Genomic DNA, 72,089 nt, shown 5'->3' with positions numbered 1-72,089 from the left:
ATTGATCTGAAGTAGACAGATGGGATTGGCACAGATGGGGTACCCTGCGTCATTGGCAAAAGTGACTGAGTTGCTGGAAATGTTTTAAAACTCAATCTGAGTAGTACTCTTGCAACATCCACCATGAGACTCCTTGTGCCAAATGAGAAAGTTTCACCACTGTTTTAAGTACTGCTCACTGCTGAACCAACAAAGTCTGTGCGAAGGCATTGCATTTCAGAGAGATTTGTAATTTATACAGTAAAAATGACAAGCTGGGAAACAGGGTGCTCCATTGCAACATTTGTTGGCTGTCAAAGAAAAGAGCTGTTGGGAAGTTTAGAAACTAGGAAAACCAGTGCTCGGATTTCTGATGGTGAGTGAATTCGCTGAAGGCTGCAAGCTGCTTGAAGATGAGGAGGGGATAAGCAATCTGTCTTTCCTGGCAGATATTTGTTTTTGTCTTTGTGAGCTCAGTATGCATCTCCAAGGGAAAGACTGCGTTTGTTGTGTACTTTCTTCTCTCTTGAAAAAAAAAAAATAATAATAATAATAATAAGTTTTGCATAGCAATATAAACCAGTCTCTTTTTTTTTTTTTTTTTTGACAAGTAACAAGGGGACATAACTCCTTGCTCCTGTGCCATGAGGATGTGCATGGCACAAGTCCTGGGTGGCAGGAGGGTGCCATCCCCTCCCATCCACCCCAAAGGGCAGCTCATGAAGCACAGAAGCAGTAGGAATCCTGCTCCACTGCCTTGCACTGCACAGTGTGCAGCCACGCTTATCCCCTCCACCACCGAGCCTGCTCGGGGGAAAGCACCTTCTGGGTGTTTTGCCCATGCCCACTTTTGTGCTATCTCAGCTTTTGCTAACACAGCATACTCTTACCCACATGCTCCTCTTTGCCTCCTGGTTGATGTTTTTTTTTGTTTGTTTGTTTGTTTGTTTGTTTGTTTTTGGATTTCTTAAATAACTGCTTGGTTTGTTGTTCTCTCCCTTCATGGTGTATGCAGCTATATGGTTTTGTACCTGACTTAGACATCTATAAAAACAAACCCTTGCAAGCAATACTATTGGTATCTGAAAAAATCTGTCCTCCTTAAAGATAAGCTTAGAAGGTACTCATTCACTGTTTAGGTGTAATATTTGAGACTATGGACCTCATTTAAGGAGTTACTAGAGAGCACAGACCTTTAAGATTCAAAGAGGAGAAGCTGAAGAGTAACGTAGCCTGTGCAAGATAGCTTTGCACAGTCAGTTAATTTCCACATTTTAACTGGGTAGAAATAGCATAATTTATTTTCTTTACCAGATTTACTTGCAGCACTCCTGGTGATGATATTTTTTCCCTGCACGGTGTTACAAGTCCCCTGATGATATGTGTTTTGCTGCTGGAGGATTTTAGTTGCCTCAAGTGAGTGAAGTTGTGCATCATCAAGAAACTTCAGTTGATAAAGAAATAATAACAACTTGCTGAGGTTGATTAGAGGCTAAAATTGGATTACTGTAAACAAGCACCTGTTTTAGTTTGTCATTAAGAGACTTTATTTGTATAGGCAGGCATGGCTGGGTGCACCATGGCGTGGTGGTACAGATGCTGTTATCAGCATGGTGTCACGTTTCATGACCACAGTTTTGCCCCAGTTTTGCATACCAGTGCAGGCATATGTCTCACCAGTTTCAGTGGTTTTCCACTGCGTTGGTGTTCAGTGTTTCTTCTGAGAGTTCTCCTACTTCCAGGGATGTAGCAAGGCTGAGGGGTCTGTGCTGTTGGAACTCCTGCTTCAAGAGGCAGCAAGGACCACAAGTGGTATGGCTTTGACAAAGAGGCAGGTTCATCGGCATGGGGGGTTGAAGTGAAGGTGAAAACACTTCAGAGGATGAGATGGTGAGTAGGGTGAGGAGAGGGAATGGCAGCACTGCCATAAAGAGGCAGCAGCAAGGAGTCCAGCTGTGGGAGCAGAAGATGGTGAGGCCCTTTTGGACACAGGATGCAGACTGAGTCCAGTACTTCACAGGATGACAAAGCTGGCACCTCAAATAAAAATGTCCAAGTACGAAAATGGCCAAGGAAAATAACAGAGCAGGGCTGGATGGGGTTTGGGTGCAATGACTGACCTTCCTTTGAGAGTCACAGTAGTTATTGTGGCTGTTTCTGGGAAACCCAATGCAGAAAGACATATGTTTGTTAAATGCTATTGGATTTGTGGCTGCTTTTTGGGTAGTGATTTTGCCTGAACTTCACCTTCCAAACAGATATTTGCACTGGCCAAAAGATAGCTGCAAATGTGCTGAAGCCGATACCTCCTGTCCCAGGATGAGCCCTGCGTTGGCACTGGGGCCCTTGCTCCTTGTTGCCAGCTGCCCAGTCTTTCCTGCACACAATCATGCAGCCCCGACTGCCAGTGCTCTCCTCCGAGAACTCATCAGAACAGAGGAAAAATAAGCCTGTGTCTCACATGGGTGATTTTCTCCCTATTTTATAACTCTTCTGCCAAAAAATGCAGTCCAACATAACCCAACTAATTTTAACTTACACTGCCTTGCCTGAGATACAGCACAGAAACTCCCAGCCACAGGTATCACTAATCCTGTCACATTCCACAGACATTCCTGTACCAATTTGAGTTCCAACATGTGTCTGTCGCAGTGGGCATCAGCCAGCCTTTTAAATGAGAATGCAAAGGTGGTGCAACCTCACAGCAACCCTTTTACATTGTGGAGCCAATGTGAAAAGAAGTGGGCTCCTTTTACAACATGGACATTATTTTGAATGCTTCATACTGAGAAATAATTCCAGTGTTTTATACTATGTGCTGGTCTTGTAGCCCTTTGCAAGGCTGGTTCAAAAGGACTGCTCTGTGTTCCTTTCATGAAATAGATTTTACTTTGGACCTGAATATAGCCTGAATAGTGATAGTTTGTGTGTGCGTAGACTCCGTCTTCCTTAAACAAGGCAGCCACATACTGCAGTCTCTTTTCTACCCTACCCACAGCAAAACAAATGATGGAAAATTCAGTCCACTCCCTAATTACTGTGGAAGGGGTACTGTAAACTGCCAGGTTCATACCTGACAGAAAACATCTGACAAATGCAGGAGTGGTACTGCGACAAACAGAAGGTTTTTCAGGAAAGACATTAAAAAGTAGACAGAAGCCAGTTTCACTTTAATTCTTCAGAGGCAAAGACATTTCATAGTCATTTGGAGGGTAATAACATTGTAATATTGATGCAAAGCTGTAATAAAAAAGATGCTTAGAATAAGGAACTGTAACAGGTCCCCAGAGCTCTGCTGGGGCAATTGCAGCCCAGAGGTTTCCTCTTGAGCCCACCACGGCTGGAGAGCCTCCTGCGTTCCCCCCTCCCTCCTCAGTAGGGGTATGGACACAGGAGGCCCCCTGGGTCTGACTGCAGAGCTTGTGCTTTCCACAACACTCTGAGACAGATTTTGTCTCAGATCTGTTCAGCCTTCTCCAAAATTTTGGCTATTCCCATCTCCCATATCTCAAGCTGTAACGCAGATTGCCACACGTCTGCAGGCTCTCCTAAAAAATAAATCTCACTACATAAGGTAAAGATATAAAAAATCTTTGCCAGTGGCTTCATGAAAGAAGAAGGAATGTGTCCACCTGCCATACAAGGCATTAACTCACTTTAAAAATAGAAAGTCAGGCCTTGTCAGATTTTTGGATTTTTTTATTTTTTATTTTTTTTAATGGTATATTTCTCTTTTTACAAAGAGGAAAACTGAGAAGCAGGATTACAAATGGACGGGCTGCCAGTCTGACATAAAGCAAAAGCCCTTCTGCCTGTCAGTCCATCTGTCCATCCACCCATCTTCCTCGGAGTTTCTTCACCCTCCTCCCCTCCAGCAATGGCCACCACTCTCCCACTCGATACTATACACAGCTGCCTGTCACTGCGCTGAGGAGAGAGAGCAGCTTGGCAGAGCTCTGCCCATTTATCAGGACAGGTTGCTGGCACCTTCCCATGTCATGAAGACCCCAGCATCTCATTGAGTGAGACGACCTTGAGTGCTGGGTAGGAGATGCAGCTGTCACCATGTCACCATGGCCTAGGGAACATGTGGTCTGATTAGGCCCAAGCAGTGAGAGCAGCTGGCCAGGAAGGCTGTGCTTTGGGACACGACCATGGTTCTAGTCTTGCAGCACCTTCCCTTTCCTCCTATCAGAGAAACCAAGAGTGATATCTGTAAGGAGAAGTCTGCCCTGGCCACACAGAGGGTGGCAGTGGCAATCCAGCCAGAAATACGGGTCCTTGGTTTATCAGACTGATGGAGAGACCAGTGACGGGGCAGTCACCTCAGAAGTATGGAAGGCAGCAAAATTGCCCCATTTCCACTGTTAGTGATGGGGTACATCATGCACAACGCAAAGCTTGTAACCAGTGGATTGTACACAGCTAATCCAATGAAGTGAGGACTGCACTGAAACCCCATGCCTGGCTCCCTCATCACATCCCTCTGTTCTGTGTATATACACAAAAAAATCAGGGAGGTTCTTCACATTCCTGCAGGCATCGCTGCCTTGCCACGGACAGCCCACTGCCCTCTGCAGAGCAGGCAGCAGCGAAATCCCACAGGGAAGGCAGGAGGCTGTGAGATGGGAACAGAGAGTTAGTGAGCATTGGGAAAGTGCCTGGTAAGTTCTCATTTTGAGTTGGAAAGATAGTTAATCAAGCACTATGGTACATAGGGGATAATAGCGTGGGTGGGGTTTTCTTTCCACTGAAGGACCTGAAAACAATGACTTGGAATCCAAGGAGAAAGCATCAGGTTCAAGCATCATATGAAGAAGGGATTGAGTCGTAGAGAGTCTCTTCACATTAGTATGTATTAAAACTACTACTGAATATCTCTTCATAATTTTGTCTCATTTGAGAGGGGACTCAAATTCCCTTATTTCAATACCTCAAACATGACACTTATATGAGATGATTTCTTTCCAGCTGCATGGATTCATTTATAATTTAGGTTTTCATCAGACTGAAATATCATCCAAGTTCATACGAATTTAATAACAGCATGGAGGCAAAATAAAAATCAAAACACTGAGAAAGGACAATACTATGTTTCTAGGGGTTATGATCCCTTCTCTGACAGCTTGACATCATTATTTACAGAGCTGTGCACATCCTATTATCTGAATGTATTTGGATACCATGGTTTCTTGACAGTTCTAATCAGACATAGGTGGCCCCAAGCAGTAACTGCAAACATATACAAAAACAGACAACCAAGCAAAGAAAAACAGACTGGTTTTCCCATAATTTATAACTCATTATTAATAAGGCAATCATTTGATTATCAAATATATATATACATATATGTATATATACTTCATTCTGCCTTTTCGCTCTCTTATTCTGGGTTGTCTTAGTACTATCTTATCATTTTTGTACAAGAGTCAAAATAAGGAAGTCAGAAAGCAAGTAGTGCCTCCATTGCTTCCTAGCAAGAATGCTGCCATTTCCATCCAGTTATGCAGAACATGGAAGACAAACAGCAGACTGCCAGGAGGTCTCACAGGTAGGTCACCACAAAACCAGTTTCTGAAGGTAGTTACTCAGTTTGTGTCTTCTAGAAATAACCAGAAACACAGATCAAAAACAGTGTCTGCTGGTATGTTTTCTCCTGAAGTTAAAGTTTGAGTAAGCTAAGTGATTCAGAGTGAAATAATAAATTTGAAAGACAAAAGGAAAGTCCAGGCAGAGCTTAACAGAACCAGCATTGCCTGCCAAAATGCAAAACAGTGACTATTTTTTTAGACCATGAATCTAAATACAGACACACATTGCCTGCCAAAATGTCGAACAGTGAATTTGTTATTTTATTTTAGGATTTGAATCCAAATAGAAATGTAGAAAGGCATTTAAAGGCAGTGCTAGTTCTGCATTTATGATCATGGCCAATGATCATTAAAAACATGAGAAGAGCTGAAAAGATCTATGAAATCTGCCATAAGTCAGGACGGGCAGAGTGTTGTGGGAGCCCTGGGCTACTGTAGATGACCTCATAGCACTGAATTGCTTTTCCCAAGGTCTTGATGCCTGAGAGGGATGGGGTCAGCCTCTGTGAGTAAACCCATGAGCATCCCCTGGGAGAATTCTGAATAGTCAGCAGTGTGAGCTAGCAGCATTTGACCATGGCACAGCACCCACCCTTGTCTCTAAGCAAGATATTGATGTGACCAATGGCTTTCCCATAGCACAACTCCTGAGGCACTTGCCTGCCCTCTTTGTGCCTTTCTCTGCATGGGTTCATAGAATAAGGAAAAGGATATCCTACAGCCTCCCTTTCTCTTTTCTCTGCAACATCAGGTATACTCAGACAATTTCTTTGATGAAGTTGTAAATTCTTAGATCATATTATTTAGTTTATATCTTTCATAAAGCATTAATTATTCCATGAAAATATTATTGCCTGTTTCTTAAGAATTCAGCACAGTACAACTGAAAAGATTCAACAGAGGAAACAGTAAAAAAAAAAAAAAATGCTCAAGCTTAAGCATTCAAGACTTTCAGGATGTTGTATTAAGTAAGTAAAATTATGTCTCTGGTAGTGGTAATGATACTAAAGAACATGAAAGCTCTTTAATAACATGACTTCAGTAGTGTCTTTTGTGTAGGCTTGAAGAACACTTCAACCTCAGAGTCCTAGCAAGCTTTTGAGATTAGAGGAAGTTGGTCTTCATATTGCTGTTTGCTATGGCACAAGCAGCTTTGTAGTGAGAATTAACTCACTCTCACTTTATAACATTAAATCAAAACAAGAGGTCTCCCTGAATGTTGTGGAGCACAGAGACAGATATACCCTTCCAAAGCCTTCAAAGATAAGAAGAGACAAAACTGGCAAGAGCATGAAAAATACTCTGCTTTCTTCCTCCGTCAGAGATGAGTGATGAACTCCTCAAGGGTCAGGATTGTTTTTTTCTTTCTTCCTCCTTCTCCTTCCCTCTTCCTTGCCAGTGCAGAAGTAAGAAGACTCGGTGTGTTGGGTATATACTATGAGAATGCGGATGGCCTCTTCCAAATCTCTCTGTGAGGATTTTAGTGTAGGATGCCAAAATCAGATATCACAACTGGCCACTCTCACTGAGCAGAAAAGCTTCACCATTGGTTACATTGCTATTACACCACAACTAGCTCTTCCTGGATTAAAATCTTAGCACTTCAGCCAGCTGAAATTACTGAGGGAATAAGAATGGAACAGATCTGTGCAGAAACAGATACGTGAGCTTTTCTCCATTACACCAGAAAAGGAAGAAAGCTCAAGGCATCTTTGGGAAAGGTTTCAAGTGCTGCCTCCCGGACCCACAGCTGTCAAGGCAGGATGGATGACATGTGATGTCTCCTTAGCAAAGGGATGACCTTCATTTGACAAGAGTCAGTGACAGTCTAACAGACAGAAACTCCAAATTTATAAAAGTCACTCTGATATCTGTACAAAGTGTGCAATAATATTTCTCACTTTTAAATGAAGTAGGAACTCATGCCATGATATACCATACTATTTGTATTCTTCTAATTGAAAATGAGATTATTATTATTATTTTTAATATTCTGTGTTTCCATGTGCTTGGGAGATACGTATCTATATCATGTATGCTGCATTTTAGTTGCACTTTAATGATGGTTTTTGCAATATAAAATACATGACATTTGCAATATAAATTCCTGGAACTCAATCATCAGTTTGCTTTGGGTTCTACAACATATTCTGACCAGGAGGCATTGCTCACATGTATCTTTCTACAACAGGAAGCCATATTTTGATCAAATCTCATTTAGAAAGGTGTGGCATGATTGACTCTATCTTGTTTCAATAGCTTAAACAGACTCACAACTTTTCTCATGCTTGTCCTGTGAAGTTTTGCCTCTGTATGGCAAGTATGATACTTTGAGAATAATATCACACAGACAAGCCAAATACAAGTTAGGATTTCCTCTTCCTTTTTGTGCATTTTTTTTTCCTTGAGAGTGTGTTCAAGACTGCTTTTTAAGCAGATGAGTTTATAACAGCATAATGACACTGTCTGAGCCTGGCACAAATGGGAAAATGGCACAAATGGAGTCCTTTATGCTGATACCTGGAAGTTGTTTGACTTTGTTGTTTTAGTGGATTCTTTCTCACTTGGAAATTCAAGACCATAAGGTTCATTTTCTTTAGGAATTGCTTCTACAATGCTTGTCAACTCTTTGCCACCACATAGCAATGCTTAATCTTCACTACACAGGTTTTTTCTTTTGAGCTAAGGTTTAGAAAATCTTGATTCTGTTGAGGAATATCCAACTACTTTCTGTTTTTATAAAAATATGGCTCTTTAATGATTTTTTTTTTCTCTTTGTATGGTGTAATAATAAAAGTTTTGACTCAGAGCACTTTTTGATGAAATAATTAACCACTTAATATACTTTTTTTTTTGTGTGGCTTTTGTTTATAATCCCATTACCATGCTCTGGAGAAGGCAGTTACATGGTTATCACAGTAGTCATTAATTTTGCTCCTTAACATAGGGATTTACAGGGAAACTCAGAGCGTTAAATATTCGAACTGAACACACACACAAAAAATGACAATTGAAGGGCTGTTTTCTGTATGGCACTAGACTGCAGCTGTCCCTCATCACATCTGTATCCACTGTCAGACTGACTGAGGTACAGAGCTTAACTGTTCAGGGAGGACATTTCATTGCAGACAGAAGGATGCTGTGGGACTCTAGCTGAGACAAGGAAAGAGTTACAAGCAATGTGCTACACCATCTGGGATTTAACAAGTTTAAATTGAAAATATTTTTAGTATTAATGCAAACGAGACACGATATAACAACTAGGGTAGCTGAAGCTGCAGAAAGTCAATCAAAGTGGCCAGAGAATGCCTCTACCACTCAATGTGTGGGGAGGGAGATGGACACCTCACAGAGCATCTGTTAATAAATTGGTTCCCTGGGGGTCTGGATACTGCATTCACCATTGTTTCCCAGATGCCCTGTCTGCATTTAACACCAATTTTTTTTTATAGTGAAAATGAAATAGGGGGTGTTAAATGGCTTCCAATTTAGCTATTATAATAGAAGTGTCAGACTTCAAAGAAGCCATTAAAAGCACAGTTAAAAGCAGTATCTGGTCACAGGGTTGATGGGGAAAGAAAAAAGGAAAAGAAATATAAAAGGTGTGTACTTGGGGAAGCACTGCTAATGAAAACTCTGTCAAATGCAATGGGTACAAGGGCAGTCCCTCCCTTGCTGATATTCATAATGTTGGCAGAACTTACTGTTGATGAGTGAAAGCAAATGTTATTTAATTTTCTATTCAGGCATATTTGTCATTGACACATTAATTAAATTCATAAAGAATATAGGGAAAATATCTATCGGATAACAAGAATATATTAAACAAACTTTAAAATAAAGGCATTGTTGTGGTGTTTACCTGAGCTTATTTGTAATGAACCTTTTAATTATCCTTTGGTGTTTGTATTGACTAGCTGACAGCCTGCGATTTGTATTTACACAACTGACTAAATCTGGTATTGTATTACATTTCTTCAGTGTCCACATTATGCTTAGGCAGAAATCACAAATATTAGGAGCTATTAACAAGCTAGTAGCTAAATGAATTAAAAATATCCTAAAATAGTAAAAGTAAAGTGATATAAATCATGCAATACACTTACAATTTCTTAGTGGTTTTGGATAAAATGTCATATCTTTATGCATACAGCTCATACCTCAGGAATCTCAAAGCCTTTTAAAAGTACTAGTTTTCAACTTAGCTGCCAGGTAATAAATACAAAATCAGAGAAGAAGAATATGAGAAAAAAGGATGCCAACAGGGGAAAGGTGATTATGGAATAAACTTGTTGTCACATAGATGTGTACAATCCTCCCTAGTCATGGAAAGTGGGGAAAAGGAGTAGTGAAGGTAGCCTATAGAATACATGTGTGGAAACATGACAAAATGTTTTATGCATGCATAATTATGTGCAGAATTAGACAAAGATTAGGAAAGAAATGGTTTACAAGGCTTTCATTTGCCACTGCCAATAAAAATACACTGTTGACATCACTAGCCCAGACTCCATTATAGGTTGGGGTGGCACTACTCAGACAAAAAGTTAGGAAAGTTTCACACACCATTTTCAAAAACTGATGAAAAAACTCTTTCAGTATGGAGTAACATCTCTCCTGTAAAAAGGAACAGGCACTGGTATCGGTAATGTTTCATCTTGTGTTCCTGTCTTAATTTTAATTGATTTGTGTTGGATATGATAGTTTTCAATTTTAGAAGAGAAGGAACTCACAGGGTGCTCTTTAGATGACATTGGGTCAAGAAAGATGAAGGCAATGTCATCAAGGGATCAGATGGAAGGGCTGCACGTCAGGAACCTCTGCATCTATTATTGTGTGTCCTTGCGACACCCTGCGGAGGTTATTTCATCTCTGTGTTCCGGCTCCAACCTTTCCTGGATCACCTTTGTCACAAGACTTTTTAAAAACCTTTTGGAAAGTGCAAAACTTTAATCAATTGGAAGTTGAGCATATAAGAATTGCTCTCTTTTAGGGAACACATCTGTGAGACATGTTGAAGTCAGATCTTCTCACGATGAGAAATTTTGATCGTTCAGCCTTGTCAGGCAAGGTCAGAAAAAGGGTTATTTCAGGTTGTTGAGATCTACAAAAGAGGACCCCAAAATCTGTGGGACACCAGAGTCAGTAAATTACCTTGTCATACCAAAAGCATTCATGTTTCACTCCATAGTACAAAACCAGAAGGGAAATGTCTCCAAAGGCTTTGCCAGCAGCTTGATAGTGAGAGTACTGTGTTGCACCCTTCACCTGACTTCTCCAGGGAGAAGGACTGGGCTGTGTGCTCTGCTCTACAAACTGCTCAGGCATTTTACACTCATTGGTGTTTTCAGATTTGCAAGCTTGAAGTAGAAGAATAAATTAAAGATGAACTCAATTTTCAGTGCCTGACTAAAGGTGAGTCTACCAACGGTTCCAGTCTTGTCCATTCTTCTGTTGGTTTGAGAGTTGTGAAGATGAGTCCAGTGGATGATAAAGTAGCATAAAGTCCATCTAACCTTGGAACTAATAAGAACTTTTTTTTTTTTTTTTTTTTTTTGGTGATATTCCAAAATCTTTAAGATTAAGATAACTTCAAAATGTAGGAACTTTGCAAAACTATGAACTATGGCAACAATACAGTCTTCCATCACTGAATACAAAAAATAAAGGAAATATAATCTAGGCTTACTGATTTAAATATACCACAGTAAATATCATATTCAAGACAGCTAACATAACTTCTACTCTCCTTATTGAGTATCTTTACACACAACAGGAAAATCTTGCTGCAAAAGGAGTTGTCAGCTTCTTGGTAAAAGACCCTAAGCCAGATCATTCAACTGTCTTAATGGAGATGAACTGAGACCTGCCTGGAGATGCCTCTCAGAGCAACAGAATCAGATCAAGGGAAGAGGCAGAAACAGTCTCCAGGAGTAAAAGTCACAGACTATCACTGCTAAAAAAGCTGTAGTTATTTGCTCCTTCTGATCACCTGTCACACAGATCCCTTGGCTGCTAGACTAGATTTGTATTCGCTGATAAATGTTAAATACCAGCCAGTCATTGCCTTTTGTGATTTATCTAGGTAGCTCATTGGTTCAGTGTCTTCTACAATGACAACACAAAGGGTACACTCATAATCTAAAAATATAGGCAAATTGCCAGCATCACCCCTTTTGTTTCAGATAATGGCATAGAAATGTAAGCGTCGAAGTTCAAATTTTACCTTCTGTTTGTTAGCTATATAGTGAAAAATGCCATCATTTCTTCATTGTATCTTTTTATACTTAGTGACTTTTTTGGAGATATCCACAGTCCTACATCTGGATGAATCACTGTTTACCAATGACACAGTAAATCTTTGACAGTATTGTAAATGAAATAACTACATTTATTATTACCAGTGGATATTAATTTTTATAGTATTGAGAGGTGACAAAGGAGTAGGCTAATCTGTGCTTTTATGGAGTTATCCAGCTCACAAGTCATAACAGCATGACAACTGGAAGGGAAAACCCTCTGGAGAAGAAGCAATGCAAGACGTACAGATCAAAAGTTACAACCTAGCCTCGTTACAGCCATGTAATCTCTTTGGAGGATAGAATTTATTTTCTAATGGAAATTGTTTCATAATGGATTTTTTTTTTTTTTTTTTTTTATAGAGTGAGATCTCATAATGTAGGTGGAGAGGTGCTTGCACAAATCTTGAGTGAGGCAATTGGTTTGGTTAATCAGAAAGGCTGGGAGGCATGCTGGCTAGTTTGGAGAGTATCATTACTCCTCCTTGACAACTGAAAATAAGTAAATTGATATAATGCCATTATTTTATTACATAACTAGTAATAAGAACACCAAATACCCCATGGTAATATAAACAAAGACTTTGCTACATCCCACATTTCAGCTGTCATGCAGTTTTAACTCTTATATTTGAAAATCTGGTTATTGCTTAAAGGAAAAACAGTATTTGACACCAGCAATAAAAGCCGCTTTTCCAGGTATTGTCTACTTGAGATGCCTGTCATTAAAATTGTCAATAATTGTCCTTTACGATAATATCAAGATTAGTAAATTTGCCATCTCAACTTTATTTTTTTTTATTTTTTCCCCAAAGTCTTTCTTTTTTCCTGTATGGTAGTGTGTGGCTTATAGCCATCCTTGACATTGATTGTCAGGTTGATTTATATTAGCAGGATCAGAGGAAGAGTTTTCCTAGGCAGTTCCCTGTGGGATATGTCACTGACTTTTGTAACAACAACTGCTATCATTTTTAGGAGCCATTTTCACCAGGCCTACAGCAAAGATGGCAAATAACAATGACTGCATGCTGTAATGTCAATGTTTCTTGACTGCAGGTCTTTGCCATCACAAAACTATGCCTGCGAAAATCTTCAATGACTTCAATGAAAACACCTTCAAGTGACTTTGTCCAGTGCTGAGGAGAAAAGGAGAAGGGGAGAGAGAAGAGAAACCTTTGTGAAACTTTTGGCTAGATTAATCAGTTTGTGTGGTTCACTCATATGTAATAACAAAGAAGTTAATTTTATTTCTAATGTTAAATATTGGAAATTGCATGCACAGCTCATCACATCACTGTTCACCTAAATGCTAAGCATACTTAATTAAGTACTGATCTCTTTTAAAAAATCAGACTTTACATGAACTTATTTTGAGAATGGAAAGTGAAGTGCCTCACCCATTCCTGGCTCCTTGATATTCCTGAGAGGTAGATTAGGTGTTAAACAGAGAAGTATTATAATTCCTTTGATCCTGAGGGATCCAACAGATCATAGTTCACTGGTAGCAAGCAATATGTATTCTGCATCTTGCAGAAGTGCTGTCTGATATGTACAGTCAGGGTCATGAAAATTATGTTAATATTGGGTATGTACATCAACAATGTGCAGATGGCTACATCGCACACAAGCAGCTAGGCTGTGATCTGCAATCATAGTAGCATCTGCTGCTCGCAGCTGCGGTGTCACCTGGCCGGGGACACCAAAATGTGGGTGAAATTCCACTGCCTAAATGGGATGGATGACTGGTGCTGTTGGAGGCAATGCAGGGTATCCAGGACTGTATGTCATGAAACAGGGAGACGTGGCATAGTGCCTGTGAGACACAGGTCCTCATGAGGGAGAGCTGGAGACCAGGCAGAGACCCCTTCATGTCTGTGCTTTGGCAACTGAATTTCACCCTGTGCATCAGGACACAGATTTCTAGCACTGCTAGTCAGTGCAAGGTATTTGGACAAATAGCTGAAGATGTATACCAGAAATTATGTCCCATTACAAGCCAGCTGACTCACTGCATCTCCATCTGCATAGAATTTTGTAAGGAGGAAGAAGGAGAAATGGTCTCATCAAAACACTAAGAAATGAAACACACTATGGGTCTTTTAAAATGGTAATAACATGCTCATCCTCGCATAATGAGAGTTTTCTGTGGCACACATCCATTGGCACCCTGTAATAACTAGATACAACAATATACCATGGTGATTAAGTGGAAATATCAGGACTGAGTCCCACTGCTCTTGTCTGGTACGTCTTTGTTCATTTACAGGCTTCTGTGTTCTCTAATATTCCTTATATCAGAAGATGTTTCAATACTGTTAGACCCTTTAGCAAGAGAAGCATCACAGCCAAGGGAGCAACAAATAAATGTTATCAACCAACACAAGGTTTTCCACTGGTCTAAGACCAGGATGTTCCTGGAGGAGTGCAGGGGGACAAAAAGGATTTTTTCTGAGTTCTCACATCCAGCTTTACATATTGGCATGCACTGGCATCCTCATTTTCCTCCTTTTTCATTCCCCTTAGCTGTTTTGGACAGCTGGCAGAATGAGCTCACGTTTACTCTGCACATGTTCCAGAGATGTACCCTTTCTCATCAATTCCTCTCATCTTCAGGCATTAGTGCATGTACAGAGAAGCTTCATCCAAAGGTCACCTAAAGTAACATACCTGAGTGAAAGGTTTTGGAGGTGTGCTTAAATATCTATGCCTTCAACTATGTATCCGTGTAACAGTAAGTCCAAAAAATCTAGGGGATGCATAACGCCTGTTCATGTGCAAGAAGTGTACCCACTTCTGAATGTGTCTCTATTATAAAACAGTTAAAAATTCCAGTCACTTCTCTTAGTAGTGGAAAATCTCATTAACATATTTAATCATCTTGAAAGAACTGTATTGGATGGAGTCCTCAATGGCAATGTCATTTGTGAAGTTTTGAAGAATTTCATCTAAAGAATTTTGATGCAATACTTGGCATCTACATAGTGGGATTGGTGCATTAAAGTGGAAAATGTCTAAACCAGACTGCAGACATTTTGTGACTTGATGGCTAAATGACAGTAGTTAATATGGTAATAGCCTGCCTTCTGGTAATTCTTTACAATAAGTAGCAAAACATTCTTAATTTCTCTTCTGTAGTGTAACAGTTGCATTAGTCACTATTAATTACATGGTTGCTCCCATGAGTGTCAGACTTACATTAATTGTATAATGATTTATTTAGCTTCCCACTATGCAGAAGCTGAGGTGGTGTGCAACAGTTTAAAACCACCAGTAGAAAAAGGCACTAAAATTTATCTGTAAAGTGCTTTTGTTTTAGGTATCAGAGAGATTGTAATCTGTTCAGGGTGCTTGGTTTGTTCCTCCTGGCTTCCCTGGGGAAGTCCTCTGTGGAGAGGACAAACACATGCTGTAGCATGATGGGTGAAAAGGAAACCCTGTCCTCCAGAGAGACTTCCTCTGGCTTCCTTTCAGCAAGCAATATTGTCTTCCATTTCAAAGGTGAAAAACAAAATACAGCTTTTGTTTCAAAGGCAGAAAATTAACAAACAAAAAGAAAATGCAAAGCATCTCTGGGGAAGGAGAGACATCCACATGGAACACTTCTGCATATGAACTGGAGTGTGAAGTTGTATCTGCCTTGTATAACATTTGCAACCTGCAGTGAATGTTGTCATTTGAAAGATGCAGTACACTGCAAAACAGTCTCCTTTTGTTACCACACATATTATTTTGGTATCCCAAGGGCACTGTACATTCTAGCCATTGACATCCACCTGTCCTCCAACCCAGAGGGACTCCCATTTAGGCATTTTAAAGTTGTGTTTCAGTCCAGAGTGAGAGTACTTAAGCAGCTTTTTCTTGATTATTCTCTATATTATCTGTGCAGCAGTTATGTGTCCCAAACGATCAGATAAGAAAGATGAAAATTGGAATCTAGTTTCTGAATTATAGAATGGTTTGGGTTGGAAAGGACCTTAAAGATTGTCTGATTTGACCTTGTCCATGGCAGGGACACCTCCTACCAGACTAGGTTGCCCAAAGACTCATCCATCCTGGCTTGAACAATTCCAGGCATGGGGCATCCACAGCTTCTCTGGGCAGCCTGTTCCAACACCTTAACACCTTTATAGTGAATAACTTATTCCAAATATCTACTCTATACTGACACTGTTTTGGTTTAAATACATTACCCCTTTTCCTGTCACTACACACCCTGATAAAGAGTCCTTTCCCATCTTTCCTGTAGGCCCTCTCTAGGACTGTAAGGCTTCAATGAGGTCTCCCTAGAGCCTTCTCTTCTCCAGACTGAACAACCCCAGCTCCCTCAGCCTGTCACCACAGTAGAGGTGCTCCAGACTCTCGATCATCTTGGTGACCCTCCTCTGGACCCATTCTAATAAGTCCATGTCATTCTTATGCTGGTGGCCCCAGAGCTGAACACAGTGCTCCAGGTGGGTCTCATGAGAGAAGAGCAGAGGGGGAGAATCACCTCCCTCACTCTGCTGGCCATGCTGCTTTTGATGAAGCCCAGGATATGGCTGGCTTTCTGAGCTGCAAGTACGCATTGCTGGCTCATGTCAAACTTCTAATCAAATCGACACCTCCAAGTCCTTCTCCTGAGGGCTGCTCTCAGTCCATTCTCCACCTAACCTGTATTTGTGCTTGGGATTGCCCCTAACCAGATGTAGGACCTTGCACATGGCCTTGTTGAAACTCATGAGGTTTGCATAGACCCACCTCTCAAGCCTGTCCAGGTCCCTCTGGATGGCATCCCTTCCCTCCAGTGTATCAACCGCACCACACAGCTTGGTGTTATTGGCAAACTTGTTAAAGTTGCACTCAGTTTCACTGTACATTTCACCAATGAAGATGTTAAACAGTGCTTGTTCCAATACTGACACCTGAGGAACACCACTCATTACTGATCTCCACTTGGATGTTAAGCTGTTGACCACAAGTCTTTGAGTGTGACCATCCAACCAATTCCTTACACACTGAGTGGTCCATCCATCACAACTATGTTTCTCCAACTTAGAGACAAGGATACCATACAGGAATATATGGTTTTACTAAAACACATGTTTACTGATTTATGACATTTGTGCAGTACCCTCTGCAGGGCATTTTTCCTTCTGCAGCCTGGGTGTTGGAAGCAACTTCCACATGGTTTAGGAAGCTGCCTTAATATCATTTGCCTCCTTCACTCTCTTCACAAGGGGGTTGCAGGAACAAGATCATTTTAATGAGACGTTTGGAGCCCTACACCTTTTCCCCACCTGTCATTAGGCCAGCAGAACAATGATTCAACTTTTTAATCACCTAGTACACAGGCATCTCGTCTAGGTAACTGCAGCAACACAAACTTATAACTTTATTTACATCCTTTAATTGGTTCCCCTTCAGTTGAGAACCAAATGGCTTTCTAAGGCAGTAACTACTAGGATGCTTACAGCAGGATCAAATCCATTCCTGCTTTTGTCCTGAGACTGACTAGAGACAGATCTTTGCAGTGTAAATTGTGTGTTGGGGAAGGAGTACGGAAATTAAAGTTTTGACATTGGTTATACAGGCAGAATAAGGAAGTAAGGATTTTCAGTGTTGTATAATGCAAATAAGCCAGCAGACCTTTGAGTGGGGTTCAAGATTCATCTGTTACCAAAAGGGGACAGGCAGAAAGTTTTCATGTGTTCTCTATGGGAAGTCTGTTTTTTTTATGGAACCTAACCAAGGCTTTGCACCAGTCCTCTTCTGAAATCTTCTCATCTTTAACATGGTTTAGCAATATTCTGTCTTCATCCTCTGCACTTCCTGAATATGAATTAACTCATTTATACAGCAAGGACTATGCTGTCAATTGCAGCTCTTACTCTTGGATGGGTTACTACATCTAAGCAAGACATGCAGCAATTTTTATGTAGCTTCTCTTTCAAAGCTTGTCTTCCCTTTCCATCATGGAAGAAAGAATACTGTTTCCAGGATAATGTGATGAGTCTTTTTTAGTCATTACACCATGGAAATGCCCACTGACGTCATCTCACATTTGTGGATACAAGAACACAGAATGAGCTGAAACGTCAAGGTATCAATGCACCAATGGGATTCAGAGGGCTTCTGCTTCTTCCCATCCTGCCTTTCACTGCATTAACTGGGGCTAATGAAGGATGCTGGGACTTTTGTGTGCTATGTCATATTTGCATCTATTTGGCTACTGAGGCATCCCTCACTGGCTGGTCTCTGTGTCTGACCCAACACTCAGTCCTTTTTAATCAGGCAGAAGGAAAGTGTTAGAAGAGTTTCCAAGAGAATTAGACACTGAAAAAGCTCTGGAGCTTAAGTGGGTCCCAGGACTTTTCCTGACTTCTAATTTGTAAAAAAAAAGATGGAAGGCTGTGGGGTTATTTTTGTACTTGTTTTTGTTACAGATCTGGACATCCTGAACCCCTGTTCATTTACATTCTGAGGTTGGCAACAGTCTGGTTTTGGCTGTCTATCCTATGTAACAACAGATGGGGAAGGAGAGAAGGGAGAAACTATGAGTGCATGTCATAATCTAGCTTTGGTATTAAATCCTGACATGTCCAGCACAGCACACATAGATCTATTGTATATATGAGATGGATTTAGGATTAGGGTTGGCATTAAGTGTTGAGTTTAACAATACCAGACAACCAATGGGTTCATAAGTCCTATAAAACCAGAGTGTAGTTTGGTGCTGGAGGGGAGGAATGGCTGAAGGACACCTCTGCATCAGATGGGGATCTGTAAGAATCTGTGACTGAACCAACCTTCCCTGGGAGAAAGACTAAGTTTAGGACTGGCTGGTATAAGAGCTAGACTGATTTCTTTGCAAGAGAGGAGGGAATAAGCTTTAAGGCAAGAGGAATTTGAAGAGTGAACTTTATTGCTTTAATAGTCCACAGCAGCAGTTCCACTGGACAGTGGTTAATATTAGGGTTAGAGGTTGTGTTCAAGATCTTATACTTCAAGATCATCAGGGCACTATGTGACACAATGCTACCAAGAGTTAGTACCATATCTCAAACCTAAGCCCCAAATAAAACCCTAACTGCAAAACCACAGATTTCAGGCACTACTAGGCTACCAAAGCATTGTTCATCCTTGCCATCACTACCTAGCCTAGGGGATTGGATAATGCCACAAAAAAATATATTGTTGCATCCTGTGTAAACAAAGCCAAGTCTAACTGTGAATCCAAAAATCAGCCTTATTCTAAAAGAGTGCTTCTATTATGAACCATAGGAAATTAACCTCCTAGCCTGCCCTACTAGTCTGGAGAGCCTTGAAGAATCAGAATTGCTCTTCTATGTATACTTCCTCAAAATATGTCCTTAGTGATAACCTTATGATATAGAATAAGGACCTAAATGTAGCTATGTACTGTTATTTAACCCTGTTCCCCTAGTTTCATATCTTGCAAATTACTGTTTGCTTTTACCTAACAACCTCAAGCCTAGCACTATTCTACTTGTTATATTGCCAAAATTTATGAGGAGTCGCCAAGGAAATAGTTCTTCGAGTCCTTTTATACTGAATACTGACCAAAATCCCACAAAAATAAAGACATATTTCCCATGCCCGGTGACAGCAGTACTAGTTTCAAATGATCCCATAAAATAGCAGTGCTATAATCTCCATGGAATGAAATGAGAAAGGTACCCATAAATCACTAAAGGCTTAATGCCCAGTATCTTCAAAACACTATTGAAAAAAATAAGCTATCACCATAGCTCAACCAACCTTCGGAATGCAGCCAAAAATGTAACAAAACTAAACAAAACTCTCAGACTTATTTGTCTAACATGTTCAAAAGCTTCAATACTTTAAGACTTGCAGTAAACCTGTGAACACCCTGGGGAAAGAGTGAATCTTTGAGTCTGCACGCTGCAGTCAGGGTCAGGTTAGGAGGTGGGAAGGGTTGCATACTTTTGCTAACAGGGTCTCAGAATTAGACTGAAGGGAGGTGTAATTTGGGATGATAGCCTGTGTATGGTCTGAGGTACTCTGAACACACTAAACTACATCTCTTTTTAACCTCACTTGTCATGAGCCAATTGCTAACCCCAATGAATGCTCAAGGGACCCCAATCAACAATAAAATTGAATTCTAACCTTTATTCCAAATGCTTAAAACTAACATTAAAACTGTAGTCCAGTGACTTCTACAGCTGCCAAATTATTCCTACACCTGTCAATCCTACTAAAATTAGTCCTCATGTTATCCTAATGACCTTCATATCATGATCCAGTGACCTCACTCAGACTGGCTGTTTATTTGTCTCACTGTTGTCAACTTATAGCACCCAGCTTTGCTCCATAATGCTTGACACATTGTGGGTGGAAACTTTATTCTTCATCCTCTTTCTGTTAACCCTGAATCTAACTGTATTTCTATTTCTAGCTCTAGGCTTGTCCATACGATGGACAACGACAGTAAAAAATTTCCGAAGAACCATAAGCCTTTTTGCTGTACTTAGTCCTGCACAATCAGGCAATGAATCTGTCTTTTCAGACAATTTGATCCCAGAACAGAATCTCAAGCCAACATCATAAATGCACAATCCTTAATAACCAGAAAATTAACTATAAACCTCTACTGCTGAATTTTCTTTCTCCTAACCATGTAATATGTCAGATTCAGCAATGAAACTCATCAAAAAAATCTTAGCCTAACCAACTCTCACCAACATCTGACACAGTGAAAATAAAAACACATATCATTCTTCATTTTGCCAGCACATTTTGCTAGTCCAAGGGGCAATCCAGGGTCTTCACGTCCTACTTTTCCACACCTGAATGTGCGAAAGTAACATTATGTCATAACTTATCACAACCATTCTGTTGGACAATGTAGGGTCCAGAAACGAGCTTGCATATTCTGCCTTTGCCATTAAAAATTCTCCCTCTAGTCCCAATTTTAAATGTAGAGATATGAGCCTGACCTTTAATTAAACTAACCTAACAGAAACCTCCTTGCCAGCTTCATCTGTCACTAGAAGACCCAGTGACTAATCTAGCTCCTCAGCTGTTATCACTACACATCCTCTTAATATGTATTCTCTGACCTTGAACACTCCAGTGAATCCTATTAACACCATTTAACTTGCCTGCATCAGATCTCATCCTAGCTTTGCTAACCTTGCATTAGCCATGCTAATCCAGCTGTAAGTTTAGCTTTTAAGCTTCTGTAGCCCAGAGCCTAATCTAGACACAAATCAAAATCTACCTTTAGTATTAGAGACCAGTGATAACCAGATCCAAAAATCTAAGTCATTCAGTTACACTGGCACAACCTACCACTAAACCTCTCTTTGCAGATTTTTGCTGCCCAGAAGCTCAGTGCTAATGTTGATGTAGCCCCAGCTCTAGTCTTAGCCATAGCACATCTTGGAATAAAACAAACGTCATTTGTAAATGCCACTATCTGCCTTCACCTTAACCTAGCAGGCCTTGAAAAATCTACCATAAGGTTTTCTGGTCCTATCTTCCCTAATACTAAACTAATCTAAATTCTAATTCAAACTCCTTCTGACTCCAGCATTACCCCTATAACAAGCATGACTTCTTCACCAGATATCTAAAAATAAATCAATTCTTGTTCCTGGAAATAATCCCTTACAACCATACTGAGATTTTGAGGATCAGTCAATAAACCTATGTTTGTGTTCATCAGTTCATGGTAGCTTAAACCCTAACTCTGACACTTGTCAGTCCCTTCCTGAGGTTGAACTAACCATTCACACTACCAGCAGCAGTACTTGTAGAAGTCTTGTAGGCTATACAGGGTCCAGCATCAAGACTACATTTTTGCCTTTCACTATCCATCAACTTCATCCTATGTCCAGCACTCACTTTGGGCATAACAGTGGTGTAGAACAAGCCTGGGCCACAGGACACAAGCCATTTACCATTTCCAAAATTAGGTTTCTCAAGCACTAACAATTACCTGGACTTCTCCAGCTGTGATGTCCAAACCCTAACCAGTATTAGTACTAATAGTATGGGCATTTGGATCTTCCTAGTTCTCTGGAACTGTAGAGAAAACAGTAAAGATTGGCCCTTCCAAAAGTAAAGTTAGGTATCTTTGGTCACAGATTTTTTGGCAGCAGTGAGTTTTGCAATACCTAGAATTTCACATCTAGCCTAATGTGGGTGAACCAGACACCTACCATCAATTTGGAGAAGTGGTATCTTTTCTGGATGACACCAAAGCCCTTCATGCCAGTAGGTAGGTAGGCATGTATGTCCAGGTCACCGCCTCTGATAGCCAGGTCCACAGCATCTAGGGCTGGGAATAAGGAGAATAAGTGACTACCTTAGAAATTTGTGTTAGCAACAATTTTTGCACATACGCTGATAACTGCAGGATTTACCCAAGCATGCAATGTTATGACTAAGGTCATCCTTAACCAGAGCTGACTCAGATCCCACACACACAAGTTCAGTCTTCAGGCTTTGCACTGCTGGGACAGTGGGCACTCTTCATGGACAGCCATCAGACAGAAAGGGCTGCAACGAGCCCTGAAGACTGATAGGCAGAAGGCTCTGTGTGTGTCTGTGTGTGTCATATGCTCTGCCTCATGACAGAAACATAATCATTAAATGAATGCATTTGGGACAGTTTAGAAAGCTGCCTGGGGCACAGATGCCTAAATTCTGCCAAAAGCTCACTGCAGGGGGGAATTACAATAATCAAGATCCTACCTACTGAGTCTAAAGAGATGTGTCTTACCTACGCTAGATAAACAGTTTTATTTCCTTTTTGTCAGTGTTGTAATGTCAATGTTGCAAATTCTGGCAACAGTCTTGATGCACCTCTGCCATAGCTGACACCCATGTTTTCACCTTTTCTTCCTTGGGACTGCAGAGGCTTTGTTACCATATGCCAGGTGTCAACACACATCACCCCCATCCTGAGGAGGATATGTATTTGAGCTGGCAGTATATAGGATTGACACTGGGCACAAGTAATTTGTGTGTCATGGATTTGGCATGTCACCTGTCAGACAATGTTCCTTAATGAAGCCCATCTATTCTTGCCAGATGGGCCACTGAGGCAGACATCAGCCTCTTCTGTGGACATAACTTGATGTTCAAGCCCAGTGATCATCCGGGAGAAGGGTAATTTTTAATATCCGAGAATGAAGAAAACAGCTAAACCTAGCTCTTGCTGATGCCTGTGGCAGTCAGCAATGACCCTGGAGTCTGGACTGGAACAAGTGTTATTACCTTTAAAAGAAAAAGAAGAAGAAAAAAAAAGTCATTCAATCAGTTTTAGAAAACTCCAAAACTCATGAAAACAAAATAGTGCTGTGGAAATAAGGGATTTTGGTCTTGATGACAGCAGGTAGCTTCTGTTGAATGATGGAGATATTTGCCAGGGCGAAGTGGGTTATTTTTATCATAACTCTCTTTCCATTAGTACATTCCCTGCTGGCTTGGAGGATTATATCTATTTTGGCTCGGAGGATTATACCAATTTGTTTTGCTACAAAATCAATAAAAATAAAAGCTAAAATGACAATTAAATCCAAGAAAGCCCAGCTGGAAAGCAAGCAAAATTCCTCTTTCCTAATTAAAGTCTGTGCAAACCACAGCTCTGCAAAGGCATTAGGGAGAGAGGGAATAAAAGGGGCATGTTCCCACTAACACATTTACTGTAGCTGTCTTTTAGGCCAACCAAATTACTGCAGAGTGTTAACCTGACACTGTAAAAAACAACAAGGCTTGCCAGGTCTTCCTCATCATTTTGGGAAGGGGAAGAGAAAGGTGAGGCTGAGTATGGAGGCGGTATGTGTATACCACCTCTTGCTCTTGAGTGTGAAAATCTTGTCGTGTGCCTGAAAGCCTGGTGAAGTTAGCGGGAGCTTACTTCATTGAGCTTTGGATGATATCTATAACATGATTAGGAAGGTGCAGTATATGCCAATTAACGTCTCCCTCTTTAGTCTGTGCAGCAGCAGCTGGTTGCTAGAACTGCAGTTTTGGGGCCAACATGCATGAGAGTGGGTGTCTGAATAGGAAAAAAGACAAAGGCTTTCAGTGAACACACTGTGGCAGGCTGCTGCTCTCATCTTCTCATGTTGTTTCCCCTGCAGCCATGGAATAAAGCTACTAGCACTCTTAAAAGGATGAGCAAATAAAGAAAACCTCTAACAACCACAACACCACCAAAGGAATCTCACAGCATAAGACAGTAGATTATAAGTAGGCACAGCAGTGAAACAAGGAGAGAACAGGAAATGTGATGTGTGGAAAAAAAGACCAGTGAGCTATGTAGGCAAAAATTCCAGCTACTACAAATGAAATACAAAAGCAGAAAGATGCAAGGAGGATATAGGATATATATTCCTATAGAACTCAATGCAATGCTGACTGAATTGACAAAGCACACCACAGGCCATCCTGCCTTATCAGTACCTTCTGCTAGGTACTGATACGGCAGTGAACAATGTCAGATTGCTTTCCCTCATCTTAAACCCAAGTTTAACTCTTGTTTCAGCATCATAGCATGTCTTGACCATTGGCTGTCACCAGTCTTACATGGTAAGAAGATATTTTTAGTCTTAAACAGTATTACTAAAGCCACTATTCACCTTTAATGGACAGGCAGAAGGAGATGCAGTTTCCATATGGCTGATGTGCTTTGTATATGCTATCAAATGCCACACAGGATCTCTAAGTAATGAGATGAATGTAGAAGGGCTGTCTGTGATGTTACTGTCCTTTTAATAGTCAACATATTTTATCAGCGAAATGAATGGCTCCACCTGAAAGTTAGCCCTACAGATTGCAAAGGTTTTCACCTCAGTCATGGAAGTATTTTGCACCAGTCCTTTTGCAGTAGGAACATTCCAGCCGGAGCCCAAGCAATCATTTCCTACTGGAAATGTTAGATCTTGGCATCTGTTGAAAACCAGTATTTGGGCCTCTAAAAGAAGGGGCTAGTACATGCTCGTTCAGACATGGGGTACTAACTCATGTACACTGATGCCACAACACCTGACCACTTGTGCCTGGAGATGAGGGAACCAAAGTGAAGCCCGAACTGGAGGAATGAGGTTTTGAATTGTGTGGGCTTGTTTTCGAGGCACGTCCTCACCATCAAACAAGCAGCTCTGCTGGCTAGCACAGCCTCAGCAGCTACAGGAGAGAGATCCCAACACTGGCATCTCGGCAAAGCTGTCTCTCAGAACAAAGTTATTCCAGCTGACAGAATACTCTTCTGGCAGCATAATTAGATATACACCGGGGGGGTGCTGGCTTGGCTGTCATGGTGGGGAGAAGGAAGATGGTTTCTTCACCGTTTTCAACAATATCGCGCTGTTGGCAAATTTCACACTGAAGACTACATTTAGCATAGCAAGATTATATTTTGTCTGAGAGAATCTCAAAAAGGAATGCCTCAGGCATAATATTGGGATTGATGCTGATTAGCTGGTCGAGACAAAAATTGTAATGAATCCTGTGTGCTCTAAGAGAGTACATTTGCTGCTCGTCCTTCTCTAACAATGTTCTGGCAGAAACCATGTCTCCCCAATCCAATATGCTGCATAACTCCAGTAGTTAACCTTGATGGTCTGAAGAACATGGCTTTAAATTTGATATCGTGTTCATGTCTATCCTTTGCTGTCGAAAAATATTAAATCTTCCCTCAGCTACTTGCTTTGCATGGTGAAAGACAGATGGTTGTGCTGGATCACTCCACAGCAGAGCAGATGTTGTAATCGAGGACCCAAGAATTCTGCCAAATTAATTAGACTCTTCCACTGATCTGGATAAAAAGAGCAGTGCACGGGCATTTCACAGGGGTCCTGGTTCTAATTTATACCACACTGTCAGGTTTTCTCTTGTGAAATGTGAGCATAATCAGGTGTTCTTCTAGAGCATTGTATCAAATGACATTCAAATAGGGTAGAAAGGTGGTAGGCAGACAGCAACTCTTTAATACACCATCCTAAAATCTATACAGAAAAATGATCTTGAACTAGTAAGGTAAAAAGTCACATGACATACATGCTGTCATATCCTTCTTCCCCCCACCCTCACTCCCCACCCCCCATTATTTTAGCTTAATTCTTTATCAGCTAAAACTTCTACATACACATCCATCAAATAGAAAATGTTTATCATTTCACAATTCCAATCATAAAGCCCATAACTAGTGCTCAGGGTTTGTAAGCAATTTTTCCTTTATTGGAGCACTGCTTCTGAGCTTAACCTCTTGATTCTTCATATAGGGGGAATGCAAGTGTGTGAAACAACAAGTTTCAAAGAAGAAGATTTTGGATAGAGCCAATGAAGTATGGACAAATATCACGGTATTGTTGGGTTACACACTATGATGTAGTGCTCCTCTGTGCACCGTATTTCTCTTTGGTGCAACAAAGCAAATTACCTCTGCAAAGCCAGTATCCTCAGGAAGGTACCATAGAGCTTGGGGATAAAAAAGTAATAAATAAATAAATAAATAAAAAGGTTCTGAAAATATAAGAAGCTCACAGAGAAAGAGTCCCTATCTTTTCTTTCATTTGCTCCTTGCACTGTTAGGAAAGATCTCTGCATATAGTTTAAAAATGTACCCATTATGATAAATAGAAGGACTTCATTGTAGTATTGGACTTGCTCTTCCTCTTTAATCTGTTTTTCTTCCTTAAGATTTAGACACCTATTTTGATTACAGAAGAAAAAAATAAATAAATGACATAGTTCAGTACTGTTGTAATGTTTAATACTAGAGTATAGAAATAATGCTGGCTATTCCATAAATCATTTTTTTCCTGACTGTCTTCTCCTAAAATACTAAAAATCAATAAGTGAAAAGCCTATGGCTGACAGTTTTTGTATCATGGCATTGCTCCATGTTCCGTTTAGAAACTGAAATTAATGGGCTACATCTTCAGCTGGTGCAAAGCTGTGCAGCTCCATTAATTTTAACAGAGAGATGTCGATTTATACAAAATAAAATCTGACACCACAGCTCTTTGTCAAGCTGCACAAAGGTCTAAGTATGTCTGTAATCATGGCAGCCAGTGCTCTGGTGGTTTCAGAAGCTGTGAAGTCAAATGCAAGTCTAGGAAACACAAAGTCCAGTATTGTAAGGGTTGCCAACATTCACAAAATTTACCAATTTTTATGATGTTGTCATTTTTTAAATTTTTTGGTTATTCAGTATGCAGGTCCTGGGTCATGCTCTTGTGAAGGTAATAGCAGTCTAATATTTATTTGAGGAAATGTGTTAGTTAGAAAATCTGTCCTTTCCCTTGAGTACGACAGAACACTGCAGGGAGGATTTCCTTGCTCCCCAGGTCTGAGCCAGCCTTTGCAGTCAGTGCCTGGAAGAGCTCTGCCATGCCATCCCCCGTGGGACTCCTCTCCCCAGCATTTCACGCACCATTTCTTGTCAGCTTCTGGTGCCCCCCCAGCTTCCCTGAACACAGCTTCACTAAATCAGCTCCCAAACCCAGATTTGTAGTTGGTGCTTAAGGAATTTCCTTCCCTTCTTCCCAAGGCTCTCTGTGCTCAGACCTCCATGGCTGCAGTGGAGTTCTTCAGTGCAGACTCCATACGGGAAAATAACTTAATTTCTTATTAATCCAGCCAAAAAGGGAAGCTTCCATCAGCTTCTGTCTAAGGCTTGTTATAGTTGAGGGTTGGAGACACACTAATTGTCTATGGTGAAGCCTTCAGATTGCAGTGCTGTATTATGTGTGCAACCACGTGTTGTCAATGGCAGGGTCCATTTTCCGGCCTATGCTTCAGCAGCCTCTGTAGATGTACTGTGCAGCTCTTTATTCAGTAATGAAGGGACCCCAGCTGGCTGTGTGTGTGGACTTTGCCTCCAACCATAAATGTTGGTTAAATTGAACTCCGAATCCACAGCTGCTTTGTATTCTCCCGACATACCGGCGATCAGTTATGATTTGGAGTCCTGGAGCTCGCAAAGACAGAGGATGCAGGGTATGCTGCTAAATGGGGCTAGTGATGAAATTATTCTCCTTTCCTCCCTCTGGTGAAGAAGCCATGTGCCAGCCATCGGCCAGGCAGCTGCTCCACAAATGCAAGCAGTCCTAGCAGCTTTTGTGTTAATTCCTCCTAGTGAAAGGGTACTTGCCATTTCTACAACCTCGGGGAATGCGTACATTCAAAATCACCTCCAGCTTGAAGGAAAAGGGCCAGACTTGAGTCTTGCAGAGGCATATTTTTATCTCTTTGAGAAAGTAGGTCTGAGCCTAATTCCCTGTGCTCTTCCTCAGGTTATTCCTCAGCAGAGTGAGATCAGCATGTAGTCCGATACAGGTTATTTCTGGATGAGATAACAATTTCCCAGCTACTCATCGTGTGTCTTAGTCAGCCATTAACGCAACCCTCTGGGCAGCTGAGCAGTCTCCTTGATGATTTTTCTGTGCTAACTCTTCAGGGGGAAGCCTCCTAGGAAAACACTTAGTTCAGCAAAGTTAGTTGCAATGTCCTGCTCACCTTTTCACTGGTGGATTTTAGCATTTGCTGCAAACAAACACAGAAAATTTAGCTACTGAAGGCTGCCTAGAGACTAAAGACTCTGAAACTAAAAGCCCCTAATACAGTAAGTGAACAACACAGCAGGAAGGCTTGTTGGACTGACCAAGAAACCTGTGGCACACTGAGATGTTACTGCTGCAGCCTGTGTTTCTTTACCACCTACTGGGACCAACAGCCTCCTTTCCCTGGAGTTCCCTACACTGTGAATGCGGTTTTATTCCAGGATACTGAGTTAAAAATCAATAAAAATGATTATGGTGAGCTGATCATATGGAAATCAATGGATTTTTTATGTATATGGATAAGCAATGGTTCTATATCTTGACTCCTTACTTTGCTGTAAAAATATGAACAATGAGAGCTGAGGGCAATAACATGTTTCTTCCCTGACTTGTCTTTGGTGTACGAATATTATTTCTTCAGGGAAACTGGCAGCTTCTGGAGACTTGCTAAAAATGGAAATTTGCTTTAAAGATACATCAGAAAATATTAGCATGGTGCGTGAGGCTTTCTCCCTTCTGTACTTTCACTTGCAACTAGCACATCCTGGTAGTGTATCTTGGAGTAATATATCACACCTTCATTTTCATAAAGGAAAATCTGCACTTAAGCACCGGTGTCTTGCAGTACTAATCCATTATCAGAATGCCACGGGTCTGATAATGCCCTGATGTTGCTGCATAATCCATCACTGAAACATGTGTGCTGTCAAAGTGTTTCTACACTGACTTTGAATAAGCAGAGAGGATTGCTGCCTTCCAAAAGCAAAACAATTTTACATTTTACAAGAAAACTTTTTTTTTTTTTTTTCTCCTAAAATTATATATATATAAAGGGGCAAAAAAAAGGGAGATGCAACATTTAAATTATAAAACTATTTATTTTATGGGGTAATTTCAAGCTCATTTGAAAATTAACTGTTACAAAATCCAGATCTGGCATTAAAGGTAAGTATAAATGTTTGTAAAGCAGATAATTAAAAAGGTAGCAGAAAAATGTCAGAGCTTCCTATAGTGGTAGATGTGAAAAGCTGTGTTCGTTTTCTGTTTCTCTTATTTCTTGTAATATCATCTTCATCTGAATGCCTAAGAACACAGATACTTTCAGCCCTACCACAGTCTTGTGCAGTGGGGTTTATTAGTCCTATTTTATTCCTTTTTTTTTTTTTTTTTTTTTTTTTTGTAACTTTCTAGGTCAGAATAAACTCTGGCAGATGCTTCAAAACACATCCTAAAGACTGGAATGCACTTCACCTTATCACTCACTCTGTATTCATACATGAAAAAAAAGGAAAACATTAATAACCAGACCGCGAACCCCAGCTCACAGAGAAGCTCCCCCTGCCTCATGTTTTGGTGCTGTGGCACGTCTGTGGCAGTGGCTGTGCCAGGATGCCCCAGCTTGCTCTGAGCCAGGTCGCCGAGCTGCAGAAGAGCCCAGCCAGCCCAGCACAGGGCTCCCTTCTGGCCAATTTGTTCTGCTAGGGTGAGCTGCTCCTGCCAGCCAAGCCCACCCGTGTTTCTCTGAGTTGCACTTACTCCCTTATTAGCTTTACACCTGACACGTCCTCCTGCTCTCTCGGCTGGTGAGTCAGGCTGTTTTGCATTCTGCGCTGGATTTTGCTTATGCTGGTTTTACGCAGATGCAGTTCAGCTGACTTCGGTGGCATTACTCCTGAGACTAACAGGGGATGGAGATAAAGGCGTCTTCAAGATGAATGCATATATGGATCCATAGACTCCTAATAAGGCTTCTGTGGAAATGTCATAAATTAGGCTGACTATTCTCAACCCATGTTTATAAAAAATGCTGAGGTATCCATAAACAATGTGTGGTTCCTCAACTTCCTAAGAAGAAAGACACACCACAGAGGTGCTTTACTTCTCTGCATAACTTCAATTAAATGGCATATCCAGATGCTCCACATTCCTACCACTGACAAGAGGCTTTGAAGATAGCTTGACTGTGGCTACTAGCGAGCTTCTAGTGAGTAGTTCATCATTTAATCTCCACAGCAAAATCATGCCTTTCATGAAGAACAGCTCCTATAAGGACCAATAGACTCAGTGAGCTCCGAACCAACCCTATCAATCACATAAAAAATATTTTGTGTGAACAGTACATCTCAGGAAAATTCATCTATCTTTGGGCATTGGATTAAGACACATGTGAAACTGGGGTGATTTTGTGACCTAACTGAGGCCAGGTGAAGAACCTGGGTACACCTCCCCAGAGCCTGCATCTTGTGCCTGGATAATTACATTAATGGTGAACTCTTCCCCTTCTAATGCAAACACCTAATTTTGATAGCTCACATACATGAGCTTCCGAAGGAGTAAAAAATAGGCTTTCCACTACTCACCGGTTTCTCACAAACACAAGTTGTTTACTTATTTTATTTTATCTTACTTCTCCTAAAAATACCTTTTCAGATGGACTATGCATAGATTAAAATTAATTTTATCTAATTGAATTTCTTCTGTGGATCCATTCGTCTTGTATGCTGCCATACAGTGTACAGATAACTAGAATAGTTATGTGTCAGCTACGTCTAGTACAGCAGTTTTCCCACTAGAACAAACACTGCAGCACAAATTTACCCTAATGAAAGGCTGAGTGAGCAGGTTCGTGTTGCACTGAAGTTTACTTCAGACATACTTTTTTCCCGTCATCTGTCTTTCACAGTTCATTTTGGTTCTGCTTTGTCAGATCTCATTAGTTGTTAGTGTAGAAATCTTCTTAATTTATGCTGAAATTTAGACTCTTGTAGAGCCAGAACTTCCCAGCATCGAGCAAATTATACCACCAGCAATACTATGAAATTTGCCTGCAGCATAACTCAAAACAACATCATTTTGCTATCTGTAAAACTAGATTCAGATAGATCAAATAAATCAGATTCAGAGGTTTTAGAAAAGTGTTAACATTGGGTAAATCCTCTTGTGTGGCAACACAGTACATAAACCAGTCAATTTATTTTCCCTGCAAAAAGCTCTCCTGAACCTACATGTCTTAAGTTAGAGTGTTAGTAATGAATGTTCTTAATTTGAAGTTGAAATATCTTTGATCACACAATAAAATGAGATCCTCAAAGATGAAAGAGCTGCTAGATAACCGTCAGAGCCTGCAAAAATAATGATCACTTGCACCCAGCCATAGAAAAGAGACTCTGAGTTTGCAGTGAATGAATAATGATATCACCCATGAAGTTCACACAGTTGTCTCTAACGACTTCTGTAATTTTCATCGTGAAGTGTCTTTTGAGAAGATGGAGAAAAGAGGGCAGAAAGGGTGGGTGGAAAGGACTCCCCTGCAAACACTTGACTTGGTGAGCATTTCAGAGTCAATGGGAGGCAGGCTGAGGAGGGACCAGAAAACCCACGTGGCCACCCACAGGGGATTTAGGCCAATATGCTTACAGAATTCTTCTTATCCACTGACAACATGGAAGTGTTTGGTCTGTGATAATACTAAAGTAGTTAGGCCTTCAACTTATAGATCTGCATCTCTGAGGCTGTCAGCTACTGGGGCAGACACAACCCAGGCTGAGCAATTGCGTATGCTCTTGGAAATAGTGCTGCAAATGCAAAACTACTTAAAATGAAGACATCTTCATACTCGTAATGAAACAACCATGGTTTTTCTCTCCTTCCCCATTACTTCAGAAGAAAGACCTCTCCAGACCTGGGACAACTGAACACCATGCATGTGTTTGCTGCAGGCTTTCATCACACCCTTATAGGAAAAAAAATTGCTCAAGGATTCATCCATTCCTTTTTTTTTTTTTTTTTTTTTTTTTCCTCCTCTGTCATCATGTTCCTTTATTTATGATCTTTTTGTTTTCGTCTGAGATGCCCAGCACAGAACTTGCTGTTCATGAATACGAGCAAAAAGAGAGGGCTTGAGTCAGATTTGTGACCTACCCTTTGAAGACCAGAGCCTTTCTTTTGGCATTATTTTGGTAGTTCCCAGGGTCTTGTGAGCTGTTGTGCTTTTCCTCTAACTTGCTAGAGGCTCCAACTCCAGCATATGGCAGGGTCTGCAAGGAGGCCCTGTGTAGGTAGCTTTGCTGGTATCTTTTGTAGTAACCGCACTGGAAGACTTCACCCTGGGATAAATCAGAGGATTTTACAACACTTTGACTGTCTCCAGCCCCATTACTGTCAGATCAAATATAGTGTGAACCTAATGGTAGCAACCCAGAAAAGTAATGGAAAAGTGCAGCAGACCTGTAACAGCAAAGGCCTTCTTGTCCTGAAAACACTCTTGCTGTATCTGTAACAAAAAAAGAGAAACTGAAAGCTGCAGAGAAGCTGAAAGGGTAGGTGATTTCTGGGTTCCCATTACTTCTCCCTGAAAGGACAGAAGCACTGCATCAGCTATTTCTGCCTGACAGAGAGGACTGATTTCTAGTGTTCCTCTTGCATTCCCTTTAATAGCCTGTCTCTATGTGAATATACCAATATATATACACTTATACATATGTACCATAAGGTGCAATATCGCATACTGAGAAATCCCCAAACTGGATATGCCTGAGGAGCGGCACAAGGGGGTTTGTGCCAGGAGCTAGGCCCTGGTGCTGCTGAAGGTTCTGCCATCCCCAAAAGGGTCAGAGCAGGGACTGCCCACAGGCTCTTATTTCCTGAAGGATTAAAGGCCTAGCACCATCTGTACAAGATGGTTTTGATATTGACTTCCCTCTCACCCAATAATGCTTTATTTAGTAGTGGCAGTTCTCCTCACATTAATATAAGCAATCCCAACAAATGAATCACGAGTCTCTACATGAATATATTTATAATTCCTGGTCCTGAATAGTTAATAATAGATGGATGTATTTTGTATTCCACAGGCATGAAGCAGGTAGATGATGACTGAATGCATATGGGAATTCATCTCACCTAGTTCAGGCAAGATGCATTATTCATGTGTAGTCAATGAGAAGGATGACTAGTCAAGCTTGAGAGTCCATTAAAAAAACAAATGCAGATCCATGCAGGCTAAATTGGTTGGAGCTACTCTGCGGTTTCCCAGACTATGGCAACAATGACTGGCTCTGGCTGAAGTCAAAACTCGTGATCCTGCTGAGCAGCCCTTGGGACTGGGAGGCTGGTGGCAATGGGAGATGGAGAGTCCTTGCACATAACAAAAACTGTAAAGAGAGTAAGGCATGACTGCCCATGGTTGCCTGAAGCCATTAAATTTAAATGAAGTGCAAATAAAATTAAACCTAGAGGATTAAAGAAGGTCAAGAACTGTCAAATCAATACTGGCAACAGGGCAGATATGTTCAGGCTACGTCAGGTTTTGAAGCTGTCTTTGAGTATCAGGAGCCACAGAAAATCCACATTAGTGGCAGTGGCTGTTTTTCTTCTATCTGGTTTTCACCTGAGATTCATTCTGCACAAGCGTGAGTTTACTTGGCATCTCTGACAAATGTCCATTGGCACAGAGTCACAGACAGTAATGCACTCTTCCAGGCCTTGGTGCAGGAGGCAGTGGCTTCATCCCTCCTGGAAAGGGTTGTAGGTGTTTGGTGAGATGTCAGGTCAGGCCTGACATCTCCCAGTAATGGTCAGTGACAACAGAGCATGAGGTTCCCCTTGCTTGCCTTCAGCTGCCTAAATATCTCACATCCAGGGCTCTGTTTGGTCATACCTGAGCATGTTTCAGGTGCCTGTGTGTATCACTGTGGATACTCACTCACGTGTGATACCTATGTGTAGACATCCACATGTAAGTGCTGCCGTCCCTGAATTTTGGGACACCCCAGACGAGATTCCTCTGCCTGCATGATGGTGTCTAATGGCACCTGAGATGCTGCAGGATCTCCTGGCTGGCCTCTGGCTGCTGCTTGAGGAGATTACTTGTACCCTGTAGGTCTGTGCTGTGTCTGCTGGGCTAACAAAGATGTCTCAGATACTCTAGAGCACCTGAACTAGGTGCCTGGGTGTAGGTAGCTGGCCCATTCCCCTTTATCTATGCTAGTCACTCTAGGCTCCTCCCTCTGTCCTCTGCAGCAACTTCCAGGACAAGCTTTACTCAGTGTGAAGACAGAATAGGCTGGGTGGCATCCGTGAGGTGAATACCATGTACAGAGACTGGACTGATCCAGAAAGGATCACCTTCTCCAGCTGAAAGATAATTATCACCCAGTTTACTCTTGGGTTACAGAACTGGGGCACATCTGCTGGGAGTTGCAGAGAAGCACAGCAAGCCCCCCAAAAGGGCTAAAAATGACATACCAGGAAGGTTTTTAATTTCCCTACACCATGGTCAGAGCTGGATCTCACTATGAGCTAATTTCTGAGTTTACTATTTGAGGAGGGAGTTTATTTTGAGCATAGGTCTGGCAGATTGATGAATATTGTCATCAATCCGCTTATGTTCAGCTTAGCATATGAATTAATTAATTAAATAAATAAATAAGATCCCTTTCTGGTTTGTTCAAAGTCCTGAAATATGTTCATAATGTTATGGCTCTCTGTATGTTCTTCTGTCAGCTATTAATAGTTTTCCCTCTCCTCGTTTCTTCAAAAAACTACCAATCCTAAATAGATGTCTGGACCAGGAGTCACCCTGTGTCATGACAGCTGGACTGTATCAGAAACATAATTGGATTCACTTTACACTCCCGTGAGGAGGTAAAAAATTCAGAATATAATTAAACTGAATTAATCTGTTTGGTATTAACTGCACCAGATTTAGCTTTAGCTGAAATAGGATGTTTTGTCTCATCACGTACACTCTAGGCTGTCTCAGATCAGCCACCTGTTGTGCTCAGTAAATGATAAACTCTGTGAAATCCACAGTAGGCTGGATGGTGTGATTAGAGCACCATTTGAGGATGAGGGATGCACTTTTCACAGTGCATCAGTAGTGGCTGCAGAATGGACACAAACACCGTGCCACATGCCAGCTTGTCACTGCAGAACTTTGATCCTTCTAGCCACAAAGTCGACCCAATGCCACAGCTACTGCCCAAGCTTCCTTCATCCAGGCAGCCGGACAAACAAAAATGTTTTAACATAACTGTACTGTTGGACACAAATAACAAGTGGGCTTCCCAGTCCAGAGAGAGGAACCCAACATGCCCTCCCAGAGTGCCTTTCTGTGCAACATCTGAGCATCAGCAACCTGGATGGAGTCCAACAGCAGGCTGGCAAGGGACTGGAGCATGTCATGGGTGTGAGAAGAGGCTGAGGGAAGTGGGGTTGTGTAGCCTGAAAAAAGGTGGGCTGAGGGAGAATATGATTGCAGTCTTCAGTCTCTTGAAGGGGAATGATGGCTGTGTGCAGTTAAAATGAAACAGTCTTAGGTAACAACAACAGAAAGCCCTCCTTGGATATGATGAAAACAGTGATTTATGATTGCTTAGCTTACCAAAGGGCTTGCATCATCTCTGTCCCTGGAGATTTGCAAACTTCCCTTGGACAAGGCCTTGAGCAGCTTGATCTAACTTTGAAGTTGTCCCAGCAGGCAGTTGGACTTGTTCACCTTGAGAGTTCCTTCCAAAATTAATCTTTCTGCAACTTAATGATTTATTTATTCACACCCACACACATTTAGTGAAATGGTTACATATATTCTAAATAATTTCCCTGAGTGTTTGATGATTTAATGTATAGTGAGGTCTTAAATACCCACTCACCTTTATAACCACCCATATCCTCATCATGTGTTTGCCATTCCCAGTGCTACACCAGCTTGAAAATGGTCCCTGATTTTTCTGATAAGTTGCAAAATATATATAGCCATCTGCAGAGCTGACTTGACTCAGCTTCTTGTTTGTCGTAGCTTGTCAGCATCAGCAGTATCCAGCACTGCTCCATATTAATCAGCTCGGTTGAGCAGTGGCAGCAGACAGCCTCCCTGTTACTCATCACATACTAACTTGGTGATCAGCATGCACAGATGCAAAGCACAAACATGTAGCTGAAATGGGCTCAATCGGCTGTTCTGTGAGGGATCGGAAAGGAACAGGCATCCTGAGATTGTCATTTACTTTCAGCAATGCCATTTAGTGACCGTGGTACTCAAGCAGTGAAATACTTATGGAAGACTCACCCTTTGACATTGTTTACTAGCTGAGATAGAGTTTGGCATCTCCTTGCCTGTGAACAGTTACCTATAAAATATTTATTTACTTGGTGTTTTGAGAAGTACACAGAGCAGGATGGCCTGACAATTTCACACGTTTTGTATGCTAATAATGAAATTTCAAGGAGATTGTCTGCTAGCAGATGTTAAGAATTAGAAATCTGGAGTCAGATCTGATCAAGAATTATGAAAGAAATCTTTCAGAGAAAATGCCTGTGGCTACTTCTGAGGCATCTGCTTCGATCCAGGTAAAAAGCTTGTTCAATAGGAACACCAACACTGCCCAAATATCTGGTCACCCACCTGAGAAAATGAAGCAAAGTACTCTCAAGGTTCAGACAATGATTTTCCAAAATATCTTTTTTTTTTTTTTTTTTTTTTTTTTTTTCCCTGGATAAAGCTGTTAAGTATAAAATGCCTAGGTGAACCATTTAAATTCCTAAAAAGAAAGAGGAAAGTAACGGCCATAGCTTTCTTATTTCTAAAGTGGATGAATACAAGAAGGAGAGCTTTCTTTTATTTCCTTTCATATAAAGTAAAACTACTAACTCAAAGGAAAGTAAGTCCACAACACTGTATCTATTGAGGCTGAGGATACTAAAATACACTTTTCATTTTGAAGCAAAGTCTAATTAACAAGGTATAATCTGGCTTTCTTCTGTTGAGCAGCATTCTATTGATCAAACACAAGGTGTTTAGTCCTCTCTGATTGCTCAGTGGATTTAGGAAAATAATAGATGAGGATCAGTTGAAGAAGAGTTGAGACAGGAATCAGCAACACTTGAGTATAAGACCTCATTTTCATCAGAATAAAGACAGCTTAAATATACGAATTCCTATGCTTAGAAAGAAAGAAGAGTCAATACAGAAAATTAATTCCAGCAAGATAATTTGCTTTCAGGGAATAATGGAATTATTGAATTTCTAGTGCAGAAACATTATTAAATTTTCAAGAACTCTTCCTAGACATATATCATGTTTTGTAGCTGACTTGTAGTCTGATTGCTAGCCCTTATCTCTAGTCTCACTTGCCCAACAACTAACACCTCCAGTGCTTGTTTCTCTGATCAGTCTTTTGGAAGTTCAATTATGAGTTCTTGCTCAACATGGCTAAAATCAGCCTCTGCCTTCCTCTTCCTCAACACCTTTTCTCAGGTACCGTACAGACGCAGACAGTCCTGTTACTTGCTAACTGTTCCAAGCCAGTTTCTCACTCCAGTTTTATTTCAACATCATGGTCTTGACTTGCACAACATCTCCGAATCTGGCTCCTGATTTTTCTCAGCACCTACAATAATGCTCCTCCTGCTCTTGCACCCCAAGCCTTCCCTGTCTCTGTGCACACAGAAATGCTGTTGCAAAAATCGTTTTTCTCATGTTTGGATGTTGCTGCCCACCATCAGTATCTGACAGGCTGCAGAGGTCCAAGGTGGGGCTGGGGCGTCACCTGGGGCCAACCAGACTCAGGCAGGACCTGGAGCTGAAATGCAGCTCCTCCCCAGGGGACCATGCCCCAGTTTTTTCTCTAACATAGAGAATGGCATTTCTGATCACAATTTCAAGGTCCCTTTCAACCTACCTCACTCCTGTGTTATCTCTCATTGAGAATTCAGAAGTTGATTTCCACATCTGAGCATCTTTAATTCAATTATTAACATTATACTTTCAAATAATATGCTTTACTTTTACCTACGCAACCCTCTGTACTTAAGATGCTTTCTCTGCACCAAGGCAAACTGTTTTCTCCTAGAAATTCCTCCTTAATTCTCTTGTGTCCCAATGTATAGAGAAGTGTTTGATGGATTTCAGGCTACCAGTGTGCCAGCATCACTACCTGATATTGACTTATTTTATCTTAGTATTCTCTAGACTATCTGCATTTCTATATTATCTCTTGTCCCACATTACAAAGTCCTTGGGCTAGATCTCAGCTTTTTCCTATCTTTGTTTGTGTAGTATTTATCACTGTAGAGGCCTCCTCCGTGATTAGTGTTCCTAAACACCTGGGCTATATAAACAATAAAGCTTCATTGTAAATTCTAGCAAAGCAGCTCTTCGAATGAAATCCAGACATGAAATAAAGGCAAATCACCCTCAGTGATCCAGCTCTGACTGTCAGCTTTCCCATTTCAAACAGGTAATGCTCAGGCGTGGGTTGTATGCCTGTGATTCTTCAAAGCGACATGACTGTGGAGATTTATACACCTCTTAGTCCTACTCCTCTTCCAGTCTGATGATCACGGAGCAGTAGCTGAGAACATTGATAACACCTGGGAAGCACAGCTGAGTTTGGGTCAAGTGTCAAATAGATATACTGACTGAAATTCTGATGTATGCAAGTCACTGAAAAAATTGTAATGCAGTACAATGGAGCTGAGATTTCACATACAGAGATTCAATCCAACATCATGAAAAATTACAGATGACAAGGAATGAATTAAACAAAAGTGTGACTGAAAAGAGGATTACATCAGCTGCCCTTTTGGAAAATTCATTTCCAAATGTCTTTTGCCAAGGAGTGCTTTGGAGCCATTTGAAGGCTAGAGGCTGGAGTGGAATAATGAGGAAAAATATAAAAGTATCTGTTCAATCAAACTCTCTTTTTCCAAATGCTCGGGACCTTGGATGTCTACTTTCCATGGACATCTTGAGGAGTTTGGAGTTTGGGCACGTTTGGAAAATCTTGATAGCTGCCTACTGAACACTTTGTAGACAATCCTCCATGAAAATCTCTCTTCCAGCACTTTGGCAAAGTTCTTCCTACATTACTTTGTAGCATAAAAGTGGCAGGAAAAAAAACAACAGAGAATCACCCTAAGGTTTATTTAACTCAGCTATTCAGAGCTCAGTGCCAATGGTCACAGAAAGATATATTTGAGAACTGCCAAAAGGGTGATTCCAGCACCAGCACTGACCAGGACTGCATGTGTGTTGGGCGGGGAAGGTTCCTCTGGAAGGCAGATACTGGTGTCCCTGCATGCGGATGGCACTCAGGTTTATTACTGTCTGTGTTAACACACTGCATTGCTTTGGTGATAATTCTGTCTGTATGCTAATACAAGTCGGCTCACTTTACCATTCCATGTGGCATGAAACCTAGATGCAGGCTGTAGCAGAGCAGTGCAGTAATGAGAGGTCTTTAAAGGTAATTTCATAATCTACCGTGTAAGGGAATTACTGTCTTAGGGCTTCCTGCTCATTTTATAGTCTTTAAATCTAGTATTTATTATAGTATCTGGTTTAAAATAAGGAACTAATAGGTTACATGTTTGATTAAGGAGGTGATGCAGGTTTTAGGGGAAAATCAGATTTGAAGATCTGGAGGATGCATTAACATTTAAGGTCTTCAGATGCTCTGTTGCTGGCTATGTGGAATTCACTTAAGAAAATGTCAGTGAAACACATCGTCTCACTCTGTTACTCATTTGCTTCATAGGTATTCAACCCCAATAAAGGCTAGCTAGAAACTGAGAAAGCCTGAAACCATCCTCCTCAGTTTAGATGAAGGCCCTGCAGACAAATCTCCAAAAGAAGACAAATGGTGAAAACTTTCCTAAAATTTAAAGTGGAAGTGGTCTGGCTCCCAGGCATCCAATATCCTCACCGATGGCCGTGCTGGGCTCCCATGCCTACCCAGTTCCCTGGTGAGCTCCAGTGCTGCTGGGGCAGAGAGAACAGCCTGCAATACACGGGCTGCTGCCAGGCACAGGTGGACATCTGGGAGGGTGAAGGCTTGTCATGAAGCCTGCCTGAACATCACTTAAGGGCTTTTTGCTCTGTGTTAACTTGCTTGGTTATTACTATGCAAAGGCTCTTAATGCTGTTGCTATTAAAATAGTTGTTTCTTGCTACTGAACATCAAATACCCACTGCAGTCTCCTTCTCCCAGCTGCACAAGGAGGCAAACCCTCCTTTGCCAGCTGTAAAAGCCCACAGAGATTATTATTAAGTGTTGCCACCCTGAGAGCCATAGCTGTCTCCACATTAAATGCAGCAGCTGCCAGTGGTGAAAAAGAAAAGGGAGATGACAGCATTTCCCCTGCTTGGGCTTTCTGAGGTGAGCTGGAGCTGGTTTAACTGGCTGCTGTGCCAACCCCTGATTTTCCTTCTCCAGCAGCCTCAGGCTCCAGGCAGAGCTGAGGCACAGCGCAGCCATCATCTGTGTCCACAGGCACAAGCATAAGCCCACCCTGAGCACCAGGAAATCATTACTGGATCTCTGACTTCTTCAGCTCCTTGCTCTTGCTGTGCCTGGGGAAGAAAACATGGCAGAAAATGTGATGAGTGTGTGCATGGGTTTGATCAGGAAAGCCAAAAGTATCCCTGCCTTTGCTGGTGCTCTCATTTATCACCTTCTCCCTGTGCAGGAGCAAACACACTTCTAAACATTCACAGCTGGGCTACAGATGCACCTGGTAAGGGAGGCTTATATTTATTTAGACAAACCCCAGCTTCTACCTCCTCTTCACTACAAGACATGTAAGCTAAGCTGTAACCACTTGGGAAGACTTGGGCCTGAAGCATTGACCAGGCAGATACCCCAACTGGAATTGGACCATGTCCAACGGCAGCTGGATATTTCTTTTTATTTATATCTCCCTTTCATCTGGTTTGTTGTTTGATTTTGGCTCGGCTGAATTATTTCCACTTTCCATCCTCTGGAGAAACATCCATTGACTGCAGTGACATCTTGCTCAAAGGAGGGTGGTGCTGAGAAATTACAGCTGCTGTAGGGAATGGTATGTGGCCCAGCTGCTGACTGCAGCCAACGAGCTATTTCAGAGCAAGTTGCTGTTTTTAGACCAGAGGGAAGCCGTGATTATCAGAGAATGTGAGAGTGCTTGGTTTGTTCAGTGTTAACAAGAGAAGGGTAAGGGGTGTATGAAGGTCTTGTTGCTTTCCTCAAATGTTTAATGGGAGATTATAGGGAAGACGGAGTCAGTCTCTGTTTGCTGGCTTTTGTGGTGGCAAGACAAGGGGCAATGAGCACAAGTTGCAACAAGGGAAATTAGATACTGAGAAGCATTTTGCACCACAAGGGTTTCCAGAAACTGCAAGAGGTTGCCCAGGATGTTGACAGGGTCTCCAGCCATGGAGACTGTTGAAAGTGAAGCAAACAAACCTCTCAACAACCTGATCCAAGTTTGCTCATTATAAGCAGAGGGCTGAATGGCACAGCCTTCAGAGTCCCTCCCAGTAGAAATGACTGTGAATCTCTCATTACAATTTTCCATGTGTCTATTCAGACAGCAATGATCAGCCACACTTTTCAAGATGAGATCACCTTCCCCTCTGCTGGCCCAGATGCACGTTGGGTGAGTGTCTGTCAAGACAGCACTGAGGGAATTTTTATAAGTGAATCCTTTTTGACTTGTTAGATTTTGATTTGTTTCTCAAGAAGCCCTCTCAATGACCTATTTGTCCCAATCACCTCTGATCTGCAAGAACCTTTTGAATGTCCCATTCCTGGAAGTGTTTAAGGCCAGGTTGGATGGTACTTTGAGCAAGCTGATTTTGTGGGAGGTGTCCCTGCCCAGGGCAGGGGGGGGTCTGAATCAGATCTTCTTTAAGGTCTCTTCCAACCCAAACCATTTTGTGATTCCATGATTCTGTGATTTTATGAATTTAACCACTGGTGGGAGCTGTGAGAACTTCACCTGGGATTCATAATTGCCAGGAAAAAAATCTTTATATTTTCAAATTCCAGACCCGAAGTTACTGTGTATGCATTGAACCACTGTATGTATCCCCATACACATTCTGAGCACAGGGCAAATGTGCAGCAGTTGGAGGCAAAACATTTCACCGGAGGCTAAATTAGATCAAGTGACCATGCTTTGGCTTCAGACATGGAACATGAACAAGAGTTACCACAGCTGAAGTTGTTTATGTGGCAAATGTGCAGTTTGTGAGTCTGAGTTCAATATTCATACCTTCTTACATCCTTCTGAGCTGGTGTCTGTGCAAAGCTTCTGTGGAAAGATTATTTTAAAGCAAAATTCTTCTATATTTGGTATTTATTTTTTATAATTTGGTAAGAATTTTATATTCTTTAGACTTTTTATGTGATTTTACTTTTTTAGATAATCTCCGTACTACTCTCATACCACTGCAGGTTGGATGTTTGTAGACATGACAGGTCAGGTTTCTTGAAAAGCCATTCCTGCTATACAGTGCTGAGCAGTTGACTGTAGACAGCATACAACTTACACGATAACTAACTTCATTCTGCTCTATAAAATAGATTTAGATCTTTTATTGGATAGGTGTCAAACAATGTGAAATAAGAGGAGTACTGGACATTTTCATACTTAATTCTAAGGTTCATGGCAACCATTTCCATTTATTTATTTCCATTTGCATTTATTTATTTGTTGTCAAGAAGTCCAAAGATAAAGCTGTATGTATGTTGCTGTGATCTGTTATCCCATAGAAATCCCTGATCAGTGAACTGCTAGGACAACTTAACTAGAAATTATAACTTTTAATCTCTTCAGGCTAAGGATAAAAACAAACTGACCTTTTAAGAAATTTATTTAATCATTCCTATGGCATGTGTTTAAAGACAAATTCCTCCACAGAATAGATGTTTAATCTCTGTTTAAATTCAGGCTCCCTCTTTGCCAGGTCAATTAACTCACCCTCTGGAGCTGTCTGTTTCTCTCCATTGGCTACAAAGAAAGCTGGAGGTGATCATCTTTCCAGCTGAGGTGCCAAAACTTAAGGCAAATGGGTCTTGATTTTGGTCCTACCCTTCTGACAACTTTGCCTCCATATCCTGCACCACCCAGGGATACATAAAGACTGTAGGGAAAGCTGGAAATGCCCCAGATGCTCCCCTGAGAGGGCAGGGAAGCTCAGTGGGGTTTCCCCACAGAAAGGGTGCAAGGTTAAGGGAAGAGCATGAGGAGTGGTCCCGAGAAAGCAAGCAAAGAACGGGCACATCTGAAAATGGTGGAGTTGAGTGAAGTGTCATTGGACATGTCCCACTGCAGCTCCATTTGTGCACAGTGGACATGGATAAATCTGCATATTTATGTTAACCTTGTCCAGTCCTGCACCTGGAAATGGGGGTGTGAGTGGGGGTGGATGGAAAGCATTCAAGCAGAAGGGCTTTCTCACCAACCATTTTTTTGTTCTTTCTGTGTTATAGATTTTATTTTCCTCTATTGTGTTTAAAAGAGTGGGAAAACAAATGACTAATATAAGGTGCCTTAGGAACTTGGCAAGTTAATGAATTCAGAGAATAGGGCTTTGTATGTTTGGGTGGTTTTAATTTTAAGTCGAGAGCTTCTAGGTTCACCCAAACATAATTAGGAAATCTTTGGCTTCAGGATTTTGCATTTTACTTTGAAAAGATCATGAAATGTAATCTTGAGATAGAGCAGTAACCTTGCATTGTGGTAATGGGCTTAAGGTGAGGCTGAGCAAGAAGGTGAAAGATTTATGTAACATAAGCTGCAGAGCTCATATGGTCTAAGCCTCTAAAGGTTTATCAGTAGCAGAAATAACTTTGCAAACCCAGGAGGGGTGTCTGCAAATGAATACATCAATACTGCGTACCAGATAGTGCACTGGGTAATTTGAAAGTCACAACTGCTTTCTGGAATTCTGTGCATTCACAAGCTTCACCTCATTAATATTTATACTAGAGTCTGATAAGACCTGCAAATATTTAAGGTTTAATTAGGAGACATTCTAATTAAGGAAATGTGTTTTTAAGTGTTATTTTGAGTTCAGATGGCGTAGACTGGACAAAGGTTGATGTTTCTAATTATTCAGGCTGAAAAAGCACACTGATTCATGGAAGATTTCAGAGGAATAGTGCAGTATAAGCTCAGGTGGTTGCTCATAGACACCACAGTAGATGAATGTCACTCACAAAAGTCATCTGAAATCTTTTTCATGCTTAAAATTCGCATTTAATCATGGTATCGGTGTCCCAATGTATGTCACTGAGAAACAGGAACCTGAAATTGTCTTTTTCATGGCATCTGATAAACAAGTCTTGAAGGTCCATATTGGGATTTTGCAAAGTAAAGTCTACCAAAGCATTGCTTCTAAGACAAGCCTCAAATTCAGAAGTGCTGTTAGAAGATTTGTTAAGAGAAACAGGTCACAACAGCTAGCAAGGTAATAACTATTGCCCACATTTCCGCTGCGTGGCAGTCCTCATAATACATTAAATTACTGTCACAGCCCTTTGCATGGTAACAAATAACAGCACCTGTAGGAACTGGGCTTGTGAGAGGTGACTGAGAAATAGAATGGCTTTGGCCTGTGATGTTGGAGAAATCTGAGAGGACGACATTCGATTGTAATGGGGTCGTACATCTCTAACGCTGGGACAATGTTGGACATGGATTTCCCCTTTGCCTCTACTCTCTTGTCCCAAAATATTCAAGTCTGTAAGCCAGATCTATAAAAATACAAAGGTAGTGGATTCTTATTTCATTCTTGGATCCCTCGTTAAAACAATGGAAATGAGAGCATAAGTATCTTCTGAGGATCTTGTCTGAATCTTCTCAGATACACTGTAAGTGTTAGAAAGCACGTTACAAAAGAAGAATGTACTTATTCCTTCTAGTTAATTCCCTTGGTAACTATGTACCCAAAATTACATTTACTAGGTTCTATGAGAAAAATTATCTTACCCCTTTTCATCATTTTAAGTCATAATAGAGAGCTCTTAAAGGCTGGTAATACCTGCAGTTTTCCAGAGGCTAAAACAGAAACAATTAGGGACCTTGCAAGATACCTACTAACTGCAAACCAACATATTATTGTTGCATTATGTCCTACAGCTGCTATTTTAAATGTACTAGAACATCTAGTGAGCTGAATAAGTTGAGCATAAGAATAAAAATCTTAAAGACTTCTGTCTAGTACAAACTTTCTTGTTGAGAGGTGAAAGTTAGATGCATGCTGTGAAATACAATACTACCACAGGTAGGAGTAGCTCTTTCAATGAAGCCCGTCACACAGTAAGAACTGGTGAAGATCACTATGGGTTCTTATTTAAGGTAAAGACAGCATTAGAGGGTGTTTAAATTGACATTAAGGATTAAGTAAATGTCACTTAATATAATGCTGTTGTGGCAGGAGCGGTGTGTTGGCAGCACATATGTTGTGCCATGCTGCTGTCATTTATGTTGTTGCAATGAAATTGTAAGCAGCCTGAATCACTTCCCAGCCCAGGCACCACCTTCCTGTTACAGACGTAAGTAGAGAGGATGTTTTTCTTTCTCCAGAAAAACACGAGACAAGATATTTTCTCCCTTTCAGAAGAGTAGCAGGGGCTCCCATCCCCACTGAGACATGAGGTGGCAGGTTTTTTTTTTGCAAATCCTTTCTCAGCTGTGCAGCAAGTTACCCACAGCCCTGCTGTAGTGTAGCAGAGGAGTTGTTACTGCTCCTCTGTGAGGAATAACCTTACAAATCAAACCCCATCATAAACTTTGACACTGTACTGCGTATGTAGTCAGAGGCAGATAGCCATGAGTGATTATCTGAGCTCTGTACCTCCCACTGGCAAGCTACTTTGGGGAAAGCTGTCCTAGCAAAGATCTATATGAAAGATAGGGAACTATCAAGAAGACATACAGTTACCTTTTTTTTTTTTTTTTTCCTGTGAATTACTGCAATAAAATGTAGTGATTGGCAAATGTGCCTTATGTGTGTGCTACGAAATATTTGGTTTTCTGTGTTCTGCAGCTTTACATATCCTGGGTCAGAAGCCATGAGAGAGAGACATCTTTTCATCATTTGGCTCAGCCAAATCATTAGCATGTATAGGAAACAAACATTACTCTTTCACAGACACTAGACTCTTACCTTTGAAATTTTGTTGCTTTTCCTTCATCAGCTATAAGTTACATAGGCATAGGAGGATGCTTTTTTGAGTGTGGAAACTTATATCGGCAAGAATGAGCCTTCTTGCTGGACAATGAGTGTGATTTGCTTGCATGATGGCAAGAATAAAGTTGTGGAGGGAACGTGACACAAAGGAGCAACTCAGAATTCGTATAAGGTAATCCCTTGAAAGACTAAGGCTGTTTAGAGGTCATGCCCATATATTCACCTTCAGTGAGGCACAGGACTGTTCATTAACCACTCCATTACAGACACCGCAGTAGTGATAAATTCCATTAATGCCCACTCTCTTCACAGATTTATGTGACTTAAACTTTTATTCCCCCACCTGAGACTCACAGGTGCCTCAAAAGTACTGTATATATTCAGCAGCCCTATTTAGAGCTTGCATGTTTAATGCATGAAATTGCCCATGTTCTGTCTCTCCTGTTTTATTATCAAGACATAAAGTAATGATAGTCAGAGTGCCTGTCTGGGAAAGGTAAGATCTGGGGTCTAGGCCTGCGTAAGATAAATATTTAATATGAAAGAGTCATATTTAATATTAATATCTTAATCATATAATCTTTAAAGAAGAGAGGGACTGTAAACCACGTCTCCCATGTGAGTCTTTGAGCAGTCAGGCTTCAGGGTCTGCATGCTCCTTCTCTCTGACCCATATAACTGTTAACGATTTCCACAGCACCGGTTCATTGTTACGGTGGAAAGTTTTGGACTAGCCTGCCCCAAATGGGCTAGTCAGCTTGGAAAAAAAAACCACTTGGACTGTAACTATACTGACAAAATAAACAGGGACAGGGATTGAGCTAAAAGGTCAGCATACTCCTAGCATGGTTTAGGCCAGGGTCAGCCAGCAGAGTCCCAGGTGGCACCTGGGTACACTATGAGTGTTAGTACACTCCAAAAACCTCTTCCATGGCAGTTTAGATGTGGCATCCCTGACTTTGGAAAAGTTGGAGAGCATAGCTGTGACCTCAGGAGATGTGTCATGCCATGTTGGGCCCACTTTTTTAATTCGTTAAGTCACAGACACGGCACTCTGGTCTTGCTTCTGGATGAGAATGAGGTTCTGATCCTATTGGTTATCTTCTGGACATCCTGCTGGATTCCTCACATCTTGGGTTATTCTGGTAACAGAATAGACTTGAGTCTATTCTGTCTAGACTTGAGTCTATTCTGGTGACAGAAAAGACATGAGTCCCCAAAGCTGGACTCCAAGCCCTGAGAAACCACATATTTCCCTGCAACACCTCCTGTTTCAGACATCAGCTGCTAGGTACTATCTAGGACTGATCCTAATCATACAACACCAGATACATCCATGCTTTATCTGTGAAGTCTGGACACCCAGGCAGGGCTGAGGTACTGAGATAGTGTCAGGCAGGGCAGTGCTGAGCATGTGAATGTGCTCTGGTAGACAAACTATAGGGGGTTGTTGTTAAGACACATCAGCATAGAAGCATGAAACATGGAGAGCCGTAATAGAGCTTCTTCTTGGTTTCCTTGTTAAGAACCACATGGATATGTGGCACAGAAAAGTCCAGTCTGCACTTGGGGTGCAATACTAACATACAATTTCTTTCTACTTCACCTCTTGCATAATTAGTATGGGTTGGTATTAATCATTCTGCACAATGATAATTCAGGACCTTCTTATTTTGGTAGCCCATCTCCTTGCAAGGAAGGAATCTCTATAGTTCAAGCAGAACAGTTCTGGCCTATTAGCTAGGCAGCTGAGTAAATACAGAAAACAGGTGTAAGAAAAAACCCTTATCTTATTTAAAATAGCTAAAGAAATAGCCTCACAGATGCAAATTGAAAGCTTGGCTGGTGCTAAAAGCTGGGAGTTCACTGGTATAATGCTGAGCTGTCTGGCTGGACTCTGACATCTCATTATCTCAACATAATGTTGCATTACTCTAGTGCACATTCTGTTGTTAAGATAACTCTTCATGATGTGAGCTGGGTTTTTTGTTGTTGTTGTTCTGTTTTTTGTTTTTTTTTTTTTTTGGGGGGAGGGGGTTGTTTTTGTTTTTAACAATGCAGACATTACTGGCATATTAAAACACAACAGGGTCACAAAACCTCCCACAGGAACAAACAATCTAAACATATATCAAACACTCTCAAAATTAGTACAGAATGATATGACCATAGCTGATGTCATTACATTTACAGCCTTTTGGACAACTAAGCATGTAATGTTGTATAAGAGGTTGACTGTGTGTGTGATAAAGAGGAAACGTTGACTTCCACTAGCAAGGCAGAAGAAAACAAACAAACAAACAAAACCAGAACCAGAAACATCTTTTTTTAAAGGGAACTGGAAGTTTTCTGGCAGATACTTGAAGCTGTGCAAACATTGTCTTAACAATCGTGCAATGAAATATTTTCCTATTTATAATGGGAAATTAGGATTTATACTTTATAATTATGATTTATGATCCATAATGTCAAATAGTAAACAAATAAGAATGTTTCTGAACTCTTAATCTTTTCAGCCATTAGATTTGGGATTTTTTCTAACGCATAATATTGATTGATGTTGTTTGTCTATTTGATGATTAACTACTGAAATCAATTTGGAGCTAACTTACTGCAAATTGGTTTTGAAAGTAGATCAAAGAAGGATTTCAGAATGACTTTCTTCCATTTTCTGTCATGTTTGTCTAGTAATCTGAATAAAGAGGATTTCGAAAGATGAGGGTGGTTTAAAGTGGATTATTGGTAAGATAGTATACCATGTACACATCTGATAGATAAGAAATAATTTGATGCTGCATCTGTTTTGAGCTCGGAGGAAAAGATCTGTTTTCATCATAGATTCTACAAGACTGAGACTAGGTTTCATGTTAAGAAAGTGCTGCTCTTAATTTGTGGGATTTTTTACTGATTCTGAAGAGTGTGCATTAAAATAATAGTGGTATTGGTGATTTAAGATGAAATAACCACTACTCATGGTGCTGCACAATCTGAGAATAGTGGTTTTCCAGACAAAAGTACATTTAGAACAATGCACTAGCTGTAATTATATGGATACTTCTAATGCAGTGCTCCCACTATCGTAACTTCATTATGCGCTGATGTGCTTAATGAATGTTGCTATTGCACACACAAGCCATCACTTTGATGCTGAGCCCTGTGGAATTGGCTTGAAAAACCTGCCTCTTTGTGGCTTGAATGATCTTGAAAGGAAGTGGGGGTTCTGCCCTGGTGTGCTTAGGAGGAGACCAGCTGTCAATCCAAACTTTGAGGCATGGGCTGGAGCAAGCCAGGAGTGCAGTGGAGGGTGATAAACCTGTGTTTGCATTTCAGATGACACTTTTATATAAAAGGAACACCCATAAATAGTTTATGGATGGTTAATTAATGTTACCAGCGTGTTACAGCCATAAATAGGTAGATACAAGCACCCCAACAGAAGGCAGTAGGTGGCGTTGAACTATTGTTTTAGACAGCCTGTTCACCTGGTGGACTTACTCCAGCTGGCTACAGCAATTTATTAAAATGTCTATTAATAATGTAGATAGATGTAAGCTGAATTTATGCACTCCAGATGACTACAGCATTCCCTACAGGGGTTTGGGTATATGTTTGGATCACCTCAGCATGGGCTGGGAGTAAAAGTCAAGTCCCCTGACAGAGGTGCCAGGGCTGTAAAAGCAGAGGGTGAGCGCAGGTGTCTAATTGGAAGAATGGGGTTTAAGAGCTCAGCTACATGAACACAAATGTCTTTTGGGGCCCTTCTCTGCAGTGAAGAGGCTGAAGAGGAGCACTGGTTTCTGGTCTACGGACTAGTGAAATGTTTTCACCAAAAACAACTCACAGACAATTCGTGGAGCTATGACTGGAGAGACTTCTGTCATCCTTTCACCATGAATGCACAGACCTGTTCTACCTCTCTGTGACCCAGGCGCTCCACAGGGTGTATTTCTCACCTGGTACAACAGGAGAGAGGGAGTGTACACTCATCCCAAAATAATCTCTAGCTTCCTCCTCCTCTGCAGATAGGAGGTAAGGATGTGAACTACCTGAGGGTGAATACAAAACTGAAACCAGTTTTCCCAGTGTATGCAAGAACACTCTGCCTTGAAGGTAATTTTTAAAAGACAAGTACTGTTCCTTTCAAAAAATAAATAAATAAATAAAAAATAAAAACCTTACCCAGTTTCCATTTGCTTTTGGAGACATTTTCATTCGGACCTTACTGTCTTCATCTGGGTACCTCAGCAGGAGAAGACTGCTATTCTATGGTGTTTTTAGCCATACCTTAATAACAAGCACCATTGGCCCTCCTATGCTCACTGGGCTGCTCTGGATCTCCATCCTGTGGTGCCTATCATGCAGTCACAGAATGGCTGAGGTTGGAAGAGACATCTGGAGGTCAGCTTCTCCAACCCCCACCTACAATATCAGGTCAGCAGTAGTGCTGCTTGGTGTGAAATCCCCTCTCTAAATTAAATCCAGTTCCCTTGGTCTAAAGGTGTATTTATTTCCTACATGTTACAGGGTAGGTCTGCCAGTAAGGCAGGTAAGATGGGCATGTGTGTATGTGGGGTAGAAAGGGAAGGGGAATGTGGAGAGAGAAAAACAGTTTGTGTTAGCCCAGATCACCATTAAATCTCCCAGAACACAGCAAGACCTGATTCTCTGACTTTTCAGCAAAGCTTAGGTATGCATTTTTAGAAACCTTTTTTCTAACTGATCAGAGAGTAACTGAAAAAGTATACTTTTAAATTAATACGGCAATTTTAGTCTTTCACAGCAGTATTTTTCTGAATAATGTTAAAAGTGGTCCTGTGATGTCTACCTACATAATTAACCTCTTGCCCACTTACAGCTTTCCTTTTGTAAGCCTGCATCTGCTGCTGATACACATGGGTAAGATTAATCCCATTAAAAATGTTATGCTAATTAGAATTTGCCATTGACCTTTCATTTTCATGTAGACCGTGGCTTGCAGAAATCTTTTTCATTTATTTCATAATAATTCTGCTTAGTGATGCTGCACTGTTTCTTTCAATGAACCAGCAGAGAAGTTGTCCCTTTTTTTTTTTGTGGGGCACACTCTGGTTTCCTGCTCTAATGGCGACTCTGATCAATCTTCCATTATTTTCTGAGGATTTCAGAGGGATGGAAACCAGATTTTCCTGGATCTGTGTTTTCTGCATGCTACTCTGTTAGAGACAAATGCAAAGGGAACAAATCCAATCACAAATACAGCTGTCATTACCCCACTCCCTAACCTGTCTTGCATATGACACCCTCCCTTCACTTCTTACTGGAGGCATCTCTAAGGCTTCTGTGAATGGACTTCTTCCTGGCAAAACTTAAAGCTCCACCTACAGCATGTGTTTGGATTTACAATGGAAATTTACAGTAGGAATTGCAGAAAAAGGCCCACTCGCAGAGGAAAAATGCACAGGCTGGGGGAATAAAAGACATTTTGTTATTGTTATTATTTCTTTGCTTCAAGAATGAAAAGGGGGTGCCATTATTTCAAAATGAGGATCATCAGGCAATTTACCATTCAGCACACTAAAGAAAACACAGGGTGTCAAAGAACAACAAATGAAAAGGCAGGCACTATTCAGAGAACAAGCAAGTTACTGTAGGTTATCTCTGTAAAGTATAAATGTAGTCCATAAAGTAAGAGTGACTGCTCCTTATAAAAAGCAGCAGGAATTTTTATCTTTCTTATACTACACACTGCTTCACCAGGTGCTATACTAGCTTGTTTTTATTACACATTTTGTGTGGGAGTTTATACATGTGGAGAGCTTGTAGCATTAGACCAGACGTGACTGAGTGATGAAAGATATCTTGCCTAGTAGGAATGAAAATAGGAATTGTCACAGGGAAGAGCTGGTTTGGGGAGAAGCAGGAAAGAGAAGGAGTGAATTATATTTTCCAGAAAGCAAACCAATCAACCAGAATTCAAGATACAATTACTAGGAATCAGATTTTGATCTCGTCACCAACAATGTGATTTAGGAATAACAATAGTGGTTTATATAATAAATCCTAATGATGTTGAAGAGTTACTGCAGATTTTTACGCTACCACTACTAAGATCACAAATTGACCACTCATGCTAAAATCTGTCTTTAGAAACAGGGGAGGTCTTGCTTCTCTTCACAATCACAATAAGTGTCCTGCCCAGCCAAACTGTGTTAATTATGGAAGAGAGTCCTTCTGATAAAAAATTTCAAACAAATTGTGTCGGGTTGATCATAGACAACACAGAGCTTGTTCTCTAGCAAAAGAATGACTATTTAATTTTGCTAGCATATGTAATCAGTCTGAAAGTACAGCTACTGCCTTGTCATCAGTGAGCAATAAACAACTTACACCTATTTGATCATTAGGCAAAACAGTGCAAACTAATTTCTTTCTGATTGTCTTGAAACATATTATTCTCAAAAGAGACCTTAATGTTTTCTCTGGGCAGACTAGCTACTCAGCAGTAGGGCCAATGTAGAGTCAGGTAGAGCACATTATGATATAGGAAAACCTATACTGTAGAGGAAATAATGAAATAATTCACCCTGTAGTTAATTTTTTGCTAAAAACTCTATTGCAGGTAGTGAGCCATTCTGTACATGTTCATTGCTATTCTAATTCTTGCTTTTCTTTATTTTTTTTTTTAATGGCTAACAAAATAATTTGGCCGTCTTCTCTGTATTACTGATGTGAGCCTCAAGGATTTGCAGAATTATTCCAGCTCACATTAGCATAAATATATAGAACCCAACAGTTATCATTTGAAAATTTATGTCAATTAATTCATGCAACATCAACCAGTATGACTTGACATAACCTATTCAGGAATGTGTGCACAAACTATTACCATAAATGTTTTGATTGTCAGACCTTACATTTCCTTATTTGCTCGTATTAATATTTTGTATCAAATAAATATGCTAGTTATTTGATCTTCTATTATACCTAAATCTCAGTACATATTATGGTGGTGTTTATTAAAAACACAAGCATGAGTTTCATCCTCAGTAGTAGAAATGTTTTAAAGTGTCTCCTGTTTGGATTCCAAGGAGTTGAATTAGAGGCTCTGAATAAAATTTGCAAAGGTGTCTAACATGGCTCAGGAATTTACACCTCCTTCTGCTGACAGACCTATGTGGTATTTGAGGTCTAGCGAAAAATGTACATAGAACAGGATTGAAAACAGTGTCAAAGATACCAAGGAGTCAAACAAAGACTAAGCGCAGATTTGCACAATCTCTCTTAAACAGGATTGACATTTCCTAGTCAGTTGAAACAGGGAGGCTGAAGTATTCAGAAAGTGGGAAAAACAACAACAACAAAAACAAACAAACAAACAAACAAAAAACTTTTTAATAGGTGAGTTTTTCTATTACAAAATGGTCTGTGTGGTGAAATAGCAGGAGATGTACTGTATAGCCCGGTAGCACCACCTTGTGTATGAGAGCTTGCTTTGCTCCCTGAGTTACCTGTGTCTGCGCAGCTTTTAATGTATTTAGCATAGTAGCAGTGTATTATATCAAGCATATAGAAAATGAAGGATATACCAGTTCTAGAGGAAATGAGGTATTTCTCACAGCTAGTAACCTCCATATGCACACAGTATTGATATGATGGTATTTTTCATACCATCTCCAGGACTGTAGTAGTTATAGGCTGCTTTTAAGAAAAGCTTTTCTCTGGGGTAGTATGAGCATCTCTGAAGGCTTCTGTGAAACATTTACAATAAAAGTTGAAACTTTTTTTTTTTTGAGAGTCTGTTGCCACCACAATATAAATTTAATCTATAAATAATTCACAAACCACTGTATGAAACTTGTTCCAGATTCCAGTAAGGCTGGAGCAATTTTCCCCACAAGGACAAAACTGAGTACCCATGAAGGTTAGAATCTCTTTCTAGATCAGACAAAACTTTATCTAAATACCGTGCTCCTTTTCTTTTTCCATTTTCAGTACTTGTTTAGCTCAACTTGCACTCTCAACCTTTAGAGTTGGACTAAAGTTGCCAGTTGCAGACATACCCTGCAGCCCTGTGAAATCCACCTTTTCAGTACTAAGCAATCTGAATATAGAAGGGCCAAAAGGGTCCAAGGCTAGGAACAAAACGCGTGATGAGAACTCGCACATCTTCAAACTGAGAAAAACCTTGTTCCTGTTTCTGCAACAGGAAATATCTCTGGTTAAAATGTGCTCAATGGGGCAACCTTGAGTCTGCCAAAAGGTAACAGACATACTCCTGTGCTTGACTCTCTCATTGTCTGCATCTAGGTGAATTCTGAGCAGTATCTGGCCTGTAAGTTTTGTAACTTATTCTGCAAAAATCTCCACTTGCATTTTAGGATTGTGAGGTAACAAAGATTCTTATGTAAGTTGTCTAAAATATTTTACCAAATAAAAATGTATACATTGTAGATAATGCAAAATTTCATTTTGGCATCCAGAGTTAGTAGTCTTCAATGTACCCTGCATACCTGCCTTTGTTGCTTGGGGTAGTGGTAACTCTGGAAAACAAAACAAAACAAAACAAAACACAAAACAAAACAAAAACAAACAAACAAACAAAAAAAGCTTAAACTGTGTTCAGAATCATGGAAATATAAAAGGCATGAAAATAAGCCCTGCTCTTTACAGTTATTCTCTGAAGCAAAACTGTTTTCAGTGATGTAACTACAAGAAAACATATTTAAAAGATTCTTTCTTAAAAGATGCACACAGACGGTTAGTGGATGATTTTCTTACATGATGTAGTTCTCCAACAATTATGGCAAGATGCTATTGGTTCCACCACACTCATGCATTTTCATTTTTCTGCCAAATTTTCAATAGTACATAGCACTAACTACTGTTAAATCAATATTTGCTATTGGGTAATACATTTTCTTCACATTTATACTAGAAAGAAATCATGATTCTTTGCATGATGTTTTCATTCAGATGTCCTACCTAAGCAGAACTCCACATATTTCAGCCCCCAGACCAGAAGGCAGGTTACATGGCTTTCAGTCCTACCATAACCTGGCACACAATTCTTGTGTGGCTTCTGTGTTAAGAAAGTTCATTTTCTTTCCAGTCAAAGGTCTCTTCTGCTCTACCAGACCTTTACAACCTGTATGCTAGTGCTTTGTGGAGTGCTGCTAAACACATGCTGACTGTGAGGCTAGCAAATGGATGTGTCTGACTGTGCTCTCATCCCTGCTGTGACTGCACCTCAGATGAGCACATCTGAGTTAGCTTAAACCCAGGTAGCCTGCAGTGGTAGTATCCAGGGAGCTGCAAAAGCTGTGACTTGGTAAATACTGACTGCATCCTAAGCAAATGCTTGGACAGTTGGACCATGCTGTCTATGCAGCCACATAGCTGGCTTCAACTGGCCTTAGCTAGGTAATAATTAGCTCTGGTAAGGTTGTGTCAGCTGACTTCACAAAGCTGACTGCTGAACAGACTTAGCTGACTTCAGATTAACATCTACCAGTGAAAATGACTTTTGTCAGCAAAGTGAAGGTCTTTATCAGCAAACTCAAGCCAGCTAGACCTAGAAATTCTTCCAAGCCAGTCCATTTTGTCCTTCCTGTGATTGAATAAACTCGTCAGTGCTATCACTGCAAGGAAAATAAAACCACTTGCTTCTAAAGAAAGTGATGAAATTAAATCCACATTAGTCTCTAGAGAGGTGGACACTTGTGTCTGAAATCAAATGCCTGTCAATTCTTGTGAGAGACAGGTGGTTACCAGGATTTACAAAAGCTGTCTCTTTTCATGTCAATATAGCTTGCATTTCTTCTTCTTTCCTGAGTTACACTGTTGGCTAGAGCTGAAAATGGGCAGTTGTCAGTGACAGATTGAAATTACTATTCTTTCTGTATTGACACTAAAGGCTTTTGACATGATAGATTAGATCATCAGTGCTGTTTCTCTGATCAAAAATAAACTCAATGGCAAGAAAGTCTGTGCACCCTTGTTTCTGCAGTATCACTCAAGGCCCAGCTCACACACGCTGTTTACTCATGCCCATTTAAACATTGAAAATCACACCCTCTTAAACTCAAGGCATGTCAGCCTGCCTACAGTCTGCAGCACACTTTATACAAGGAAACTGAGCATCCACTGTAATTAAAAGTTATTCAGAGTCAGCTACAGAAGATAAAAGAGCACTCTGGAGGCTGTGGGAGGCAGGTATGCTTTGACTATTGCCGTGCATATCAAGAAGCCTGCCTAGCAGGCGCTGCTGCATTTCTTGCATTAGCTTGTTGTGTTGCCTGGGCTGTCGGAGCACTAACCGCTACCTTGTCTCTTGGGTTGGCCTTGACAAGCTTTCAGGTTAAATATGCTCTGGCTGCTAGTATTTTCCATTGTACACAAAGAAATTCAGAAGCACCCACACCTGCAAGGTTTTCTAGCTAGTTTTCAGGGTCAGCTTGATGGATTTGCAACAGAAAAAAAAAAAAAAAAAGTTGCAATGAGTGTTGAATGAGGACTGGATCTTTGCTGAGTCAAGGACTCTATGAATGGCATGTTCTGAAACTCTATAGAAGTTGTGGTGCACCTGGCAAAAAATGTTTTTGTAACCCTATTTCTTTGATCCTGCTCTGTCAGGCAGCATTGCTAGACACAGAAGCATTTCATTGTGCAAGAGTAAGTACATTTTCAAACTATTTCCAAAAGCATGAAGGTCAGGAAGGTGACTAGGAGTAGTTAGTATGGATTTATGAAGGCAAAATCACACCTGACCAACCTGATAGTCTTCTATGAAAAAACAAAACAAAACAAAACAAAACAAAACAAAACAAAAAAAAAAACCACTTGCTTCATGGATGAGAAGAGAGTAGTGGATGTTGTTTATATTGATTTAGCAAGGCTTTCAACACTGTCCCCCAGAACATCTTCACAGGAAAACTGGTGAAGTGCAACTAGATAAATGTGCAGTGAGATAGACTGAAAACTGGCTGAATTACTGGGCTCTGAGGTGTGTGAACAGAAGCACAAAGTCCAGCCACAGAGCAGTCACTGCTGGTGCCTCCCAGGGGTTGCAACTCCATCCAATACTGTTTAATATCTGTATTACTCACCTAGATACACAGAGACAGTCCTGCAGTAGACTTGGGACACAGTGGACCCTCAGCAAATTTGCAGGTAGATACGAAATTGTGATGAGTAGTCGATGTACCAGATGGGGGTGCTGTCATTCAAAGAGACCTGGGCAGGCTGGAGAGGAATCTCACAAAGTTCAGCACAGGAAAATGTCAAGTCCTGCACACAGGGAGAAATATCCCAGGCATATGCTGGGGGCTTATCAACTACAATGCATCTTTGCAGAAAAATGTCATGAGTTTTGTAATGACATATGTCATGAGTTTTGTGTCTAAGCTCCCATTTTAATGAACTGGGGGTAATTTGAATAAAGCTGTGTAGAGCCTATTGGTCAGTAAGCCATTTCTGCCTCACATCCTGCTGCCTTTCCAGAAGGACATGAGTGTCCCTTACTATAATGCTTGCATGTTATAGCCTCTCTAGTGACATTGGATATCTGTTTGGACAGCTGGATTGCTTGCTGAGTACAGAGCATGATAAGAGTAGAAAGACATTCAACCAAGCCAGAGCCAGTGTCTATGTAAGGGTAGACTGGCAGGACTGGAGAGGCAAACCAGCTGCTCCCATGAAAGATCTGGTGTAAACTGAGATGTCCTCAGGTGTCTCAGACACTTGCACAGGCTGGCAGATTTGTCACAGGACCTATGGAAAAATCTTTGCTTTCCTAGAAGGACAGCTGTAGTTGATCTGGTGTACTCAAGGGCATCTCAAACATGACGTGTGGACAACTGGATTGTGTTCCCAGTATTGCTCTGAGAGAGATAATGCTATTGGCAAGCACACAGTTGCTGCACAATGGAAATTATCTTCCTTTTTCTCTACTGTAATAATATTTCTGCTAGAGGTGTCTCTACAGGTAATATTTGCATGAACAAGTGTCATCCTTCAGGGCATTTGCAAAATCTTTTCTTTGTCTCTTCTCTTATGATGCTTTGTTACAGAGCTTTTTTTCTATTCCCCAGCAGCTGGCTGGAGACCTTCTGGGATGGAGAAGAGGGAACAGTAAGTAAAGCAAAGTTGTGCATTGATGGTATAAACTGCCAGATGAAAAAACATGCCTTCTGAAACTGTACAAAGCCCTAGTGTTTGCTCATAAATACCTCATGGCTGAACACACGAATAATGAGTGCAGTGGTGCTGCTAGTCACTCAGATGGAAACTGGGTCTTACAGAAGGAAAAAAAAAATATATATATATATAAGATAAAAGGAAAAAGAGTTGTCCCCCACTGAGCACTACAGGGGGGAGCATGGATGAAGAGTGTTGCTCTGAGGGGCAGAGCATTCCCCTGCAGCCTCCCCTGCCACACCACACCACACCAGTTACGTCATGCTCTTCAGTATGTTGGACACTTGTATTTGTTCATTGCTTTTTGTCAGTCACAAATATTTGGAGGAGACACTTGCCAGGGAGGTGCTGCTCAGGAGAAGGCAGAAAATTCAGTAAATGAATATCTCAAAGCCCAGACCATGAAGGTAGACATTAGTGGCCTCTTGTCTGATTTCTTCCTTTCTAGTCATTTCCATTTAATCTGCAACATATGATTTGCTAGCTCTTATTTTCACTTTTATGCTTTCTTGTCCTAACCTAACAAAATGAGAACAATGGGTACCTTTCAGTCTACTGAATATCTAGTGATATCTAAAGTATTATATTGCTTTTTAAAGAAAAAGACCCTACATTTTGCTCAAAACTGCCATAATGATGATATTTTAAACTAGGAAATTGCGATCTGTTGTAATTTACTCTGTGTTTTGTCACTACTTTATCCGTGAAACTGTTTTCATCACAAAACACAAAACATCATTAAATGCTTACCCTTTTCTTGGATTCTTTTTTAAACTAAATCTTGCATTTCATTTAGATTCATTTTACATTGACATTTCAGATTGGAGGATTCTTGGAGACTGGTTTTAGTACTACAGTTATAATTTACTTTGGATGCTATTATAGCCTTTCCATGCCAGCAACTTGGATTCCAGAAAATACTTCAGGGCTTTATGTCTGCTGTGCGGATGGATGGCAGGCTTCATGCCTGTGTAAGTGTTACCTGCACTTGTGAGACTCCGCACGCTGCAGGAGATGTGCACTTGCTGCTCGGGAGACCGCTTACAACCACAAGTCCTGCTGTTTGGCATGAGAAGAGGAAGATTTTGCTCATTTCTTTGTTTTTATAATTCACCTCATGGTTTCTGTTGTTTGAAACCTTTACATAAACTGTACCCAAATCCTGAGGAGAAAAACAACAACAACAAAAACTCATTTTCAGCTCAGATAAAAGGATTTTTCTCTGAGGACTGTGGTCAAGTTATGGCAGAACTGAGGAAAAAAGGTATTGATATTTAACCTTTGGAGCCACTCAGACTTATTGCTGACCTTACTTCTTGCAAATTTGTGCTGTGCAAAACCCTACCGGCTACTTTTGTTCTTTGTTGGCATAAAAAAATGCTGCTAAGGTTTTTTACTTCCCTGTCATTTGTCATCTCCCTCCTCCTTTCCAGCCCCTGAAATTCATCCTTCCCTTACCTGTCCAAACCAGTAAAATGCCTATTCATCTCCTTTCTCAAGGGCACTAGATTTTCAAGTCAGCCTTTTCCTTTCTTTCCCTAGACCTGGACAAAAAGGAAAAACTTAATTTAGTGAAAAAGAATGAAATTTCAACATTAATTTCCTTCTACATTTGAATGAATAAAAAATGTGCAAGGGAAAAACACTAAGGTTACATGTTAGGGTAAGCAGTAGCCCTGCTAACAGCTTATGCACCTTCACGTACTTTCTTGTTGGCATTAGATACTCATGCCATAATAACAGACTTCAAGTTTTTGACTACACTTACTTCTTTGTTACCTACTGTGTTAATCTTCAAACTAAATAGAAGAAGCCTAAGGAGATTTGTCTTTGTGCCTTAAATTAAATGGTTTTCACAGAATCACAGAATCACAGAATAGTCTAGGTTGGAAGAGACCTCCAAGATCACCGAGTCCAACCTCTGACCTAACACTAACAAGTCCTCCACTAAACCATATCCCTAAGCTCTACATCTAAACGTCTTTTAAAGACCTCCAGGGACGGTGACTCAACCACTTCCCTGGGCAGCCCATTCCAGTGACTAACAACCCGTTCAGTAAAGAAGTTCTTCCTAATATCCAACCTAAACCTCCCCTGGCGCAACTTTAGCCCATTCCCCCTCATCCTGTCACCAGGCACGTGGGAGAATAGACCAACCCCCACCTCGCTACAGCCTCCCTTCAGGTACCCGTAGAGTGCAATAAGGTCACCCCTGAGCCTCCTCTTCTCCAGGCTAAACAGTCCCAGCTCCCTCAGCCGCTCCTCGTAAGACTTGTTCTCCAGACCCTTCACCAGCTTCGTTGCCCTTCTCTGGACTCGCTCAAGCACCTCCATGTCCTTCCTGTAGCGAGGGGCCCAAAACTGAACACAGTACTCAAGGTGTGGTCTCACCAGAGCCGAGTACAGGGGGACAATCACTTCCCTGGACCTGCTGGCCACGCTGTTTCTAATGCAAGCCAGGATGCTGCTGGCCTTCTTGGCCGCCTGAGCACACTGCTGGCTCATATTTAGCCGACTGTCAACTACTACTCCCAGGTCCTTCTCTGCCAGGCAGCTTTCTAACCACACATCTCCTACCTGTTTTAGTCTAGGCTACTCATTAGATTAGATAAATAGTTTGGGAGAGGCCAGTCTGTTGTGTTTGAGCACTGTTTAACAACTTTCTAGGTCTCATGCAAGCCTGGAGGGAGATTTGTAAGTGCAGTGCATAAATGATAAACAGGAATACATACAACTGTTGACCTAAATATACAACATTTAGGTTTGGAGGTGACACCCTTTTGGGGTACATACAGAACAGTGTCTAAGAAGCAACATTCATCTGTTTTACTAAAATGGAAGAAAACCTTCCTAACCTTTCCTTACACGCTCTTCTATCCACACCCATGTGCATATGATGCTCCTCACACATCTAAATCACTCTACTATGAAAAGATTTGTGATATATATTATGTGAAGCATCTACATAAACAACATAATCTTTCTTTTTAATTTGATTTCTCAAAACAGACATCTTATACTGGATGTACAAACTTGCTTTTAGAACATTGATCTGTACAAGTACTTCTGCTAACAGAAAGTGAGACGGTGTTTTAGATTTATCCTCACAGCCAGGAGTGTTTTGTAAAGTTCTTTCTTCAGGACTTCTTTACAAATGCAGCTGCTTTGCCAAAGAAAAAGTTTATCAAACACCCAGATGTCCATAGAAATGTTTTTGAATGGAGCTGAAACCACAACACCATAAACCCTGACTGTAAGTAAATAATTGCAAAATAACATGAAAAGTGCCCTATCCAATACAGCTTGCCAGCAAGAGCTTAGTCAAGGGAGATATATATATATATATATATATTTCTGGTACTGAAAATCAGTGGTTCCGTCACTCAAGAGTAGTGTTATACATTTTATTCTTACACAAATTTGGATTTAAATTTCTATAATGAGGTTGTTGGAAATAGTTCTGTTGACTTCAGTGGACTTTGGGTCAAGTCCTTTGGCCCCAGACCAACAAAGCATCAAAAAAGACTTTTAATATGTTCAGATACAAGTTGTACTTGACGGGATTTATTGGATGCAGACTTCCAAAGTTATTCTGTAACTCATACTTATTTATGTTATGCTACTGCCTCAGAGTTCTTGGAAATAATATGGGTTTTGACTGATCAAGAGACTCTATGCATTCAGAACAAAAAGTTCTCACCAAACTGAAAACAAAGGCCTAAAGCATATCACACAAAATAACCCCACTGACTGACTGAATTTTTCACTCTATAATGTTTTTTCTTTCCCAAGCATCCAAAGTGTCCTCTTCCAGTATGTGTGTTAGGAAGGGATTCCATGGATTTCTCATGGATTCCATGAGAACAGAAGACAGTGTCCACAGTTGAATGGTAATTCTTCCATACGACCATCTAATATAGATTAAACTCATTGAAATGGATGTCTCTCCAGGTTGTAAAAGTGATGGATTTATTTTAAAAATAGCCAAGGGAAATTTAAAATTTACATTGAAATGGGAGATAATCTGCAAAAACTAGCAAAACAGGTCATAAAAAATCTTTAAAGTGTTACCAGTTACAGTTACTAGTTGTTTGAGCTTGGTTTCATTTTTTTAGTGGTTCAGTACCATCAGACAATAATAGGAGATGGGGGTGAAGCACTAACATACCTCTGCACTTGGCAAGAATTAAAAACACTGAAAATGCAGAGACCTGCTTTACTTCTGTTTTCAGTGGTTAAGCTCAAAACTGAGAATCTCAGCTTTGTATTCAGCTGTGACCTGGGACACTAAAATCACACCAAATCCACAACACGTAAACACTTGTGAGGTGAGACATACCATTCAATGCATTCATGGGTATATCACATATGACATGATAGCACATGCTTAAATCACTCCCACTGTTACCATCTTAACTATAAGACCATAAATTCCTAAACTGTCTGATTTTGCAAATCCAGCAGTGAGATTTTTCTCAACCCATCCCATTCAGCATTACCCCAGTCTCTTCTTCTGGGGAACTTCAAGTACTTTATATTAAAATGTTAGTAGATCAGAGAACGTAAATTGCCTTTACATCTCTTTTCTTCTTCAGGTATCCTATACACAAATCCCTCACAGGAAACCAATATGCTTTTTTGAAGGAACACGTCACAGAACATCCTATAACAGAAAGCCAAAATACAAGATAAAAAGCTTGACTGTAACAAAGTGTGTGCCACTTTTTTTTTTTTTTTTTTTTTTTTTTATCACACAGGATGTACAATTGTGTATGCTAACACCCTGTCCTTGGCCCACAAAGTAAAATGCAGTAACTTTGGTTGGAGGAATTGACGTAAGTCATGATTAGACCATGACATATCCTAATGACCATGACATATCCTAATACGTAAGATACTAGGATGTGAGACATAAGCTTAAATCCCCTCTAGCAGAAGAGGAATTCTACTGATGTTTCTCAGACACGCCAAATATACTATCTACTGCATTATAAAAACAAAAACTGGGAGGAAATGGACTGTATTACTCTGTGGATGAGATTCTGTTTCCTTAAAGTAAGTTTCTGGTGCTGTATCAAATACCTAGGATTATTCCACATACATCCCAGGTAGCACAGCAGAAAGGTCCAGGTCTCTCAGAGATCCTTTATCAAATTTAGTCCCATGTGGATGTCTCAGATAGCACTGGATATATCAGATAGCACTGGTGCCTGATCTGAGACAATTGAAAAATGTCCTCTTGGTTTTCTGAGCTGGAGCTGCTGTAGTTGTCTAATTACAGGAGAATTTCCAGGCTATAAACATGAATTGAGGTAAGCTCTTTGTCAGGATGAGGAAGGAAACAGCCTTGTTCCAGACCTTGGCATCAGTTTGGTGAGTTCCACTTACAAGTATATAACTTGGAGCTGGGAGTTTCATCAGGTGAAAGATTATGCAGACTGAAGGGCAGGCAAGCAATCTTCTAATGTGTAATTAAAGCAAGTTTGAACCAGACTTAAAACAATCCCGAGGAGCGGCAGGTAAAAATAATTGTTCCTATTGATGACTATTAATTTTAGCCTGTTGCATTTATTGAAAGACAAATGATGTCTGCTTATACACACATCACATATCTAGGCAAGCACAGCAGCATGCACAGTCAGGGTAGCTGTTATTGATGTGAAGGTTAAACTTAAGGTACAGTCATTCTTTTCATTATTTTTTTTTTCCCAATACACGACTCTTTTTACTTTCTTATGTTAATGTTTAAGGACAGCGGGCCTAATTCTGAGCACATTTAAGCAGGTGTAAATAAGAAATAATTTAACCGGGCCTATTTTTTTTTTTTTTTCACTTACATATCTTCTGAAGGTCTTGCTGTCAGCTTCATATTCGATTGAACACATGTAGCATTTGAAATACAGAGGAGCTGAACAAGGCTTTTAAGCAAATTCAAAAACTAGTGAAAGGGTCATTAGCCCATATCTGCATTCAGAATTTTCTTTTTCTATGGAGACAAATTCTAAATTGCTCAAATTAATAGAAGATGTTCACAGGCTTCTCTAGTCACAACATAATGAGTCATATATCAGCAACTCACTTGGTGTGTCTTAGTTAACCGCCCTTCATCACCGTGGCACTGTTATTACATATCACTGTAACAAGACATCCAGATTGGCACCAGAGTTTGCTACAGATAAGAATTCCAGCTGATCAGTTAGATATGCTTCAAAGAGCATAATCGCTGCCCTTGGGTTACTTTAATCTCCACATCTTTGTGTGTATGTGAAATATGCCATAACTGTCTTCTCAGTTCTACTGTGTGAAAATTTTAAGTCATTTCAGTTTTAGAGTATACTTTATATGTATAAGGCACTTGATTTATATGTTTCTGAAACTTCATAGCATTAAATGGAAACATGGTCTCATCCGTCGGTTAGTCCTTGAGCTTAATTTTCTTCACCATTATTTGCAGGTTATGTTCGCCCTTTGAGAACTGGATGGGGAGCAGTATGGGCAGGGGCCCACTACCTCCAGATTACTTTTATGTATTCCCCAGTGAAAGGAATGACACTGCAGCTGTGTCAGGTTGACAGCATGTAAGTGATAATCAGATGGAGAGGGGATATAAAAGCAGCCTAGATATGGCAACTCCCCTTGGGGAAGAGAAGCACTGAGAAAAGTGAAAGAAGGAAAAGAAGAACATTAATGTAGTCCCAAGCTGGGAACCCAAGGATAACATTAATTAGACTGAAAAAGGTCTGGTTCAAACTTTTCCAGCATAAAACCTGTATGTGGTTGCTGCAGGGGTGAGGGATACGTTGTTTGATTTTGACCCAGTGCCAAACACCCTGCATGAGAGCTGTTTGGGGAGCAGCTGAACCTCTGAGACAGACAGCCATGGCCAAGCTCTGCTCCTCTTTGCTCTTGCCCCATTGCCCTTTGTGTCACCGAAGTAACACCTCCAACTGAAGAGGAAAAGGGAGAGAGAAGACAGCAAAGCTCCAGCCCTTTGTTTCCTAGGACTGCTATGGTGCTCATGTAGCCTCTTCCTCTGTGCTGGGAGCAGCAAGGTGTGTGGGTGAGCAGCTGGGTGCACAGAGCAGGGCTGCACTGCCTGTTAGTGGTACTGCACAGCACACCCCAGCACACCGAGTGCCTCGCAGGGGATGGTATTGGGGTCTGCTTTCCTGGTACAGGGGAGTGGGCACCACCTGGACATAGAGGCACACCGAGTGCCAGGAGACTCAGAAGCACCTTTTGTTCTCACTTATTTATCTTTCCTACTGCCTAAAATTACTTCTTGCCACAGATAGGTCTGGGTGTGAGCGTGGATGGAAGAAATAAAACTCCCAGTGAAGGAAGGGTAACATTTTGGTACCGAAAAGGAAAGCTACATGGGTGTTCAACTCACTGTGGACAGAAATACTGAGGCCAGCAAAGAGAGGTTGAAGTCTGAAGTCCTCTTAAATACAAAGCCTACTGAAAGAAGAAATAGTGTTTGAAAAATGTGAGGTATGATGGTTTTATTGGAAATGAGACAAAGCAAAGAGAGACCAGAAGAAAGTTTTTACAAGTGTTTATACAGGATTTGTGATAAATCTCTGAATGTGGGTTGTACCTTACTTGGTACTAATAACACACTCAGTTAAACACCAGAATACAGTTGTCTCACTGAGATGTGTTAGTGTGGTATATGCTAAACACACTAGTCTTCCTCTCTTGCACAATGGAGAAATGAGAAGCATACACCAGTTTTAAGACTGGTATTTTGTTGACACTATTGCCTTGCAGAAAGGTCTAAACTTAATTGGAAAGAGAAATTTGCTTTCCCTGTGTGTAATGGGTCACTATGGTAACTTGTTACTTGACTTACTGCAGTAGTCCTCTGTTGCAGGAATGCTAACAAGCTTATATTCATTTCTAGTCATGAATATAAAAAGTATTCTTGAGACTGGCCCTGCTGTGCAAATTCATAGGTTTTCACCAAGGCAAAGCCTATTCGTATGTGCATCTCCAGTTCTACGGGTAGATGGAAATGCAGAAAAGATGGTTTTTGCTTCATCTGTCATACAGGTTTAGCTAGTGTTTTCATTCATGACTGTGCATCAATGTGCTACACTTGACTGCATAAAACAACTTTGTGCTGCTGCACAGTGTGAATATGGATTTCAGGAAAACAACAACAACAACAACAAAAACTAGTTGCAGTGACCTATTTGAATAACCTTTCCTTGGACAGCTAGCAAGATGAATATACAGAAATCTAGAAAACTCTGTCAATGGAAGCAATTTCGTATCAAGTATCAGACTAATAACTCAAGTGTGGGACTTAGCTCTTCCAGATTCTTTCTCTGTATCTGGAGAGTTTAATGCAAGATCCATGCATATGTGTTAATAACTTAGATTTTCAAGCAGTTTTCTGCCATGAGGCACTTTGCTTGGGGGCATAATCTGAATATGGCACCATATGACAGACAAGAGACAAACAGATTTTCATGAAGCTGATTTTGATTGCCTTTTTTTTTTTTTTTTTTTTCCATATATCTAAAATGAAAGCAATTTGACTGGGAAGTGTAGAACTGCTAATTACCTCTCAATATGTCATCTGCTTTCTCAGAGCAAAACAAATATGTTTATTTTTAGTGAGAGATGTGAATGTGCACCCATAATAGCAGGTAGGACATGAGTTTGGAGAGTCCTGGGTCTCTTGAGAACATCTAAAATCTGAGGCCATGGTCAGCCTGTGGTGGGTCTGAGAACACAAAATTATCTGTAAAAAGATAATTAGAACAGGTATGGCAGAGAAATTGAGGCAACTTGAAAGCCTTTGAATCCCGATCTTTCAAACTTCCATTTAACATCCCTGTCTTGGGATAAGGCAAAGTCTTGACCATGCAGTACAGAACTACATCCAAGTTAGTTTAAGTGGGCACACCTGCACAGCACAGCACCACACACAGGTGCTAGCTCAGCTCCCAGACACAGTGCAGCAAGGTGATTGCTGTGGCCCCTCCCCAGTGGATTCATACGGCTTCTAGTCACAGATCTGAAGGATTTAATGTTATCTCAGAGATCCATCCTGGTGATCTCAGTGTGTGCAGTGTGTCCTGAGGGATGAAAACCCAGATTCTGGAACCTTCCTATTGGAAGCCACGCACAAACCCCTACCATACAGAAAAAAAAAAAAAAAAAAAAAAAAAAAAAAAAAAAAAGTTTAAATTGACAAATCTTCCAGGAAAAACAAAATAAATCAAAACAAAACCCACAAAACCTACCAAACAGACAAAGCAACCAACTAAACAAAAACACTAAAGCAAATAAGCAAAAAAGCAGTGCTTTGTAAGCTAGCTCAGTATCTGTTCTGATTAGTATAGTTACTTGTTCAAGCTGAGGTTTAATTATCTTTCCATACTCATTTTTATCTGTTTGTTGGCCTGTTCTCCATCGTGGGCCCATGATGCAAGTTCACCAGAAAGTTGCCTTTAGGGTCTCTACATGAATCTGCATAAATGCCTCCAGAACATTCACTTCCAACAGACACCAGTGGAGTCCATTCTCTACTACATTACACAGCAAAAATACTGGAAAAAAATATTATTTTGACTGACTCTTAAATGCAGAGAATGGCTTTGCTTTATAGGAGATGAAAAGTGAATTGTCTGAAATAAATGCCTTGCAGTTCTTATCTTGATGGATATCTGTCAGTTGTCGTCTTACACATGATGTGCTTTTAGAAAGCAAAAATATTAAGACCCACGTTACAAGCTCTGAGTTGAAAACAAACAAACAAAAACAGTTGAAAAAACAAAGCTTGCAAGGATGCAAGGTCAGGCTGGCACTTTGGCAGTGCTTGTAAATTGGTACGCAGAGATGGGACAGTGATGGGACACAGACGTTGTTACAGAAAAAGAAGGTAAATCCCATCTGCCAGACACGGGATCTGGATACTACTGCAGCCCTGGAGACTGAAGGGTGTTGGCAGGTGTCATATGCCTTCTCAGAAGGATTTTGGGAGCCATGGCTTGGAAGAATCTTCTGTTGCATAGGTACAAAACTGTACTTAACAGAGTAACTCTCAGTTGTACAACATCAAATAAAGGGCTTTATCAAACATGTTTCCACAGTGGTCTGTCTTGGCCTGTCTTGAATCTGGTACTATTTGTTATTTTCACTGATGGCCCATATGATGAAACACAACATACTTACTAAATCTACAAATGGCACCAACCTGTTAAGGAAATGCAAGGTAGGGCAGGACAGGCTGTTATTTTATTATGTAGCTCAGGATTCACCGGATGAACAATCCATTCATCATGCAGTGCTCCTATCACATGTGTGTGCAGAGTCTGAGGCAGGTTTCATCCACTCTCCAGCAGTAAAAGAGGCAGTAGGTACTCCAGTTGGCTGGATGCTAACAGGGTCCTGGCTGTCATAGCCCCTTACATCTTGGAAAATCATGGGGATTTTTAGGCAGGGGGCTTAGAGGCAGCATATGCACTTAAGGTCATCCTGCAAAGGCTCAGTCACCTGAAAGAGATTTAACAATGTATGATGTGCAAGTAAATCGCGAACTGTGGTGTGCACACAAAGGCTACAAGCTCAGATATGACCTACAAGGACTTCCACAGCACTTCAGCACTTCTGCATTTGTTTTATCGTTTAACTCGCTAAACTGTGCTGTAATTTACTTCTAGAATGATGGGAAAAGGACTACCTGGCTGAGTTGTTTCTTACTTTTATGTCTTCTGGAAATGTCTAGAAAGCAATGAAATCGATGCTTTAATATAGTGGGAAAATTTATGAAAACAACAGGATTTCATTTCCTAATATAATTGCTGAATTGATTTGCGTATGCAGAAAACTGCTCTGATTTTCTTAGTGCCGATAATAAAGTAGTGTCTGCAGTAATTTACCAGGTGTTCACAGCAATTTCAAGTGGATGTAAAAGGTTACCACTTTGATTTAAAAGGTTTATTCAAACTCTTCTTTTACTTTGCAGAAATCTAATGGAAAATGAAAGGTTCAAGGTAATGAGAACAAAGCACATCTGAATCCAGGACATATTTTCTTTCTAGAGTCTGAGGTGCTTTTAATGTCTTTAGGATATTTTGATAAGGGTTCTTCCTTCCTTCCTTCTTTCCTCTTTCTTCCTGTCCTCCTTCCTATCCCCTTTTCTTTCCTCCTTTCTTTCCTCCTTTCTTCCTTCCTTTCTTCCCTTCTTAATTTTTTCTTCCTCTTTCTCATTTCTTTTTTTTTCTTTTTTTTCCTCTTTATTTTAAATTTTATTTTCCATATCTAAATTTGCCTAACTTGAAATTGAAGTTTACATTTATGACTACATTACTTCTTGACTGTATTATTTATCATACTTTTGATCAAGAGAGGTGAATTGTATTAACTTCAGCATGGAACAGTTATATCTCATTCTTCCATTGCCATTTTTAAATAATTCTAATGGCAGGGCTATTTCAAATTGGGAAATATAGGTGAATAAAGCTGTTAAATTGCACATTTCTTGCTAGATTAAGACATGCTTTTCCTGCATGCTTTATAGCCTGGTGCTGAGGGCATGATTTATGATAATACAGTGAGTCATACTGAAGGCAAACGAAAGAGAAGCTAGATACAGACACCTCTGCACAAACTTGTTTGGGGTTTCTCTCTGATGAACAGTTAAAAAGCTTGTGGTGAGAGCTGTGTAAAATGTTTCTGGCAAGCCTCACCTTTCAGTTAAAGATTTTGTGACTTTTTAAAATTTTAGCCCCTTGTTATTAAAGCAGAGGAAAGAGTCCTCTCTTTCCTCTGTGGTGTGACAGGCTGGAAATCTCCTTCCAACAACCTTCTCCCTCCTCACAGCAGAAGCATAGGCTATTTTATCTCCATTTCCAAGGACAGATTTTGGTTAAAAACTCAGATCTTAAGATTCACAAAACTGGTTTCTGGGTCTGCTGAAGGCTTTTGTATGACACTGGAAGAGACTCTCAGGTCCAAACTGTATTTATTTTCCTAATTTCTCATTCATTATGAGGACATAAATTTCAAAGAATCCTTTGTAAAAGGCATTTATTCTTTATGCTTCATTTTCCATTTCTGTAAAACTGGGAGCAGAAAATTCTGCCTGCTTTCACAAGAATGTTGTGCAGTTAATGGTTCTCATTTCTGTGAAGTGCTTGGATATGACAAGGAGAGTTATTACAGGTAGCAAAAGAGAGAGAAAACTGGAGTCACTTCAGTCCATCAACTGCTAAGTATGTCTCAGAGATCTTATTGTTGTGTACATTAAAGCTTTAGAAATAAAATCTCCCTTTGTTTGCTGAGCACAGTATACGTGACAGAGATGTGAGTCTATGAATTTCACTCTTCAAACACACAATTTGCTCTACTGAGTCCCTAATAATTTGCCTTCTGCAATCTACTGGGCATTTCTCATTTTAAGAGCTAATTGATTCACTCAAGTTAAAAGCAATAAGGTAATTCTCCTCCAAATGATGTTATTACTCCTCCATTTTCTTTCTGTGAGCTAAGACTCTGGACTGCAGTTCTATTTTGGTGTTTCAAAAGGGAATCAAACCTTGCTGTGCCTCCTGTTCTGCCAGCCTTTCAAATTTAAAAGTGGAGAAAGGGGCTTACTGGGGGGCTACCACTGAGAGAAAAGGAAAGGACTAAGAGAACACCGTGTGTGTGGTCTGAAAAGGTCAGATATGAGATCTGGCACAACAAGGGAATAAGCAGTAACATCTGGGAGTAAGATGCCAGGATTCTTCACATGGCCAAAGACTCTGGGTACAAAAACTCAGTTGTTACATCAAAAATGAGGTTTGAGGGGAAATCTATTTCTGCTGGTGGGTTAAATGACTCCTGCCAACAATAGTAGGAGCTAGGCATAAAGATTTCATTCACAACACACTGAAGTCCAGATACATTCCCTCCAAGTGACAAGGAAGAGCAGAGAAGTTGTACAAATTCAGTCGTTAAAGACTTCTTTTTTTTTTTTATCAGAAAAAATTGTGAAATATTTGCTCTGCAACTTATCTAGATGAATTTCAAAAGAACAGTGTAAACCTGAAAAGACTCTTTCAAAGCTGTTTCATCTGTTGGGGGTGGACCTGGAGTTCTTTCAATTCATTTGCACTCTTGTCAGCTCATGTGGGACTTAACAGATTTGTGATTCCTCACACAGCATTACTATTGGCTTCTCTGCAGTCAAAGGTTTCTTCACACATCATTCTGGGAAGGAAAGAGACTTATCAAATTAGTGGGGTTGCTTACTGCTGTTTTTCCCAGGCCACTTTGCTTTGAAAAGGATCTTAGATATAAATACAGCTATGAAACCATCTTGCCAGTTTTAGTTTTTAGCCAGGTGCATAGTTTTCAGTCATAGGATGATTCTCTTTAAGTTGCTATGGTCTCTGTTTCTCATCTTCAGGCCATGTATATAGTTGTGCTAAAACTTTTAAGGTGATTTATTTATTTATTTATTAGGTATTTTGAGACTAACACTTTATTTGCACTTTATTAAATCCTGTGATGTTACTGAGCCAGGGTTTGTGTTTATTCACAAAAA

At 40.6% G+C, this 72,089-nt stretch overlaps 1 long non-coding RNA gene across 1 annotated transcript; it reads left to right on the top strand.

The window, feature by feature from the left end:
• The first annotated feature begins 16,473 nt into the window (after nucleotides 1-16,473).
• LOC118160945 lies at nucleotides 16,474-35,552 on the top strand. The gene is made up of 3 exons (XR_004747771.1): nucleotides 16,474-16,678; nucleotides 26,981-26,984; nucleotides 35,539-35,552. It is a non-coding gene; the product is annotated as an uncharacterized LOC118160945 (long non-coding RNA).
• The last annotated feature ends 36,537 nt before the right edge of the window (nucleotides 35,553-72,089 follow it).

The sequence above is a fragment of the Oxyura jamaicensis genome, chromosome 1 (assembly GCF_011077185.1).
Source record: "Oxyura jamaicensis isolate SHBP4307 breed ruddy duck chromosome 1, BPBGC_Ojam_1.0, whole genome shotgun sequence".
Taxonomy (NCBI): Eukaryota; Metazoa; Chordata; class Aves; order Anseriformes; family Anatidae; genus Oxyura; species Oxyura jamaicensis.
This window is presented reverse-complemented; position numbering and strand designations above follow the sequence as displayed.